Consider the following 64,228-nt stretch of genomic DNA (forward strand, 5'->3'; position numbering starts at 1 on the left):
TCCCATGACTCTCTTCTCAGCTCACATATCTTTCTCTCGTCCTCAACTCCCTCCCCGTGACACTTAAGCACCAATCCACCTTCCCGACGAATTAAGGACTTGAAAATCACCATATTCTTACTCTCCTCAAAACTAGAAACCTGAATCAAATTTTGGTTTCTCGGAATACTGTGCACGAATGCCATTTCAAGAACCTTCATTGGAGCCGTGGGTTTCCCTTCAGTTTCAAACAATTTCCAGCCGTCTTTTGAACTCAAAACAAGTATAAATCAATTATTCTAGTCGATTAGATAAATTTTCATGTTTGGATCATTTAATTTAGTGAAGAAATGAGAAAGTTATAACGATTTAAAGTTTGCCCAGTTTCCAGCGACCTCCGCCACTTTCGAGGCATTTTACTGCCAAACCATAGTGAGCTATCCATCGTGCAAGGTAATAATCTCTTCATCTCGTTGAGAACTATGATTTCTGTTTTTGAATTACTTGATTTCGTTGAGTATTGACAAAGTTATGGACGTTGAAAGGTTACCCAGAAATTTGGTGAATTTCCCTGTTTCCCGCTAATAGCCATCTTTCAGGCCATTTTCTGGCCATCTCCGGTGAGCATTTGGACTCCAAGCAGGCATAATTTTGTTCTACACTTCTCTAGCTTCGATTTGGTATATTATGGGTCGAATTTGGTTGAAAAACAAGTGAGATGGAGTTCTAAAATTGCCCAAGAAATCTGCAAAATCTGTAGAATCCGACGAAATTTCATTAAGGTCCGCCACTTGAATAGTATAGCAATCAACGATCCAACCGTTGGATCGTCACTAAATATTAATACATTATAGCACGTAATATTTGAGGACCATAGGAACTTACGGATCAGGAATCCGACGTATGGATCTTCCCAAATTGGATTTGTAAGTTCGTAAAATAAAACGTTGGCCGCCACTTAATTTTGGCAATCGGATCATGGTAAGATTTTAGTATGTTATTCTAGAAACATAATGTGGATCTTTGGAAGTTTCGGATCAAAAATCTGAGATGCAGATCTTCCGGATCGAATTACGTAGGGTTGTGGACCCTACCATCGATCTTTGATTGACGGTTGACTTTTGGTCAATGGGTCTCAAATCATTCTAGAAAGTCCTTGGGATGTGTTTTATGTAAGCTACATGTTCTATTGATAAGGATTCTAAGACGTGGGTTGATAATTGTTCTAGGCGCCGATCGTTCGTAACGCCTTGATATTTGTGCTAGTGAGTTGTAGCGCGGACTCCAAGTGAGTGGGCTTTTGGTTTTCTATATATACGTATATATGTTTTCCATTTTCCCAGAAATGGTTTTAAATGGATTTACATTTTTAAATGCCATGTCAATTGCATTACATTTTAGTATATGCATTAGTATAGATATGCATATTATTGCATGACGCTGCAAATGCCCAGGTAAGCTTCAGGTGAGTGCATATTGATGATAGTAATTGTAGTGTGTATGGTTATGTTTAGATGCATTTAGTGCTCATTATCCTGCACCTCAGTGTTAGTGCTTTCACCCGTGGCCAGGGCACAGTCCTTCACGTGATGTTCACCTCCCACACAGCACGCTTACCTTGGATCCAAGTTTGGTGCACAACCCTGTCGTACAGATCACATTAGGTGGTTCCAACTTGTAAGTGACCCGCGATTATTCGCACAGCCTTCACGTGATCGTAGCACTTAAGCATACTTATTTACACCCAGCCCTGTCGTACAGACCACATTAAGAGGTTTCGACTCGTGTCCAAGATTTGGTAGATGAGCTATAGGCTCAGCCATACAGGTCACGTTAGGTGACTCCGTCTGACATATCAGTTTACAGTGACTTATTTCACCTGGTTTACTTATTTCATTATTGGGATACTTGACATGGCATATACTTGGTTTTCACTACTCTCGAGCATGATTTCTACATACATATGTATTACTATTTTCTGGGAAATTATACGGATTTTACAGTGATGGGTTCTTATGTTCAGAAAAGAGAAATGTGTTTTCAAACATTTTATTTTTGCCCATTCACCCTTCTTTTTTTCGCCCCTCCAGGGTCTAGCTGCTGAAAGTTCATATCGACGAGGATTCTTGGCGAATCTTAGTATAGGTGGTTACCTCTAAGGGTATGACCTTTACCCATACTACTATACTTTACTTATTCTCTGACATCATGTGTGAAATGGGTTAATTCCCGCTCATATCAGTACACTTTATGGCTTCGTCACCTTCCAGGTGTCGGCTAGCACAATTTGATTCGGAGTCCTAGTGGACATACCGAGTTGGGGTGTGTCAATGAACCACTAAAGGATTTGGTGTTTGGTGAATTTGGTTGAATGAACCAGAGATTCGGTTTGTGTTTGTGGTGAATTTGGTTTGAATAAACCAGAGTTTTGGTTTTGTATTTGATGTGAATTTGGTTGGAGATGAACCAAGGATTATGTTTAGTGTTTGAGTTTTGCGGTTGCGTCTAAAATATGATACTAGACTGCCTATGTATTCTTGACGGAATCAAACTAACGTAGTTCTAAATGATCAATGAGTGAATGACTTGAAGAAAGATTTTAGTGTTTTGGTTTTGACTTGGTGCCTTGTGCAGTTTCCGCTTGTGCAAGCAAGGAGCATTTGATGCCTTGTGCAGCCGAGGACTTTGAGCCATTGGAGCTTTTGATGTCTTGTGCAGTTTCAACTCATGTAGGCAAGGTCTTTGTGCCACTTGGAGTGGCTTTGTGCCATTTGGGTTGACTCGATAATTTAACAGGAGCTTGATCCATTTGTTTTTAGTGTAGCATGACTCCACTAATTTGAGGTGGTAAGTCCATCGGGCTTTGTGCTTTGAGATGGTTCGCATCTACGGTATTTGGAGTAATTTGAGTCCACGAATTTGGCACCATTGATGTTATCTCCATATTGGTTGGACTCAATGTGTCTCCATCATACCGTTAGGCTTTTGCCCATTTATTTTGGCCCAAGTTATTTGATAAGGCCGAAAATTCATGGACTTGGGAAATTAGTCAACAAGCTTTTTCCTTCTTGATCTTTCCAAGTCCAAATAGAACTTTTTCATGGAGTCAAGAAGACAGCTATCTTTTGCTATCTATTTGAGGATGTGGCAAAGCTTTTAGAATTTTATGAAGTCAATGAGAGTTGTTGCATGTCTTTGTTTTCTTGTGAGACTAACACAATCTTCTTTTTGCATGCAAATTCTGTGAGTCATCTCCACATTATTTCTGTTGGAATATATTAGTATTTTAGGTCTTATTTTGTTTGAGTTTTCTTATAAGTTTAGTTTGGGCCTAGCTTGTTAGCATTAGGGTTAGGGTTAGTTTATTATAAATAGAGTGCTTTGTTATTCATTAGAAATCAAGCTAGTCACAATATAGCTTCTTAGGGTTTTGTAGCCATTCCGGCATTCTCGTTTATTTAATAATATTCTTATTATTTTTTTACTCTTGTTCGTTGCGCACTCTGATATTCAACTTGATATCAAAGCACAGTTTGATCCTTTGGGGTTGAATCTGTTCTTGGTAACTAGTTTGTTTGTCTAGTCGCGTTCTCTTGTTCGTTGTGGTTTGTTCAGTCATTGGATTAGGGTTTTATAGTTTGAAAAAAAAAAAGGAAACTGAAGCTTTGTTTCACCAAGCCGCCGGAGCCGCCGCAGTTGCCGCACGGGAACCACGCGCTGCTATTTGCTATTGCTGTAACTCGATTTCTGCCGTCTGTCCAAAACCAGTTGCTGAACCAACCCAGCCCCACCGCTGCATCCCCGCATCCAGGCCTGCCTGGACCACTCCTATACCAGTATAAGATCCGCTGCATCTGCACCAGTTCGACTTGCCTTGCACACCTGCACAAACCCGATCACTCACCGTTGCACCAAAATCCCATCGCCATCACATGATGTAGTCATCATGCCGCTGCAACCAAAAGTCGCGCCCATCGAACTGTTTACAACTGCTTGGTAATTCTTGTCTTTGCCGTTTTTTGTTGTTGATATAACGATTGTATTGGGGTTCCCATGCATTCTGAGGATTGCTGCAACTTGCAAGTTTGTATCCGTTTAGAAACATAAAAAAAACAAGGACAGAAAAGAAAAGCAAAAATTAAAAATTAAAAATAAAAAATAAAAAAAGTATAGGGATTTGATCCACGGGCTGTTTTTATTTTTTATTTTTTTGTTTAAGTTTGTTTTAGGGCTCCATGAATTGTTGGTTGGCCTGTTTGGAATTGGTTTATGACCATCACTCGAGTGTTTGGATCTATGACCACTCGAGTGGCAGTCCTTTGTTTTTGTTTGTTCGTAGTTACAATTGAGATATGGAAATCTCGTCCGTTTAGTGACGGATTCTTTCCATACTCTCAACATTAGCCAGTTTAAACCAGAATCAGTTTGCCAGCCAGAATCAAGAATCAAGTCAAGTCAAGTTTGCATGTCTACCAGTCCGCCTAACGGAGCCAGTCCGCATCTGCTTGTTTGCAAACTCATGTCATATACCACCATGAGTTTGACGGGGGTGTTGGAATATATTAGTATTTTTGGTATTATTTTGTTTGAGTTTTCTTATAAGTTTAGTTTGTGCCTAGCCTGTTAGCATTAGGGTTAAAGTTAGTTTATTATAAATAGAGTGCTTTGTTATTCACTATAAATCAAGTGGTCACAATGTAGCCTCTTAGGGTTTTGTATCGTTTCTTTTTTGCTTCATATTGGTGCTCGTAGAAGACTTGATGTGTGTTCTATTGAGCAGGTGGAACATGGACAGCAACTGCACCAATTTTGGTGCACCTTGAGCCTGAGCCTAGTCTTCCAATTGTTATTTAGACTTTGTAGGATTAGCTTTGTAGGCTCTCTATCTCCATGCCGTTTGCTTAAATGGTTTTGTACCATTTAAATCTTCATTGCTCGTGGCTTCCAGGTTATGCAGGTGGTGCTCGGTACTTCCTTTTGTTGACAGCAACGGTGCTGCAAATGTTGCCGTGGTGTTGGTGAAGTGATGGTGATCGGCGGTTGCGGGTGCAGGTCTCGGATCTCCAGAGGTCTATAGCTTTCTACTTTGGTTCTCACCGATGGTGATGCTGATTCAGGGATTCCTTTTGTTGATGGAATTCAAGGAAATGACAAGCTTGTTGCTGCCGCTGCTTGTGACCGGTGACGTAGTGACAGTGGGAAGTGGGAAAGGTTGCTGCCTCTCCAGTTGAGAGGCTTAGATTCAACCTTCCTTCAGTTGCAGATCTCCAGAGGCCTACGGCTTTATACTCTGGTGACTTGGGAGAGGAGAGAACGAAGAGGAGGCTGCTTCTTGTTGGTTTGAACAGAACGTTGTCTTTCTTTTCTCCAACTTTGTTCATTCAAATCCATTGCTTGCAGTGACTTTCTTGTCCAATGACTTTGATCACGCGGTGCATGGCTTCTGGAGTGGAGAGGCTTCTTGCATGTTCAAGGGCTTTGAAAGTTTTGCCGCAAAGAGGCTTGTTGACAACTTGAGTTGGTGTTTCCAACGTGAATTGGGACTTGGAAGCAGTGAGCATCGATCTCCTGCACGGACCAAGAACAAAGAAAACAAATAGGTTTTATACCTTCAGTTTCAGAGAGTCAGCCTCCATGAATTGTTCCCTCACTTGGAGTTCTTCGTCTTCGTTTTATGACAAAGAGATTCTTGCTCCTTTGTCACTTCCTCCGCACTTTGTCTTCTGCTAACCTTCTTGAATTTCAGCAGCTTCTTGGTTCTTCTCCCTTCGTTGCTTTTCTATGCTATCTCTCAGCCTTTTGCCGTTCCTATTGATGTATAAATGTCTTTGCTGTGTTAGGTTCATTATAAGCTTTGTGCAGTGTTTAATGTAAGCCATTGGATCATATTCCATATGGTATTTAGATTAGATTCTAATGAGTCATATCTCATGACAAGTGTAAGCATCTTACATGATGGCTTAGAAATGAATGGTTGTGATGTTTTTGTAATGTTGTGAGAGAGAGAAACTGCTTTATTCTCTTCCAACGGTAAAACATGTTCTTTGGGTTCTTTGCTTTTAGAACAAGCTGAATATATTGATATTAAGTGAAAAACCTCTGTTCTTAGTGTATGGTTTTACTGTTCCATTGAATCTACCCAAAATCAAACACTAATATGGCCTCAGAGCCAGGTTGGATCTCAATCTGGGCGTGAATCTGTGACAAGGGTTGTAGCTAAGGAACTCGACAGAGAATCGAGTTTGCTGCGATTGAAGAACAATCTGAAAATCACTGGGTAACTCGATAACAAGTCTAATATGGCTGGATCGAGTGGTGCTGATCTTCGGGCGCCGATTTTCAATGGGAAAAACTTTGATTTCTGGCAGATAAAGATGAAGACCATTTTCAGATCTCATGATCTGTGGGATATGGTTGAAACGGGGTATAATCCTCCGATGAAGAAAGAAGACGAAGAACTCACTGCCATTGAACTGAAGCAGCTGAAGGAGAACATGATCAAGGATGCTAAGGCTCTCGGGATTATTCAAGGTTCTGTGTCCGATGAAATTTTCCCACGAATCGCCATACTGGAGACGGCAAAGGAGGCTTGGGATGCACTGAAGCAAGAATTTATTGGGGATAAATAGGTGAGATCTGTGAAACTCCAAAGTTTAAGGCGAGATTTTGAATACACTCGTATGGGTGAAAATGAAGCATTCTCTGTGTATGTTGTGCGATTATTTGATCTTATGTCACAAATGAAAAGTTATGGTGAAGATATAGGAAATCAAAGAATTGTGCAGAAGCTATTGATAAGTTTGCCTAGGTCTTATGATAGTATTGTTGCTGTGATAGAAAACACTAGGGATCTGGAGAGTGTTGATGTGCAGGATGTTGTTGCTACCTTAAAGGGGTATGAACAACGAATTGATAGACACTCTGAAGATAGAAATGAAAAGGCATTTGCTAGTTTAAGTATAGCTCCCAGGAAGAATAACTATAATGCCAATCAAAACTTCAAACCCACAAAGAATTGGAAGTCTAAGGGTAAGAAGTGGGATAACAAACCTGTGCATCAGCAAGGGAAATTTGCTACATCCCCTGATGGAGCTAAAAATTCCTGCCAATACTGTGACAAACTCCACTTTGGAGAATGTTGGTTCAAAGGAAAACCAAGGTGCCATAATTGTGATAAGCCAGGGCATTTTGCCAAAGACTGCAGATCTAAGAAAGCAGTTCAACAAGCAAATTATGTTGGACAAGTGGATAATACTCCAACTATGTTTTATACGTGTATGACAGCTGCTGTGAAAAAGCATGAAGATACATGGTATATTGACAGTGGTTGTAGTAACCACATGACAGGAAGAGAAGATCTATTGGTGAATTTAGATAAGAGAGTAACTGCCAAAGTAGAAATGGGTACAGGACAACTAGTTGATGTGGTTGGAAAGGGTGACTTAATGGTTGAAACTAAGCAAGGCAGAAGATATATAAGAGAGATTATGTTTGTACCTGGTTTGAAGGAGAATCTGTTAAGTGTGGGACAAATGATGGAGCATGGATACTACCTGGTTTTTGGAGGAATTGAAGTCAGAATCTATGATGATGCTACATGCTCAAATCTAGTTATTAAAGTTCCAATGAAAGGCAATAGAAGCTTTCCTTTGAAATTACAACCAGGCATTCATCTTGCTATGAGGGCTAGTGTTGGTCAATCTGCTGAAATATGGCATAGAAGATTAGGACATCTGAACATGAATGCTCTAATGCAGCTTCAAGAGCATGAAATGGTAACTGGTCTGCCTGAGATGGAAGTGAACACCACAGTGTGTGAAGGCTGTGCACTTGGTAAGCATTCCAGAGAAGCTTTTCCCAAGGCAACTAAATGGAGAGCTGTCTTACCATTGGAATTGATCCACACTGATATATGTGGACCCATGCAAACACCTACCAAGGCTGGAAACAAATATTTCATCACTTTCACAGATGATTGTACAAGAATGGGATGGGTTTATTTCTTGAGGAATAAATCTGAGACATTCAGTGTGTTCAAGAAATTCAAAGCAACTGTTGAACTTCAAAGTGGATATAAACTGAAAAAATTAAGAAGTGACAGAGGAGGAGAGTATACTTCACTTGAATTTTCTCAGTTTTGTGAAGATTTTGGTTTAGAGAGACAGCTCACAGTGGCTTATTCCCCTCAGCAGAATGGTGTTGCAGAGAGGAGGAATAGAACCATTATAGAAATGGCTAAGTGTATGATGTTGGAGAAGGGTATTCCATTTGAATTTTGGGCAGAAGCGGTCAACACTGCTGTCTATATTCTAAATAGATGTCCCACCAAAGCTTTGAACAAGAAGACTCCTTTTGAAGCTTACAGTGGAAGGAAGCCTGGAGTGAAGCATTTAAGAGTGTTTGGATCTCTATGCTATGCACAAGTTCCATCACAAATGAGGCAGAAATTGGATGCAACAAGTGTCAAATGCATTTTTATTGGTTATGGATCTTGTGAGAAAGGTTACAGGTTATTCAATCCTGAAACCAAGAAGATTATTATCTCAAGAGATGTAATCTTTGATGAGAACTCTTGCTGGAATTGGAAAACTCATGCTGAGAAGAATCTGTCCATTTCAGTCTCTAATGAAGAACATTGTGATGAAGGGAGTAATGTTGAAAGTGAAGTAGATGAGAGGTGTACAAAATCCTTACTGGAGCAACAAAATCAAACTGTTGGTTCTCATTCAAGTCAAGAGGAACAAGTAAATCTTACTGAATCTCAAGAGTTTGATCACACACCTCTAAAATTCAGAAGTGTGAAAGATATATATGAAAGGTGCAATCTATGTGTGATAGAACCGGAGTGTTTTGAAGAAGCATCAGGTGATGAAGCTTGGAGAAAAGCTATGTCTGCAGAAATTGAAATGATAGAAAAGAATGATACATGGGAGTTAGTTAATAGGCCGTTTGATAAACCAGTAATTGGTGTCAAATGGGTCTATAAGACAAAGCTTAACCTGGATGGATCAGTGCAGAAAAATAAGGCAAGATTAGTGGCAAATGGCTATTCTCATAAGCCTGGGGTTGATTTTAATGAGACTTTTGCACCAGTGGCAAGGCTCGATACTATTAGAACCTTGATTGCACTGGCAGCTCAAAAGGAATGGAAATTGTTCCAATTGGATGTTAAATCGGCATTCCTGAATGGTACATTACATGAGGAAATATATGTTGATCAACCTCAAGGGTTTGAAGTCAAAGGGAAAGAAGACAAAGTTTACAGACTGAAAAAGGCCTTATATGGTCTGAAACAAGCTCCCAGAGCTTGGTATGATGAAATAGATACATATTTCAATCAGTCTGGTTTCAAGAGAAGTCAAAGTGAAGCTACTTTGTATACTAAATTCAGTGATGCAGGTGTGCTTATTGTATCTCTGTATGTAGATGACATTATCTACACAGGGAGTTCTGATAAGATGGTTCAAGAATTCAAAAATGATATGATGAAACAGTATGAAATGTCAGATTTGGGATTGTTGCATCATTTCCTTGGCTTAGGCATCATTCAAACAGATAATGGCATATTCATTCATCAGAAGAAATATGCCAAGTCTTTACTGGAAAAATTTGGTTTGAAGGATTGTAAAGCAGTGAAAACTCCACTTGCTATTACTGACAGGTTATCCAAAGTTGATGGAAGTGAGGAAGCTGATGAAGGTTTATACAAGAGAATGGTTGGTAGTTTGTTATATCTAACAGCTACTAGACCAGATTTGATGTATGCATCATGCTTGTTGGCAAGATTTATGCATAAACCTACCATGAAGCACATGGGAACAGCTAAAAGGGTACTGAGATATGTACAAGGGACACTGGATTTTGGAATTGAGTATGTGAAGGGCAAAGCTGCTGTGTTGATAGGCTATTGTGACAGTGACTGGGCAGGAAGTTTGGATGATATGAAAAGTACCTCGGGCTATGCATTCAGTTTTGGTTCGGGGGTATTCTCTTGGGCTTCTGTTAAACAATGTAGTGTGGCACTATCCACTGCAGAAGCAGAATATGTATCTGCTGCTGTAGCCACAACACAAGCAATGTGGCTGAGATTTGTGTTGACTGATTTTGGGGAAGAACAAGTAGAGGCTACACCTTTGCTTTGTGATAACACCTCTGCCATAGCCATGTCCAAGAATCCAGTATTTCACCAGAAAACAAGGCATATCAACAGAAAATATCACTTCATTAGGGATGCTATTCAAGATGGAACCATTGAATTACACTACTGCAGGACAGAGGAGCAATTGGTAGACATGTTTACAAAGGCTCTTCCTAAAGATAGGTTTGAATACTTGAGAGATTCACTTGGAGTAAAATCAGCAAAACATTTAGAAGGGAGTATTGATGTATAAATGTCTTTGCTGTGTTAGGTTCATTATAAGCTTTGTGCAGTGTTTAATGTAAGCCATTGGATCATATTCCATATGGTATTTAGATTAGATTCTAATGAGTCATATCTCATGACAAGTGTAAGCATCTTACATGATGGCTTAGAAATGAATGGTTGTGATGTTTTTGTAATGTTGTGAGAGAGAGAAACTGCTTCATTCTCTTCCAACGGTAAAACATGTTCTTTGGGTTCTTTGCTTTTAGAACAAGCTGAATATATTGATATTAAGTGAAAAACCTCTGTTCTTAGTGTATGGTTTTACTGTTCCATTGAATCTACCCAAAATCAAACACTAATAGTTCCTCCCCCTACCCACCTTGTTGTGGGTTTCTCTGGTGTGTTTTTACTTTCTTTTCCCCTCTATCTTTCCCCCTTTGCTTTGGTTCAATGCCATTTTATAGGCAAACGGCAGTTGGAGTTAGTGGGTGAAAGTTATTTCGCAGAGTGGAGAAGTTGAGATGAGGCCATCCCTTAGCGGAGAACGTGGGAGCTTTGGAAGAGTTCAAGACAGACAGGAACTCAAACTTCTCACACATTAAGGTCCACGTGTGTGTGGGTTGTAGAGAATTTCTTGTTCTCGGTTCTTATTTATATTTTCCTTTGTGAAAATATATGGTTCAATAGTGTCAGTATATTTGTGTCATAAAAATGAAAATGGTTTGAAAATTTTGAGTTTTAACGATAAGGATAAAATAAAATGTAAAGTGAATAGTACCAAGATTGACTATTTAGGATAAAAATGTGATTTTTCGTTAAAATGAATAATACCACAAACTTTACATTAAAACTCTCTATACTTTATTCTTTTCAAGAGCATACATCCATCCATCCATTAAATAAGTGTAGATTTTTCTTGAGATATTGTTCCTTGTTGCTGAGAGATTTTTCAGTGTGATTGGTATACTAAATAGTACATCACGTGTTATTATACAAATAGTAGGATATATGTGTTAAAAAATTAATAACTTAAAAAATAAAATTTTCCATAACTTAGATAAAAACACGTGATATATCATCTATATTCATGTCATAATAAAAAATTTCTCATGAGTCCTGACCAGTAGAAAGTGAATGTTATTAGCATAGGTGGAGCAGTCGTACTTTTTTATTCTTTAACGAGTGGAAGTAGATGAGAAAGGATCCGGAGCTAAGCAGCCAGAATCTTCTCATCAAACAATCTAAGCCTATAAATTGAATTCTAATGATTTCTATTAATTCATTTTCCTAGTCATCACACACAATTGACGATTCTGATTTAACTTACATATGAATCAACGGTCTAAATTGTTTGATAACGAGGCTCCTGCAGCTTAGCTCCGGAGAGGATCCATTCTCGAAGTAGATAAAAGTGTATGTCACTTTCAAATTCACTCAAACGGTCGGTGGCAGTGGCACCAAATAAAGTGAAAGAAAAAGTATTTGCGGAAGGTGCAAAGCACTATCAGGCATTTAAACGAGTTTCATTTTCCAGTTTTCACTCTCTCACTTGGAACTGTGAGAGTTGTGAGTATCCACATAAACCCAGTTAGCCAGGTCAGTCAGACTCCTCGTACTCCAACGTCTAATATTTCTAACAGCTATATAACTTCTCTTGAATTTTGATTCATTAAACTCTTTACATGGTTTATTGGAAAACTTAATTAATTCTTCTTTTACCCGAAATGTTTTGGTTGCTGGATTAATTCTTCATTTAATCTGCTTTACATTGTTGGAACATGGGAATATTTCTGCCACCTATCTCTTGATTTCTCTCAAGTCTTGATTCATCTCTTTACAGTTTTTTTTTCCTGATGTTATTTGTCTTATTTTGATTTTTGGTTTGGGAAAGTTGAAGGGATTGAGAGGTTTTAATCTGAAGAAGAATATCAATACCAAAACTAAAAAAGAGCAAAATTATTGTTTACTTTTTGGTTTTCATTTTTGTGTTAGATATATACGTGGAGAAATGAAGGTTGTAAATGAATGGTAAAGAAATGTAGAAGAAAATGTATAAGCAAAGGCACACAAAACGAAAAATCAAAAAACTATTTTGAGTTGTTTTCACTTCCAAGATTTTGTTTCCATTCGTTATTCTTTGTTTCTTCCTAACCCTCGTACTCCCTTTTTCATCCCTCCTTTCCCTCTCCCTCACCCCCAATATAATTTCCCAACATGTCAGGCTCAAAAAGTGAAGGCTAAAAACTAAAAATGAAAACCGAAATGTTAACTAAAGAGATGGTAACAATTAGGTAGATTCTTTGTTCGATCACCTTTTTTTTTCAGCTCTGCTGGTTCAAACTTCACACTCTCTTCTTTCAAAGCTTTTTGTGATGATTTATCGTATTTTCAGAGTAAATGCAAAGTGTTAACACCCTCTTTCAGTGTTTCTGATCAGATTTTGGAGACCATTCTGTAATCTTCACCACAGACAAAGTGGTAATCTTCCACACCTTCAATGATCAGCCAAACAGATGTTCCTTCGTCTTCTTATTGGTCTCCTCCCACCCCTCAATGGACATACGATGTGTTCCTCAATTTCAGAAGCGAAGACACCCGCAGAAATTTTACAGACCATCTGTATAATTCTCTGAATCAGAAGGGAGTATTTGCATTCAGAGATGCTGAACAACTTGAGAGGGAACAACCCATCTCGCCAGAACTCTTGAAAGCAATTGAAGAATCAAGATATGTAATTGTCGTTCTTTCAAGAAACTATGCCTACTCAACATGTTGCTTGGATGAGCTTGCAAAGAGTGTTGAATGCATGAAAGTGATGGGCCAGACAATACTCCCAGTTTTCTATGATGTGGATCCATCTGAGGTACGAAAACAAATGGGGAATTTCAGGAAAGCCTTCTCCAAGCATGAAGAAGCAACAACAACAACAACAACAACAACAAAGCCTTTTCCCACTAAGTGGGGTCGGCTTTTATATGAATCCTAGAACGCCATTGCGCTCGGTTTTGTGTCATGACCTCCGTTATATCCAAGTACTCAAGTCTTTTCTTAGGGTCTCTTCCAAAGTTTTCCTAGGTCTTCCTCTACCCTTTCGGCCCTGAACCTCTGTCCCGTAGTCACATTTTCGAACCGGAGCGTCAGTAGGCCTTCTTTGCACATGTCCAAACCACCGGAACCGATTTTCTCTCATATTTCCTTCAATTTTGGCTACTCCTACTTTACCTCGGATATCCTTATTCCCAATCTTATCCTTTCTCGTGTGCCCATACATCCCACGAAGCATCCTCATCTCCGCTACACCCATTTTGTGTACGTTGATGGTTCACCGCCCAACATTCTGTGACATACAACATCGCTGGCCTTATTGCCGTCCTATAAAATTTTCCCTTGAGCTTCAGTGGCCTACGACGGTCACACAACACGCCGGATGCACTCTTACACTTCATCCATCCAGCTTGTATTCTATGGTTGAGATCTCCATCTAATTCTCCATTCTCTTGCAAGATAGATCCTATGTAGCGAAAACGGTCACTTTTTGTGATCTTCGCTAGATTGCTCCGGTCATTAGTGTGGATAAGTATATAAATGGATAGAGATAGGAAAGCAAACACAAGATGTACGTGGTTCACCCAGATTGGCTACGTCCACGGAATAGATGAGTTCTCATTAATTGTGAACGGTTTACACAAGTACATAGGTTCAAGCTCTCCTTTAGTGAGTACAAGTGAATGATTTAGTACAAATGACATTAGGAAATATTGTGGGAGAATGATCTCGTAGCCACGAAACTTCTAAGTACCGGAGTGTGGTATCGTCTTGACTTGCCTTATCTGTCTCATAGGTAGATGTGGCATCTTCTCTGGAAGTACTCTTCCTCCATCCAGGGGTGGTATCTGTAACTGGTGGAGATGCACAAGGTAATGTATCAATTTCACTTGAAGCTTACTTGTAGTTTCATGCTTGGTCAAGCGCGATACAAACCATGTAGTAGGAGTCCCCCAAGTCGCCGAGCTAGGGGATCTGCTGAAAGAGGTGACAGACAAGGTAAGCAATCAGAGCTCCGACTGATTGTTCACATTCTCCCTATCTTGCAGGCAGCATGAAGGATAAAGAAAAGAAAAATGAGGAGAGATGATATGGGATACTTTTGCTTTTGAAGAAGTAACTTTCCACAGGCTTATTCTTGAACTGGGCTGGAGGGTTTTCTGGTTTCCTCCAGAGTATAAGGCCGACTGAAGAATTTGAGGGTCAAAACAAGTCCATCAAATCTAGAGTATGTTCGACACTGCTGATATGGGATACTTTTGCTTTTGACAGAGTAGTGGATGTATCGGCACGTGTGCTGTTACACTTGTCTCCACATGCTTCCTTGTATCCTTCTCACTTGCCCTATCTGTTCCTCAGGCAGATGCGGTATCTTCCCTGGAAGCATAAGATGTTGAAGATGAGTACTCGAGAGCAATGCCAGGTAAGTAATCAGGTAAGGGGTTCCCGGCAGTCAGTTCCTGGCTGGAAGCTTGATTCCAAGTGCTGACTGATTGCTCTCTTTCTCCTTGTCTTGCAGGTAAGAACAAGGCCAAAGGAAAAGACAGGGAAAAAGCATGATATGGGATACTCTTGCTTTTAACCCTGATGATATGAGATATTCTTGCTCTAGTATAGCTTGTTTATAGAGGTATTATCGGGGGGAAAGAAAGCTGAATATTTCGAAAGGCTTCGTTGGGAGTGCCCTCTCAGATAAGAGAAAGGGTTGAGCATTTTTGCAGGTCTGCCTATCCGTTAGGGATGGAGGTCGACATATATAGGAGTCTCCCTAACATCAAGTAATAATGCTATTCCTTTACCCTGCTTGGTTATAGCACGGTAGTGGGAGCTGCCAGCTTATCACATGTTTTAACTCTGTCAGAGCACTTTGAAAAAGTGGTATGTGGTATCTGGAAAGCTGATGTTGTGTGTGAAGATTACAGACAAGCTTTATCCAAGGAGATCCAGCTCTTGAAGTTGGGAAAGTGGTGCCTCTTCGGTTTTCGAACAAGCAATCCTGTCGGGGATCTGGCTCTCGAGATTCGGAGAACGATGCCTCTTCGATTTTTGAGAAAGCAATCCTGCTGGGGGTCTGGCTCTCGAGATTTGGAGAGCGGTGTCTCTTCGATTTTTGAGAATGTAATCATGTTGGGAGTCTGGCTCTCGAGATTCGGAGGGCGGTGCCTCTTCGATTTTGGAGCAAGCAATCTTGTTGGGAGTGTTTTCTCGAATGTGAGTAAAGGTTGGGCATGTTTGCTAGTCTACCTTGCCACGAAGCACAGAGGTTGACACACAGGGACCTTCCAATTATCCAGCAGTGGTACTGTTCATTTACCTTCTCTTCAATTTTTGAGAAAGTAATCATGTTGGGAGTCTGGCTCTCGAGATTCGGAGGGCGGTGCCTCTTCGATTTTGGAGCAAGCAATCTTGTTGGGAGTGTTTTCTCGAATGTGAGTAAAGGTTGGGCATGTTTGCTAGTCTACCTTGCCACGAAGCACAGAGGTTGACACACCGGGACTTTCCAATTATCCAGCAGTGGTACTGTTCCTTTACCCTTGTGGGTAATAATATGGTAGCTAGACCTTCAAAATTTATGTGTCTAAACTTTGTTAGTGTTGTTTCTTTGCAATTCTTTTACCCTTCTTGGTCAGAGCGATGTAGTGGGAGCTGCAAGCTTCACGTGTCTCAACTTTGTCAGAGAACTTTGGCAAAGTTATCTGTGGTACCCATGAGCTACTGTTGCGTGTGGGAAGTGGGTGATTGAACAGTACGATTCATGTGCTTTCTACTTCGCCAGAAATCTTCGACAGAATGTCCATAATTTCCGCAAAGCTGAGTGTGCGTGTGACAGGTGCTGACAAGGCTGGAAAAGTAGGTGCCTCTTCGATTTCTGAGATCGGCCCTCGTGGTCTCTGAGCAGCCCAGCTTTTGATAAAGCAAGCTTCTTCGATTTCTGAGATCGGCCTTCGTGGTCTTTGAGCAGCCCAGCTTTTGAGAAAGCAAACGCCTCTTCGATTTCTGAGATCGACCCTCGTGGTCTCTGAGCAGCCCAGCTTTTGAGAAAGCAAACGCCTCTTCGATTTCTGAGCAGGCGCCTCTTCGATTTCTGAAGCTTCGTCGAGTGCAGATTTTTATAGGGGCTGACATTAAGTTCCAAAGCACACTTGAATATCCACCAATAGAAGCTCCATTCTTGCACTTCTAAGATCTTGATTTGTCCGACCTCTTCTCTCTTCAACACCTTTGAAAATGTCTGGCCCCTCCGACGGTCGTTTTGACTTGAACCTTGTTGAAGAGGCAGCCCCGCCTTCTCCAGACAACATATGGCGCCCATCCTTCGTCTCCCCTACTGGTCCTCTTACCGTTGGGGATTCCGTGATGAAGAATGATATGACCGCTGCGGTAGTGGCCAGGAACCTTCTCACTCCCAAAGATAACAGATTACTTTCCAAACGGTCTGATGAGTTGGATGTTAAGGATTCTCTGGCTCTCAGTGTTCAGTGTGCAGGTTCTGTGTCTAATATGGCCGAACGCCTATTTGCTCGAACCCGCCAAGTTGAATCATTGGCGGCTGAAGTGATGAGTCTCAAACAGGAGATTAGAGGGCTCAAGCATGAGAATAAACAGTTGCACCGGCTCGCACATGACTATGCTACAAACATGAAGAGGAAGCTTGACCAGATGAAGGAATCTGATGGTCAGGTTTTACTTGATCATCAGAGATTTGTGGGTTTGTTCCAAAGGCATTTATTGCCTTCGTCTTCTAGGGCTGTATCGCGTGATGAAGCTCCAAATGATCAACCTCTGATGCCTCCTCCTTCTAGGGTTTTGTCCAGTACTGAGGCTCCGAATGATCCCCCTCCGGTGCCTTCTCTTTCTGGGGCTCTACCGACTGCTGAGACTTCCCCTAAGCAACCTTTGTGAAGGCTCCCTCTTGTTTGTTTATTTTGACTCAAGTATATGTACATATTTGTAACTTATCGGGGATATCAATAAATAAGCTTTCCTTCATTTCAACGTATTGTGTTAAATACACCAAAGCCTTCTTCGCTAAGTTCTTTGAATTTTCTTTTGTTGAAGCTTGTATGTTGAAGCTTTGTGAGTGGAGCATATAGGTTGAGGTAGTGTTCCCTTAATTTCCCGAGTGAGGAAAACTTCTCGGTTGGAGACTTGGAAAATCCAAGTCACTGAGTAGGATCTGCTATATGAATCTTCGAACGCCATTGTGTTCTGTCCTGTGTCATGTCCTCCGTTAGATCCAAGTACTCTAAGTCTTTTCTTAGGGTCTCTTCCAAAGTTTTCCTAGGTCTTCCTCTGCCCCTTCGGCCCTGAACCTTTGTCCCATAGTCGCATCTTCTAATCGGAGCGTCAGTGGGCCTTCTTTGCACATGTCCAAACCACCGTAACCGATTTTCTCTCATCTTTCCTTCAATTTCGGCTACTCCTACTTTACCCCGGATATCCTCATTCCTAATCTTATCCTTTCTCGTGTGCCCACACATCCAACGAAGCATCCTCATCTCCGCTACACCCATTTTGTGTACGTGTTGATGTTTCACCGCCCAACATTCTGTGCCATACAGCATCGCCGGCCTTATTGCCGTCCTATAAAATTTTCCCTTGAGCTTCAGTGGCATACGGTGGTCACACAACACGCCGGATGCACTCTTCCACTTCATCCATCCAGCTTGTATTCTATGGTTGAGATCTCCATCTAATTCTCCGTTCTTTTGCAAGATAGATCCTAGGTAACGAAAACGGTCGCTCTTTGGTATTTCTTGATCTCCGATCCTCACCCCTAACTCGTTTTGGCCTCCATTTGCACTGAACTTGCACTCCATATATTCTGTCTTTGATCGGCTTAGGCGAAGACCTTTAGATTCCAACACTTCTCTCCAAAGGTTAAGCTTTGCATTTACCCATTCCTGAGTTTCATCTATCAACACTATATCGTCTGCGAAAAGCATACACCAAGGAATATCACCTTGAATATGTCCTGTTAACTCATCCATTACCAACGCAAAAAGGTAAGGACTTAAGGATGAGCCTTGATGTAAACCTACAGTTATGGGAAAGCTTTCGGTTTGTCCGTCATGAGTTCTTACGGCAGTCTTTGCTCCTTCATACATATCCTGTATAGCTTGGATATATGCTACTCGTGCTCCTTTCTTCTCTAAAATCCTCCAAAGAATGTCTCTTGGGACCCTATCATACACTTTTTCCAAATCTATAAAGACTATGTGTAAATCCTTTTTCCCATCTCTATATCTTTCCATCAATCTTCGTAAGAGATAGATTGCCTCCATGGTTGAGCGCCCTGGCATGAACCCGAATTGGTTGTCCGAAACCCGTGTCTCTTGCCTCAATCTATGCTCAATGACTCTCTCCCAGAGCTTCATTGTATGACTCATTAGCTTAATACCCCTATAGTTCATGCAATTTTGTACATCGCCCTTATTCTTGTAGATAGGCACCAAAGTGCTCATTCGCCACTCATTCGGCATCTTCTTCGTTTTCAAAATCCTATTGAAAAGGTCAGTGAGCCATGTTATACCTGTCTCTCCCAAAACTTTCCACACTTCGATTGGTATATCGTCTGGGCCTACTGCTTTTCTATGCTTCATCTTCTTCAAAGCTACACCCACTTCTTCCTTCCGGATTCTACGATAAAAAGAGTAGTTTCTACACTCTTCTGAGTTACTCAACTCCTCTAAAGAAGCACTCCTTTCATGTCCTTCATTGAAAAGATTATGAAAATAACCTTTCCATCTGTCTTTAACCGCGTTCTCTGTAGCAAGAACCTTTCCATCCTCATCCTTGATGCACCTCACTTGGTTTAGGTCCCTTGTCTTCTTTTCCCTTGCTCTAGCTAGTTTATAGATATCCAACTCTCCTTCTTTGGTATCTAGTCGCTTATACATATCGTCATAAGCCGCTAACTTAGCTTCTCTCACAGCTTTCTTCGCCTCTTGCTTCGCTTTTCTATACCTTTCACCATTTTCATTGGTCCTATCCTTGTATAAGGCTTTACAACATTCCTTCTTAGCCTTCACCTTTGCTTGTACCTCCTCATTCCACCACCAAGATTCCTTTTGGTGTGGGGCAAAGCCCTTGGACTCTCCTAATACCTCTTTTGCTACTTTTCGGATACAACTAGCCATGGAATCCCACATTTGGTTAGCTTCCCCCTCTCTATCCCACACACACTGGGTGATTACTTTCTCTTTGAAAATGGCTTGTTTTTCTTCTTTTAGATTCCACCATCTAGTCCTTGGGCACTTCCAAGTCTTGTTCTTTTTTCTCACTCTTTTGATATGTACATCCATCACCAACAAGCGATGTTGATTAGCCACGCTCTCTCCTGGTATAACTTTGCAATCCTTACAAGTTATACGATCCCCTTTCCTCATTAGAAGAAAATCTATTTGTGTTTTTGACGACCCACTCTTGTAGGTGATCACATGTTCTTCTCTCTTCTTAAAGAAGGTGTTGGCTAAGAAGAGATCATATGCCATTGCAAAATCCAAGATAGCTTCCCCATCCTCGTTTCTCTCCCCAAAACCATGGCCACCATGAAAACCTCCATAGTTGCCTGTCTCCCTGCCCACGTGTCCATTTAAATCTCCTCCTATAAATAACTTCTCCGTCTGAGCAATTCCTTGCACCAAGTCTCAAAGTTCTTCCCAAAATTTCTCCTTCGAACTCGTATCCAACCCTACTTGAGGTGCGTACGCACTAATCACATTGATAAGTTCTTGTCCTATTACAATCTTGATTGCCATGATTCTATCTCCTACCCTCTTGACATCTACAACATCTTGTGTCAGGGTCTTGTCCACGATGATGCCAACACCGTTTCTCGTTCTATTTGTGCCCGAATACCATAGTTTAAACCCTAAGTTTTCTAGATCCTTTGCCTTACGACCAACCCACTTAGTTTCTTGTAGGCACATAATATTTATCCTTCTCCTCACCATAACTTCTACTACTTCCATAGATTTTCCCGTCAAGGTTCCTATATTCCACGTTCCTAAACGCATTTTGCTCTCTTGAACTCTACCCTTCTGTCCTAGCTTCTTCACCCTTCCCCGTCTAATAGGATCAAAGTACTTCTTTTGTGTGTCCCGTGTAAAGTTGATAGGAGCATATGCTCCCAAACAACTTTGAGTGGAGTCGTTCGAAAAGAAGTTTCTATAGCCCCCTTGCTCATTTAACACTGCATCCGGGTGCCGATGGAGATACAGCGACCCTTGCTCACTTATCACTGTGCTCAGGCCACACAGCGCGCCACTTACGGGTGACGCCCTAGCTTTAGCGCGATTTCGTTCTGGATTCATTTTCATAAGGATTCGACGTGATCATGGAGTGCCGGCTGTCGACTACCTGACGCCCTCCCCCTCCTCCTTTATCCGGGCTTGGGACCGGCAATGTAAGATAAACTTACACGGCGGAGTTCCAAGCATGAAGAAGCCTTTAAGGATAATACAGAGAAGGTGCGTGAGTGGAGAGATGCAATTGCTGAAGTAGCTGATCTCTATGGATGGCATTTACAAGATGGGTAAGGTTACTATTCTCCTTGTAGCACCGTAAAATTTAATTCTTTTGTTTTCGTTTTAGTGCAGAAGAGGTACCGAAGAGCTTTTTCTTTTTGTTTTTGAAACAAAGAAGGAAGAACATACAAAATTTAACATTTCGTTATCTTTCTATTTGGTTGAGTGGTGCTGACAAAACTTCTATGAGAGGATTATTTATTTGTTGTTTGTTGTTTGTTTGTTTTTTCAGATATGAGTCGAAAGTTATTGAAGATATTGTGAGATATATTTTCACTAAGGTAAATAAAACAATTTCAAGTATACATATGGATTTAGTTGGGATGGATTCACGTGTAAACGAAGTGATTTCTTGCTTAGACATGGGGTTGAACAATGTATGCATGTTAGGGATTTGGGGGATGGGGGGCATGGGTAAGACAACCATTGCAGAAGTAGTTTTTGATAGGATACGTTCTCAGTTTGATGCTTACAGCTTTCTTGCCAATGTTAGAGAGGTAACTGAGAAACAAGGTCTAGTCCATTTACAAAAGCAACTTCTTTCAGATATCCTGTTCGAGAGTAGTGTAGATGTACATAATATCCATATGCGGATCAGTAAGATAAGACAGAGACTGCGTGCTAGAATGGTTCTTATCATTCTTGATGATGTGGATCAATTAGAACAATTGGAAGCATTGTGTGGTCATAGTTGGTTTGGTTCGGGGAGTAGGATCATTATAACATCAAGGGATGAGCACTTGCTACGCACATATGGAGTGGATAAAATGTATAAGGTTAAGCCGTTAACTGATGCTGAAGCTCTTCAGCTCTTTTGTCGGAAAGCATTCAAGAAAGACCAGGTTGGAGAAGACTTTCTCGAGCTATCAAAGAATGTTGTGGAATACGCTAATGGCCTCCCATTAGCTATTGAAGTTTTTGGTTCATTCCTCTTTGGTAGAAGCGTAGAAGTATGGTCAAGTGCTTTGGGTAGACTTACAGAAAATCCTGACAGAAGAATTACTGATGTGCTTAAAGTAAGTTTTGATGCTTGACAAGACGTAGAAAAAAAAGTATTTTTGGACATTGCATGTTTCTTTAAAGGGGAGGACAAAGATCGTGTTACAAGAATACTGGAAAGTAGTTGTGGCTATCGTCCAGACATTGATATAGCAGTTCTCATGGAAAAATCTCTACTAACTCTATTTGGAAGAAAATTGTGGATGCATGATTTGATACAAGAATTAGGATGGGAGATTGTTCGTCTTGAATGAAGTGAAGAGCCAGGCAAACGTAGCAGGTTGTGGCTTCCCAAGGATATCATCCATGTATTTGTAAACAATGAGGTAATAGATTATCACAAATATAGATTCAAAGATTACTAAAACAAATCTATCATCTTTGTATTTTCTGTGTCTTTGTACTGCAACTAATTTCTTCTTCTTCTTTGTTAGGGAACACTTGCTGTGGAAGGTATATTCTTGAATCTACCAAAACAAGAGGTGGTTCACGTAAATGTTGACCCGTTCTCAAAGATGCGCAAGCTAAGATTGTTAAAAATTAGTAATGTGTACTTTCCTGGGTCCATCAGATACCTTTCTAATGAGTTACAACTGCTGGAATGGCATGCATTTCCTTTTAATTCTTTGCCATCAAACTTTCAATCAGATAAGCTAGTGGAACTCCGCATGCATTCAAGCCGTATCAAACAACTTTGGAGGGGAAATAAAGTAAGATTATGTCTTTGTGCGTGCTTATATTTTGAAAAATATTAATATCAACGTATTATTTATTTCACTTTATGGTAATTTTTATATTGTATCAGCGCTGGAGTATGCTAAAGTTTATCGATCTAAGTGATTCCGTGTACTTGATTGCGACCCCAAACTTCGTTGAGGTTCCAAATCTTGAGAAGTTGGTGGTTCAAGGTTGTACAAGATTGGTTGAGGTTCACCCATCCCTTGGATTTCTCAAAAACCTTATCTTGTTGAATATGAGAAACTGCAAATCCATTGAAAGCCTTCCACCTTTCATCAGTTTGGAATCTCTTAAAACTTTAACTCTCTCTGGTTCTTCAAGACTCAAGAGGTTTCCTGAAATTGAAGGAAATATGAAAAGCTTGTTGGAGCTTCATCTAGATGGAACTGCCATTGAAGAATTACCTCCATCAATTCAACGTTTGACTGGTCTTACATTGATGAATTTGGGAGGCTGCAAAAACCTTTTCCGTCTTCCGAGTACCATTCAGTATTTGACGTCTCTGAAAACTCTCATTCTAACAGGTTGCTCAGAACTTGATGACATACCTGAGGATTTGAATTGTGTGGAATATCTTGAGGAGCTTGATATAAGTGGAACTGCTATAAGAGAATCATCATCTGTTTGTACCATACTTGACCAATCCCGAAACTACCGAGCACCGGCCAACGCTATACTGTCAAGGACCCAGAAGAGTTCCCCTCCGACCAGGAGGCCAATCACTACTCGACACGTGTCAAGATTAGAAGCCAATCAGAGCGCAGCACGTGTCGACATCAAGAACCAATCACAACATGACACATGTCAATGTGACAAAGCTACAAGTTTTTCTATAAATAGGGGTCATTCCCCCACAATATTGGCTAATGCCATTTGTGTTAAATCATTCACAAGAACTCACTAAATTGAGAGCTTGATCCTTTGTACTTGTGTAAGCCCTTCACTACTAATAAGAACTCTTCTACTCCGTGGACGTAGCCAATCTGGGTGAACCACGTACATCCTGTGTTTGCTTCTCTGTCTCTATTCATTTACGTACTTATCCTCACTAGTGACCGAAGCAACCAAGCGAAGGTCACAAAACCTGATACTTTCTGTTGTACCAAAGTCTTCGCTGATTTTGTGCATCAACATCTGGCGCCGTCTGTGGGAAACGACACTTATTCCTACTCTCTTCAGCTGTGTCAAGCTGGTTTCTATCATTCGTACACTTTCTTTTGATCAGGCATCCCTCTCCAACATGGGAAGCGAAGGAAGCCACAGCACACAGAATGACACCCCCCTTGCACATAGTGCGAAGCAACGAAAGAAGGAAGGAAAACGAGTTCTTCTTCAAGCTAAAGTCGATGAGTTGGAAGCTCAGAACAACAAGATAGCAATGAGGAATGAGGTCCTCCAGGAGCAATATGAGAAGCTCTTCGAGACACTCCACGAAGCTAGGCAAGCTCAGACACGCGAGCTTGTTGCCCCCGTGGAAGTCAACCATCAACTGGGTGCCCTCCAACATGGAGGGTCACATGCATTCGACATAGATATCCCTGATAGGGAACAGATTACCCCTCGACTTGATAATCAACATGAGGCTTCTCTTAACCCAGTTGCTTCGACCCGAACCATGAGAAGTGGAGGGAGACACCTCTTTGCTGAAGGGGCAGAAGGATCGAAAGCCGTCTTTCGCGATTGTCGGGATTTCCTGAAGCAACGTCGAGAGAATTCCATCCATATAAGCTCAAAGATCAATGACCCAAGGATTTCTGAGAGACTCGGTCCCCTGCCACGGCCCGAGCCGGCCACCAATTTGGGGAAGGGGCAACAAGTCCTAGAGAGACATGAGGGTACAGGGGACTCAGAGGTGTTCCGACAGACATACCCTGGAAGCCAGTACAACGAGTCCAGGGAAAAATCACATGCCCTTGATCAAACCTTCCTAATTCCAAGAGGAGATGGAGATTTACGAAAGAAAGCTCCAGTGGCACATAACTCCGCTCAGGACCCCCTTGTCCTACAACTTATTGAGGAAGTAAACAAGTTGAAGGCTGAACGTCAGGCTGAAATACCTGACTGGAACCAACCCAGGCCTGGCCCTCTTACAATGAGGATCCTCAACACCCCCCTTCAAGCAAAGACAAAGCAAAAGCTTGGCTTGCAACTTTATACTGGAAAAGAGGACCCGATTGAGCACCTTAACCTCTTTGAGTCCACCATGGCATACCGGATGCACACCGACGAAGAGCGATGTCTTCTCTTCCCCTCTACCCTCTCTGGCGGAGCTCTAAATTGGTATTGTCGTCTTACACCTGAGACGGTAGACTCATTTGAGGAATTGAGGAAACTATTTGTTTCCCAACACATTTTCCAAACCGATCGCTTGCACTCTGCAGATGACCTGTACACTATCCGCCAGAAGCCAGACGAGTCATTACGTATGTATGCTGGCCGCTTCAGCCATGAATACTCCCGGTGTGCCGAGGCAGACGACAAGACTGCCCTCAAAGCCTTCACGGCAGGCCTACGTGATTGTTTCTTTAAATACATGATCAATGCCAATACTTGGAAGACTTACTCTGAGGTAATGGCGCAGGCTTATAACCATGCCTCCGCCCAGGCAAAGACATATCAGGAGAAACCCCCTACAACCATCCTTTATCAACAAGTGGGAGGTGGAAGCCAGACTCACCTAAATGAGAAGACCTCGACTTTCCAAACAGCAGTGGCACCTCCCCATGCCTTGCATAATGCTTCGCCGAATCAACAGACATATCAATTTCAAGGCAAGAGGAAGGATTTCCATCCTCACCACTCTCATTTCAGTAAAAAGAGTAAGGGACACTATCCCGATAACCAAGGGTATCGCCACAATAACGCTCGCCCCCAGGCAGTCAATGCAGTGGGTCAAACCCGCGTCAAGATACCCCCTACCCCAAGGTATGAGACATACACGCCCTTGAATGCCACATGCGCGGCCATTTACCCCAGCATAGCTCACCTGATACCAAAGCCAAAGCCGAGGCACCCAGATTACACGCCCCCGAATAACGCGGGCATGTTTTGTTGCTACCATGAGCATAACGGCCATGATAGCGAGAAATGTATCATCCTCCGTGATCGTATTGAAGCTTTGGCACGAGAAGGAAAAATTGATCAATTCCTCCTTCACCCTCAAAGGGATAACCGTAACCAACGCCAGGTGAATGTCATATATTCCATAAGCGGCGGCACACCCATATCTGAATCTTCCAATAGGGCCATGAAAAACAGTGAACGAATTCTGAGGCCTGGTCACCAAGTGTTTCACGTGGAAGACATCAGGGGAGGGAAGTATCAAAAGCCTAACTGGGATCCGATATGTTTCTACCCTGAGGAAGAAAGAGGCATCATCTACCCTCATAACGACCCATTGATCGTGGAGGCTCACATAGCCAACTTTGATGTTCGACGAATCCTCGTAGACACAGGGGCTTCGGTCAATATCATGTTTGCCGAAGCTTTCAGGGCACTCAGTGTAGCTGAACACTTGCTCGATCGCTCGATTTCTCCTCTGATAAGCTTCTCTGGTGATATCGTGCAACCCTTAGGGAGCATACATTTACCCTTTACTATTGGTACAGGCCCTTACACGGCTACCATTACCACTAACTTCCTAGTGGTTGACTGCCCAACGGCATACAATGTCATCTTTGGGCGCACAGGCATCAATGATCTCAAGGCTATGGTGTCCACGCATATGCTGTTGATGAAATTTCCAACCCCCCATGGCAACGGCTACATCAGAGGAGATCAGCTTAGTGCACAATCATGTTACAACACTTCAGCTAAGCAACAACACTTGCCCGGACCCAAGGAAACCCTGTCTGTACATGACCAAGTCACAAAGACCAGCCTAGATGAAGCGAACTTGGATCTTCCTGATAGCAACAATCAACCCGATGATCCTCGAGATGACTCTTTCACCCAGCAAGCCCAACCTGCTGAAGAGTTGGATAAGGTACCTATCTCAAGAGATTATCCAGATCGCATGGTGAAGATTGGCACCACATTGTCACCACCCCTTCGGTTAGCATTGATATCTTTTTTGAAAGAGAACACTGAAGTCTTCGCCTGGTCATACGAGGACATGCCAGGCATCTCTCCCGATGTCATCTGTCATCGTTTGAGTATTGACCCCAAGATCAAGCCGGTGAGACAGAAGCGAAGATCTTATGACGCTGAACGATACGAGGCAATGAAAGCAGAAGTTGAAAAACTCAAAGGCATAGGCTTTGTCCGCGAAGTCAATTACCCGACATGGGTAGCAAATGTGGTCCTTGTTAAGAAAAATCCGACCAAAGAAAGTCTTTTGCTTCAAAAGGTCTTGTGGAGAATGTGTGTTGACTACACCGACCTAAACAAAGGGTGTCCGAAAGATAGCTTCCCTCTTCCTCTTATTGACAGACTTATAGACTCTACGGCCGGGTGTGAACTCCTGAGCTTCATGGATGCTTACTCAGGATACAACCAAATCCTCATGAACCCTTCGGATCAAGAACACACAGCCTTCACTACCGACAGAGGACTATACTGCTATAAAGTCATGCCTTTCGGCCTAAAGAATGCAGGAGCGACTTATCAGAGACTAGTCAACTCAATGTTCGCCGAGCAGATTGGGAAGAGCATGGAAGTTTACGTTGATGATATGTTAGTCAAGAGCAAACATGCTGACCAACACATCACCAACCTATCTGAAACTTTCACTATTTTGAAGAGGTATCGAATGAGGTTAAACCCCAACAAATGTGCCTTCGGCGTAGGCTCTGGCAAATTCTTAGGTTTCATGATTAGCCAACGAGGCATTGAAGCTAATCCCGAGAAGATCAAAGCAATCCTCGACATGAAGGAACCGGTAACTTCAAAGGACATCCAGAGCCTTACTGGCAAGGTGGCAGCCTTAACCAGGTTCATTTCTAAGGCCACAGACAAATGTGCTCCCTTTTTTAAAGCACTTAAGGGAAGTAGGAAGTACATTACATGGACTGATGAATGTGCCGAGGCATTCAAAAACCTCAAGGAGTACATGAGTAAAGCCCCTCTACTCTCCAAGCCCGAGGTAGGAGACATTCTCATTATCTACCTATCGGTATCAGCTTCAGCCGTAAGTTCCGTTCTCATTCGAAAGGATGGGAATATTGAGCGACCTGTCTACTACGCTAGCAAAGCCTTACAAGATGCGGAGACACGGTACTCTAACATTGAGAAATTGGCTCTGGCATTGGTCATGTCTGCTCGAAAACTCCGCCCTTACTTCCAAGCGCACTCCATCATCGTGCTTACCAATTATCCTCTTCGACAGATACTCCAAAGTCCTGACACTTCAGGGCGAATGATCAAATGGGCAATAGCGTTGGGTGAGTTTGACATCTCCTACCAACCAAAGCCAGCTGAGAAGGGCCAAGCAGTGGCAGACTTCATTGCCGACTTCACATATCCGGTTGACATTGCTTCTACACCTGAAGCAGTGGCTTCATTACCCCCGGAAGCTCAGAAGATAGAACCAACAACCCCAGCATGGAGTCTGTATGTTGATGGCTCATCCAACCAACAGGGCTGTGGAGCGGGACTAGTCTTGACTACACCCGACAAAGTAGCAATGGAGTATGCTCTTCGTTTCAAATTCAAGGCATCAAATAATGAGGCCGAGTATGAAGCCCTTCTAGCAGGATTACGTTTGGCCAAACACCTCGGGGTTAAACAAATTGATATTTTCAGTGACTCCCAATTGGTGGTCAACCAGGTTACCAACAACTTTGATGCTAAGGACAGCTCCATGGCAGCATATCTTGTGCAAACACAACTTTTGCTCAAGCACTTCCACTACCAGATCACCCAAGTTCCTCGAGCGGCAAACAGTCATGCAGACGCCCTGGCTCGCCTCGCCTCGGCTGTGGAAGACAAGATTGGAAGAAAAATTCATGTCGAACTGTTGGCAACACCAAGCACCATGGCCGCAGAAGTATGCAACTTACAACAGGGGGATAGTTGGATCACCCCGATCTATAATTTCCTTGCTCATGGCACCCTCCCAAATGATAAAGTCCAGGCTAAGCAAATTCGATACAAGTCTACCCGCTACCTGATCATCAATGATCAACTCTATAAGCGAGGTTTTAGCCTGCCATACTTAAGGTGTCTTACGCCTGCCGAGGCGGAAATCGTCCTTCGGGAAATACATGAGGGAGTCTGTGGAGATCATGCTGGATCTCGGTCCCTAGCACACAAGACTTTTCGCCAAGGATATTACTGGCCAACACTCCACCAGGATGCCATCAAAGTATCCCGCTCATGTGACAAATGTCAACGATATGCGGCTATTCCTCATTCCCCTCCAGAGCCTCTTACTCCTATGATCAGCCCTTGGCCCTTCGCCCAGTGGGGACTTGATTTGATCGGCCCAATGCCGGCAGGGAAGGGCAAAGTCTGTTACGCAGTCGTTGCAGTGGACTACTTCACAAAGTGGGCCGAAGTAGAACCCTTGGCAACCATTACTGAGGCAAAGATAGAAGACTTCGTGTGGAAGAACATCCTTTGTAGATTCGGCATTCCCAATGCGATAGTCACTGACAATGGGCGACAGTTTGACAACAAGAGGTTCAGGTTGTTCTGCTCTAAGTTCAACATCAACTTATGCTTTGCCTCTCCAGCTCATCCCCAGTCTAATGGACAAGTTGAGGCCATCAACAAAATAATCAAGCGCACTTTGAAAACCAGCTTGGACAAAGCTAAAGGTTGTTGGCCAGAATTTGTACCCCAAGTTCTTTGGTCATATCGCACTTCATATCGGACTTCAACAAGAGAAACTCCATTCTCACTTGCCTTTGGCACAGAGGCGGTTGTCCCTGTTGAGCTCGAGCAAGCAACATTCCGAGTCCAGAACTACATTCAAAGTGAAAATGACAAACAACTCACCCTCAACTTGGATTTAGTCGAGGAACACAGAAACCAAGCTCACTTGAGGAATGTCGCCTACAAGCAGCGCATCTCCAACTATTATGACTCTAGGGTCAAGCCTCGTTCTTTCAAAATAGGAGACTGGGTCTTAAAGAAAAGATTACTCTGCGACAGAGTCCCGAGTGAAGGCACACTTAGTCCAAACTGGGATGGACCGTATGAAGTCATTGGCATCAGTCGCCCTGGCTCTTACACACTTAGAAGCTCCGATGGCAAGACCCTTGGTCATCCATGGAACGCTGATCACTTGAAGTACTACTACAAATAGACTCACGATGTACAAGTGTTGAGCTATAGCCGTTCGGCATCCTATGTAATGAAGGCCATTTGGCAATGAATTCAATAAAGAGGTAATTTAGCCAACTCAGCCCTCACTCTTTTACATTCATAGCAAGCGATGCCGGAACCCTTCTCAATCAGAAAGCAATCCGTCTTCCACAGTCACTACAAAACAAGCAAATGAAGACCGTGTCAAGCGCCAAAAAAAAAAAAAAAAAAAAAAAAAAAAAAAAAAACAGCTTCATCCAAAAAGCTTCACCCGAAAAGCTTCACCTCCAAAGCTTCACCCACAAAGCTTCACCTAAAAAGCTTCACCCAAAAAGCTTCACCCGAAAAGCTTCACCTCCAAAGCTTCACCCACAAAGCTTCACCTAAAAAGCTTCACCCACAAAGCTTCACCCAAAAAAAAAACTTCACCCGAAAAGCTTCACTTCAAAAAGCTTCACCTACAAAGCTTCACCTAAAAAAGCTTCACCTAGAAAGCTCCCTCTACATACTTTCACCATCAAAGCTTCACCATCAAAGCTTCACCTAGAAAGCTTCATCTACAAAGCTTCATCTACAAAGCTTCATCATCAAAGCTTCACCTAGAAAGCTTCAACACCAAAGCTTCACCTACAAAGCTTCAACACAAAACCTTGCTCCAAATAAACAAATTTTGTTCACAAAACCCAAGATGCCCTTGAACTTGTACAAAAACACTTGGGTAAACATAAACATTTTTTGTTTTACACCCACAAGGGCCCAAAATTTTCCTTCTTATTTATTCACTTATATATGTTCCCAAACATATTATAATAGATCCAACAACAAGCCAAAGTCCCAAGTTTCATAATGGACAAAAGTACAAGCAATTCATCAATAATGAAGGTGCTACAAAAATTGGAATCTGTCCCAAAATAGAAATTCAACCCAAGAGACTTTTTCTCTCTCTCCCTCTTCCGCCTCCTTTCATCTATCAAATTTCTGCAACCTCTGCTCTTCTCCAATGGAGCTGAATTTTAGACACCCTATAGTTCTTGAGCATATGAACAACTTTCAAGAAGGAACCATTTCTGTTTGAGCGACGGAAATTACAGTGTTGAAGCTCCAAACATGATAGTCGGCTTCTTGCAGATTTCGAAGCTGTTGTGATGTTTCGAAGATCTGGAAATATTTAACCGTTAGTTCATCCTGAATTTTTGATATGTTATGAAAGAGTCGATGAGGAACAACTTCAATGAAGAAAGCATACCGATCTGAACAAGAGAAAATGGAGTTTCGAAGCTCACAACAAATCTGACGGGTTGACAGAAAAATAATAACCAGTCATTCATCATACCTGGATTTCTGGAGTTATACTGCTCCGAGGGATCTCAAATTTGGATATGTTGTAGTTCACAAGCTGAGGAACAACTTCAATGAAGAAAGCATGCTGATCTGAGCAAGAGAAAATAGAGTTTCAAAGCTCACAACAAATCTGACGGGTTGACAGACAAATGATAAACAGTCACTCATCATACCTGGATTTCTGGAGTTATACTGCTCCGAGGGACCTCAAATTTGGATATGTTGTAACTCACAAGTTAAGGAACAACTTCGATGAAGAAAGTATGTTGATCTGAACAAGAGAAAATGGAGTTTCGAAGCTCACAACAAGTCTGACGGATTAACAGAACATTGATGAACAGTTACTCATCATACTTGAATTTCTGAAGTTGTACTACTCCGATGGATCTCAAATTTGGATATGTTGTAGTTCACAAGATAAGGAAAAACTTTCATGAAGACGACTTTGCAATCTGAGCTATAGAGAAAGGTGTTATCTTGCATCCACTCAGGCTGATTAGTGGAAACGAAAAGCAATTCCACCAAAGAAAAGATGAAAAAGAGAGAAAAGCTACTAATTGCACTTGATCTTGTCTAGTCAATAGCATGCAGCATCAAACACACAAAAGCTGGAAATATTTTTAGATAAAGCATATACGAATGTGTGACATCGAAACAAGGATTCGTTACTTTGACAAATTAGTAACACGCGAGACACCTCATTCGGCAACTCTCTTCGCCTGAAGACTTGGGGGACTCCCACCATATGCTACTGCACCTTGATACTCGGCAGTCTCACAACCACTCAGTGACTTGGATTTTTCAAGTCTCCAACCGAGAAGTTTTCCTCACTCGGGAAATTAAGGGAACACTACCTCAAACTACATGCTTCACTCACAAAGCTTCAACAATACAGGTTTCAACAAAAGCAAAAATTCAAAGAACTTTATGAAGAAGGCTTTGGTGTATTTAACACAATATGTTGAAATGAAGTAAAGCTTATTTATTAATATTTTTGATAAGCCACAAATATGTACATATACATGAGTCAAAATAAACAAACAAAAGGGAGCCTTCACAAAGGTTGCTTAGGGGAAGTCTCAGCAGTCGGTAGAGCCCCAGAAAGAGAAAGCACCGGAGGGTGGTTATCCGGAGCCTCAGTACTTGACAAAACCCCAGAAGGAGGAGGCATTGGAGGTTCATCATTTGAAGCTTCATTACCAGGTACAACCCTAGAAGACGAAGGCAATAAATGCCTTTGGAACAAACCCACAAACCGCTGATGATCAAGTAAAACCTTACCATCAGATTCCTTCATCTGGTCAAGCTTCCTCTTCATGTTTGTAGCATAGTCATGGGCGAGCCGGTGCAACTGCTTATTCTCATGCTTGAGCCCTCTAATCTCATGTTTGAGACTCATCACTTCAGCAGCCAATGATTCAACTTGGTGGGTTCTAGCAAATAGGCGTTGGGCCATATTAGACACAGAACCTGCACACTGAACACTAAGAGCCAGAGAGTCCTTAACAGCCAACTCATCAGACCGTTTGGAAAGTAGTCTGTTATCTTTGGAAGTGAGAAGGTTCCTGGCCACCACTGCAGCGGTCATATCATTCTTCATCACAGAATCCCCAACGGTAAGAGGACCAGTAGGGGATATGAAGGATGGGCGCCATATGTTGTCTGGAGAAGGCGTGGCTGTCTCTTCTCCAAGGTTCAAGTCAAAACGACGGTCGGAGGGTCCAGACATTTTCAAATGTGTTGAAGAAGGAAGAGGTCAGACAAATCAAGATCTTAGAAGTGCAAGAAATGAGCTTCTACTGGTAGAGATTCAAGTGTGCTGTGGAACTTAATGCCAGCCTCTATAAAAATCTGCACTCGACGGAGCTTCAGAAATCAAAGAGGCGTTTGCTTTCTCAAAAGCTGGGCTGCTCAGAGACCACGAGGGCCGATCTCAGAAATCGAAGAGGTGTTTGCTTTCTCAAAAGCTGGGCTGCTCAGAGACCACGAGGGCCGATCTCAGAAATCGAAGAGGCGTTTGCTTTCTCAAAAGCTGGGCTGCTCAGAGACCACGAGGGCCGATCTCAGAAATCGAAGAAGCACCTGCTTTTTCAGCCTCGTCAGCACCTGTCACATGCACACTCAGCTTTGCGGAAATTACGGGCAATCTGTCGAAGATTTCTGGTGAAGTAGAAAGCACGTGAATCTTACTGTTCAATCACCGCTCTCCATATGCACCATCAACTCCTCGGGTACCACATATAACTTTGTCAAAGATCTCTGACAAAGTTTAGGCACGAGAATTTCGAAGTTCCAGCTACCCTACTATTACCCATAAGGGTAAAGGAACAGCACCACTGCTTGACAACTGGAAAGTCCCTATGTGTGTCGACCTCCGTGTTTTGCGGCAAGACAGGTTGGCAAGAACGTCCAACCTTTACTCACATTCGAGAAAAGACTCCCAACATAATTACTTTCTCAAAAACCGGAGTAGCACCGCTTTCCGAATCTCGAGAGTCAGATCCTCGACGGGATTGCTTGTTCGAAAACCGAAGAGGCACAACTCTCAGAACTTCGAGAGCCGGATTTCCTTAGATAAAGCTTGTCTGTAATCTTCACACGTAATATCAGCTTTCCAGATACCACATACCACTTTTTCAAAGTGCTCTGACAAAATTAAAACACGTGAAGCTGGCAGCTCCCACTACATTGCTGTGACCAAGAAGGGTAAAGGAATAACATTACTACTTGTTATTGGGAAATCCCTATATACATTGACCTCCCTCCTCAACGGACAGGCAAACCTGCAAAAATGCTCAACCCTTTCTCGCATTCGAAAAGGCACCCTCAACATAACCTCTCGAAATACTCAGCTTTATTTCCCCCCGATAATACCTCAGCAAATAAGCCACACCAAGAACAAGAGTATCTCATATCATCAGGGTCGAAAGCAAGAGTATCCCATATCATGCTTTCTCCCTGTCTTTGTCTTTGTCCTTGTCCACACCTGCAGGACAAGGAGAAAGAGAGCAGTCAGTCGAAACCTGAAATCAAACCTCCAATTTGGAACTGACTGCCTGGAGCCTTTGCCTGGTTGCTTACTTAGCATTGCTCTCGAGTACTCATCCTCAACTGCTGTCAAGGTCACGAATTCCACCGGCAAATACCTCATGACAGTTGATCAGATATTGGCTCTTTACACTGAAGCTGCCAAGCGTGGATGAGTCACTATGAAGGAATGTTCTGAAGGACCATTTAAATGCAAAGGTTGCACACCACTTCTGCCATGCAAAAGATTGAAGCAGAAGGTTCAACGGTGGGCTGAAACAGATCACTACAGCACGACACCTTTCCATACCACATTCATTATGCCGTCAACAGCAAAAGTATCCCATATCATCAAGGTCGAACGTACTCTAGATTTGATGGACTTGTTTTGACCCTCAAATTTTTGAGTCGGCCTTATACTCTGAAGGGCACCAGAAAACCCTCCAGCACAGTTCAAGAATAAGCCTGTGGAAAGTTACTTCTTCAAAAGCAAAAGTATCTCATATCATCTCTTATCCATTTGCTTCTCCTTATCCTGACAGTTGAATGAGAGACAACGAGAAGAAGAACAATCAACCGGAAGCCGAAGTCAAACCTCTGATCCTGGGTTGCTTACTTGGAAGTTTGACTGCTTACCTTGTCTGTCACCTCTTTCGGCAGATCTCCTAGCTCGGCGACTTGGGGGACTCCTACTATAGGGTTTGTATCACACTTGACTAAGCCCGAAACTACAACTAAGCTTCAAGTGAAATTGATACATTACCTTGTGCGTCAACATCAGCTAAATACACCATTCCCGGATGGAGGAAAGGTACTTCCAGAGAAGGGCAGATGAAGATCAGACCACACTTCGGTACTTAGAAGTTTCGTGATTACTCAAGGGATTGGATCTTGCAAGTCCCCAACCGAGGAGTTTCCCTCACTCGGGAACTTAGGGGAGCACTGTTTGTACCATACTTGACCAATCCCGAAACTACCGAGCACCGGCCAACGCTATACTGTCAAGGACCCAGAAGAGTTCCCCTCCGACCAGGAGGCCAATCACTACTCGACACGTGTCAAGATTAGAAGCCAATCAGAGCGCAGCACGTGTCGACATCAAGAACCAATCACAACATGACACATGTCAATGTGACAAAGCTACAAGTTTTTCTATAAATAGGGGTCATTCCCCCACAATATTGGCTAATGCCATTTGTGTTAAATCATTCACAAGAACTCACTAAATTGAGAGCTTGATCCTTTGTACTTGTGTAAGCCCTTCACTACTAATAAGAACTCCTCTACTCCGTGGACGTAGCCAATCTGGGTGAACCACGTACATCCTGTGTTTGCTTCTCTGTCTCTATTCATTTACGTACTTATCCTCACTAGTGACCGAAGCAACCAAGCGAAGGTCACAAAACCTGATACTTTCTGTTGTACCAAAGTCTTCGCTGATTTTGTGCATCAACATCATCCATTGCAGCTATGAAAAATCTAAAGACTATATCCTTCCAAGGATGTAAAGATCTACCTTCAAAATCGTGGCATTCTCTCTTTACTTGTTGGTGGTGGGGTAGAAAGGGCAATGTTCCTGTGAGCTTGTTGTTGCCTACTTCTTTCTCTGGTTTAACTTCTTTGACGAGCCTAAACTTAAGTGATTGCAATCTGATAGATGGAGCAATACCTGATGATGTTGGCACCTTAATCTCCTTAAGGACATTAGACTTGAGTGCTAATAACTTTGTGCACTTACCTGAAAGCATCAGCCAGCTATCCAAGCTTGAATCTCTCAAATTGAGGAATTGTAGTAGGCTTCAGTCACTACCTAAGAAGCTCCCATTAAGTGTTCGACATGTGCCCGCTGATGATTGTACATCACTGATAGATTTCCCAGATCAATTCAAAGTATGGACCTCAGATGTTTCTGGAATGACTACAATCAGTGCCCTCGTTTCATCCAAGCATCAAGAATCTTCTACTTCATCACCACCAGACCCAAAACATACAAGGACGTGGACTTCATCAACTGTCCCAGGGCGTAGTTTCTTTAGTTTTTACCCCGAATCAGATAAACTTCAACAATGGAAACCAGTTCATGATCTTTCACTGCCAAATCAAGTGCTGCAAAAAGACATTGAAGTCTCTCTCTCTCTCACTCTGTCACACACACACACACACACATACCCACAAGCGCGCGCACACACGCACACGCATCTAGGTGCACACCAAGTATCTATCTTTTTCTATAACTAATCATAATCCTTTTCTGTTTTATGTTACAGCTATTCGATTATAAGTCATATTCCATAAAGTCTTGTGATTATCAAAATGAAATTCCAAAGTGGTTCAACAACGTAGCTACCAGAGATTTCATATCGATCCCGGTGCCTCCAGATTTGAAAAATGATAAGAAGTGGATGGGCGTTGCTATTGTTTTCTTGGTGAAGCAAAAACCTGGTGTCTCCCAGATTGAATCGGATTGTGCTTCTGATTACTTCTACAAATGCAGAGTAGAAACTGAGGAATTTCAACTGGAACCATTCCTCCTTGACTGGAGACATCTCAACTCAGTTGAATCAAATTCTGAGTTACTTTGTGCTTTCTATGTACCTTGTGTGTGCTTTCCAAGGATGTTAAATGAATCTTTTGTGATTGGGTCTGTATTTGAAACCAACAACCCATGCATGGAGGTCCAGAAATGTGGGATTCATCTAATTTATGAGGAAGATGTTGAAAAGCTTATCCAAACATTCATACCACATAGTTTTGGTATTGGAGGGCGGCAGCAGCTACAACAACAAATGTCTGTGCTGTCCAAACAAAGTCAACAAATAATCCCTTCTAAGCCCTCCAATTTGAATGAAGTTGGTAAAGCTACATCAGAGCTTGGATGGTTTAATCTAGAGAATGACATTTTGAGATGGTAGAGTTTAATTTCTGAAAACTACATTATTAGCTGCGTTAAAAATTTAAAACTTCATCCTTCATTTAACGTTGGAGTTCTTTGATATATACAGGGAGAAATTTCTTCCAACTTGTGAAGAAGGTTCCACAGTTCTGTTGAGAAGGAACATTGAGTCTGTTCTTCCAAGATACCTGGAGGTCTCTCCTCTCTCTCTCTCTCTCTCTCTCTCTCTCTCTCTCTCTCTCTCTCTCAACACATTATTTCTGCATTCTCCAGGGACTAAACCATAGGTACCAAAACTATGATTTTTCTTTAAGTGGATCCCCAGCGTGGTTCAACACTGAAGTTGGGACTTCTGTGACGATCAAGTTGCCTCAGAATCTGCACAAGAGTAAGAAGTGGATGGGGTTTTCTCTATGCGTATCACTTGCAGTGGAACACCAGCACATCGTAAAGGAGGATCAGTATCATGGTTCTTGTCGACTCGAAATGGGTAAACATTATATGAATCTGTCCCTAAACTTTGAGTCCGTGATATCTGATAAGCATCACCTTTTAATTGTTTACATTCCACGAGCAATGATTCCCGAACTGTTCACTCAAACATCATCAAGGAAAATCTGCCTTTCCTTTATTACCCATAGACCTGCTTTAAAGGTTAAGATCTGTGGGCTCCGGATTTTGTACAAGCAAGATTTACAAGGATTTGTCCAGACAATCATACAGTGTATATTAGGCAGTTCAGACACCCTCCTTGGATATTATAATGAATTGGTGGTAAAACATTGGATAAACTTAATTCTGGAGCAACGTCACAAAGTCCTCACAGAGGAAAAACATAGTCCCCAAGAATGCGATCACAGTACTCCACACGAAAGAAAGTTCCAGTTGATCTCTCAAAATATCAGAAACTGGGTATGTCTCTCTTATCTCTCTCTCTCTCTCTCTCTCTCTCTCTCTCTCTCTCTCTCTCTCTCACATTTAGAAATTCTCTCTACAGGTCTGGTCTGACGATCACTTTGCATTGAAGCTTGCTGGAATTGAATTTCCGAAGTGGTTCTTGAATCCAAATAAAGGCGACTCTGCACAAATCGAAGTGCCTCAAAATTTATACGATGATGGTAATTGGTTAGGGATTGCTCTATCTGTTTCTTCATCGATCCATGAACATCCAAACATCATCAATGACACTCCGGATTCAGAGTTCGCTCGTGAGCTCATTTGTGATCTGAACACTCAGGTTGATCGTGACAATAAGCTCCGTTTTACATTCGATACAGATAAAGACATGTGGTTGCATGCGCATGATTTGATTTGGTTTGTCTATATACCGCGTGCTCTATTTCCTGAATCGTGGAATCAATTGAATCTAGTCGGTGCAACTTTTGGGTCTAATGGCCCGGGCTTAGGACTGCATGAATGTGCCATTCGTCTAGTATTCAAGGAGGATGTTGAAGAGCTTGTACAAACATTGACCATCAGCGAGTTATCTGCAAACTGCGACCATTGCAAGGAAGCTGCAGAATATGGTAAATAGTAGTACCAACAGGACACGATTAAGGGCTGGTTTGGTATTGCTGTGCTTTGAAAAAAAGCTGCTGTGAGAATAAGCGGTTGTGCTGTGAGAATAAGCGGCTGTGAAATAAAGCCAGTAGAGTGTTTGGTAAACTTTTTTGTGAAAGTGCTTTTGGAAAAAAAAGCAGGATGATAGTGTGTCTTTTCATTAAAGGAGCACTGTAGCTCCGTGTGCTTTGAAAAAACTGGCTTTTTTTCAAAGCAACAAATAGCAGCTTCAGCTTTTCCTTTGATTTTCAGCTTATTTTCACAGCAGCTTCCAAAATAAGCCCTTTTTTTTCAGTTTACCAAACACAAAAATGACCCTCAGCTTTTTGTCACAGTGACTTTTTTTAAAATCACCTCAATCCCAAACGGGGCCTAAAGATTAGGAGAGCTTACTGGTCCCTTGCCAAGGACGATGGCAAACGTGTTGTAATTGACCTTTTACTTGTTGCACCCAGAAAAATTCGACAATGAAGTTGTCAACGGAAGTATATGCATTGACAGGAAGCAATTAGGAACAAGAGTTTGATGTGAGTGCTGTGTCATCAGATGAGACATGGGTTGATATTTGCTATGGTTAGTTTATGTTCAAGGTTTGCAAAGCCATCAGCGGTTATTGTTATAAGTACGTTGAAATTAGACATGGTGAATTTGTTTCAATAACTGCCAAATAACTTGAATAGTGGAGTGGATTTGTGTGGAAACCTTGCCACATTTTGTGTGTAGAATTTGGGCTAAAATTTTGGAGTCTCCTAGGGTTGATGTTATGTTTTAACTGCAGTCAAACAACCCAAATAAGTGTTTGTTTTAACGCAGCAAAATATATGATATACCAAAATCTCTAGCAGCAGAGTAAACTGATATCAATTGATTAGAGTGAACATATAAAATGTAGAATTTAAATCTTTCATCCTGTTCAAAGTCGACGTCAAAGTCTTAAAGAATTCTCCATGGAGGGAGGGAGGTCTTTAGATATATAGACGAGACGATGCCACTTTGTGTTGGAGAACAATTTAAAAACAAAAATAACAGAAATACAGAACTCAAAATACTTATACTTTATTATTCAAATATACTTGCAATACAAAATGAAATTACACAATAAATACATAAATTAAAATGATACTAACTTGAGTGAATCAAAGGTAGAGGCTAGAGCAAACGCTATGTCCTTTAAACAGTATTTTCGTCTCACTCTTGTGCTTGTGGTTCTACAATGTATGCTCGACCACGATACAACTACCTAATTCTACAACCCACACTGGATTATAGAATTCTAGCGAATTGTTTTGTGTGTTTACTCTCTGAGAATCTGTACCAAAGAAAAAGAAAAAAGAAAAGATGATGTTTTGATGAAGACTCCAATTATATAGGCTCGTTCATACCTCTATTAATCAAAACATTTTTAATTAATTTTAATTCAAAACTTAATTCAAAATTAAAACTAATTGATTAGATTAATATTAATTTATAATATTGTTATAATCATCAAGCCTAATCTACATAATTAGTTGCCCAAACCTCAATCCTCATTCCAAATGATCCAAGTCCTAACCGCTGGCAGGAAGGACTAGACCTATATAAAGGACTTTGACAAATTGTTGTTTCCCGATGTGGGACAATAGGAGTCTCAAAACTCCTACACTTTGTACTTGCACTCCCTCAATCTCAACCTCAACCGTTGAGTTCTACTTCTCTGCCATCCATACTCCATTCTTTAAAAAAATTCCAGAAATTTGCTATGGCAATTTGGTACACACATTGATTCGGATCATCTGATTTATGCAAAATTAATTTGCAACCTCAATGACCCCAGAAACAGATATCGCTGCTTCTTCTTCTTCTTCATCATCATTTTTGCCCCCTCTGTGTCCGTACGATGTGGTCAAGGCAAGGTTCGTAAGTAATTCTCACTATTTCCAGTAATTAAGTGAACTCGACATCGACGTGGTGCTTGGATGAGCTTTCAAAGGATCATGAATGCGATGGGGCAAACACTAGTCCCCGTTTTCTATCACGTCCATCCATTCGAGGTGCAAAAACAAGCAGGTAGTTTAAAGAAAGCCTTGTTTCAGCATGAACAAGCATTTCAAGGCAATGTAGAAAAGCTCAAGTATCCAATCTCTCTGGATCGCAGTTGGAAGATGGGTACGAAAACACTCAAAAGTTTGGTCTTTCTTTTCTTTTTACAAAAACAAATGATATGTCTGCTACTTGTTAGAACCTAGCTCCACATCTTCAATGGCTGCACAGAGAGAGAGAGAGAGAGAGAGAGGGAGAGAGAGAGAGAGAGAGAGTAACAAAAGAACAATACTATTTCATTGACTGTTGAGCTTTCCTTACAATTTGCTATTTGCAGGATATTTCCAACTAACTAAGAGCATCTCCAAAAGAGATGTCAAAATGTATACATCAGATTAATATTCTCCAACCGAAGTGCCAAATTTTATGTGGTGATGATATGTTACTGTCAAATTTGACAGCAAAAGATTTGCTGTCAAATTTGACAGCAACTTCAAATGTTTTTTTATTAATTATTAAATGTATTTTATTCATTTTTAATTAGTTTAATCATTTTATAATTAATGTTGAGTTGACCGATGCAATTATCATACTTTTCTTCTTCTTTTCAATAAAGGAAAGTGAACAGATTACTGATTAAACTTTAAATATCCTTTATTAAAATTTAATTAGTTTAATAATTTATTTTATAAAATACTAATTTAATTTGACATATCGGTTGGAAAACAAAACTTTAAAAGATGTCAAAGTGCCACATAAGCTGTCAAAATTTAAATTTTATGTTCAAAATTTGACACCTCCTTTGGAGATGGTCTAACGAACTAACTAACTTTTGAACATCTACCATACATCTGTCGTTGCAAGATCATGCCACTTGGCAAGTATCCTAACAATACCCCCTCCCCTTGAAACACAACTTGTAACAATGAAAGAACACAACACTACCAACAAATCAGAAAAAATGATCACAATATTTCAACACTACAACAAGAAAGTTCATAATTGAGCAACTTCAAGAAACTTGTGCTTCAAATATTGATAGAGTTCCAAGTTGCATCCTCCTTTGAGTGGTTTTTCCATTGAATCAATACTTCAGTAGTAGCTGCATTACCTTTTTTGATCAATCTCCTATCCAAAATAGCGATAGGCACATCTTGTAGGATGCCAGAATATGTTATCACAAACAATGGTGCAGTAGCTTGTACATTTGTGCCCAAATGCTTTTTTAAGCAAGAAATATGGAACACTGGATGTAACTTAGATTGCTCAGGAAGTTGTAACTTGTATGCCACCTGTCCCACATTAGCTAAAATTTGGAAAGGACCATAAAATCGAGGTTGGAGTTTGTGGAAAGGATGTGAAGACATAAACATGTGTTGGTAAGGTACCAACCTCAAATAAACCCAATCACCAACTTCAAGGGCCTTCTCAGTCCTATGTTTATCAGCTTGTACACGCATTCGACATTGAGCAGCTTCCAAGTTACTTTTGAGTAATGAAAGAACCTTGTCTCTTTCTTTCAAACTCTAATCTATTGAGTCTACCTTAGTAGTTCTACTATCATAGGCATGTATGATAGTTGGTGTTAAAACTCCATTCTGCCCAAGATAACCACGAAACCCATTTCTTTGGTTGAAGGCTACAAAAGCATCTCAAATAGGTATCCAAACACGTATTTTTTACAACTTCTGTTTGACCATCAGTTTGAGGATGGTATCCAGAATTATAACATAATGAAAAACCTTGCAAGATGAAAAACTCTTTCCAAAATTTACTCAAAAAGATCGGATCTCTGTCACTAATGATTGAATTTGGCATCCCATGCAATTTGAAGATGTTATCCACAAAAAGTTGAGCCACCAAGGAAGTAAAATATGGATGTCCCAGAGCAGTGAAATGAGAGTATTTGCACTACTACAAAATTATCTATAACTGCTAACTGGCGGTCCAAAAATCGACAAAATTACCTATACAGAATTGCCTGCGTCAGGAAATGAATTTTCTGACAAAAAATACTCTAAAACCGACAGAAATTATGTCGGATATAACCGACAGAGAATATATTAATAATGAATAAATAAGAGCATTTCTGTCGGCTAAAACCGACAGAAAATACTAAAACCGACAGAACTTCTGTCGGATATAACCGACATAGAATTTATTAATAACAATAAATAAAAACATTATTGTCAGATAAAATCGACAGAAAATATATTAATAATAAAAATATATATATAAACAACCACTTTTTGCATTTTCCATATTCACAGCAAGATCAGACATAGCTTCATTAGGAAGCGACTTAGGATGCGTCATGCTAGCCACTGTTACAGCATCGTTTGTTTCTACCTGCACATATTCACATTCCATTAGAATCACTCAATCACAGCAAGCATTGCTCATTCAAATGAATCTCTCCCCGAAGTCGAATGAAAATCGAAATACTTACCATGTTGATGAGATCTATGATAACGGAGAGCTCCTGGTGCGCTAGCTGCAAGTTCTCCACCATGCTCTACCATTGCCACTGCGTTGCCGCGCTCGCTTTCGAGCTATTCTTCTGCTTCTTGTTCTCGTCCTTCTCCATAGCCCAAGCGAAATCGATTCTCCGAATTAAATTATGCCGCTTCTCGTCGTAGCCTATATCACTTTAATCGAAGAAATAGATAATTAGGGTTTACGAGAAATCAAAAGTTGATGCATGTTTGGTTGCCGAGAAAATAAAATCAGATAAAAAGAGGATAAATCGAGGTAGCGCAAGAGCTTTAGCCTCCCAATTGAATCTGGCAGTGTGACAATTGTGCTTAAACTCATGTCTAGCACACGCATATACGTAAATGAATGAATTATTTCACCTTGTCCTTTCCCAAAGGCTCTCAGTTACAAGTGTTGAACTCGACAAAAGGAAGGGAAGGGAGAAAATGGGGAAGGAAGGGGGAAGGGAGCAGGAAATGAGGAGAGAGGAAAAGAGAAGAGATGTAAGATCCCACTCACCTTGATAATTCGAGCTTTGACAAGACAACCTATCTAAAAATCTCCAGAACTTAAGCTTACATGCATACTGACTAACTCCTTTGCATGATAACAAATGAGAGCCTTTGCTCTTATTCATACTCTCGGCCTTTCTCCCTGCTTCTCTAAGTTGCTCTTTGCAACACTGCTCTCTGTGCATGCAGATGAAATGAAAGAGTTTGAGGGAAAGAGTGATATAAAATAGAGAGAGATTGAGTGGCTGAGAAAGAGTGACGTGAGGGAGGGGAGAGTGCATGGGAAAGTGGGGTGTGTGTCAAAGAGAGAGAAAGATGTGAGGGAAAAGAACCGGCTGATATAGGGAGAAGAAATAAAATAAAATTGGGAGAATGGGACATGAGAGAAGAAGTGAGAGAGATTTAATAAAAAGTAATGATGGGGATGTTGAAAAGATAAAAAGGTCATGATGATGTTTGTAGAAAAAGAAAGAAGGTCGGCTGATGGAAGTGGGGAAAGATCCCATTTTATGATCTTAAAACTTCACAGAAACCTAACCAAAAACGGATTCTCATAAGAGAAGAGAAGGAAATGCAGGGAGGAGAAAATGGGGAAGGAAGGGGGAAGGGAGAAGGCACCGGCGCAAGAAAGAGATGGAGGGGTTTTATGTTGGAAATTTTTCATTACTGTCGGTTATTGACACACCCCGACCCGAAATGTCCACTAAGACTCCGAAATGTCCTCTAAGACTCCGAATCGAGTTGTGCTGGCCGACACCTGGAAGGTGACGAAGCCATAAAGTGTGATGATGTGGAAAAATTGTGAATAAATTTAAACCTAAGAGTGCCTAAATACCATAGTGCACTGGTGAGTGGGAATAAACCCACTTCACACGTGACGTTAGAGCATAAGTAAGTACAGGAGAGTGAATTAAGAATCGTACCCTCGAAATTTATCTCCAATACTAAGAATCGCCATGAATCTTTGACGATAAGAAAGCTCAACTAATGAAACTTGGAGGGTGAAGACAAGACAAGGGTGAGTGGCTCTGTAAATAAAATTTTAATAGAAACCATATAAAACATTATAACCCCTCGTTGCAACACCTGTATAATTTCCAGAAAAATCATAATATGCCACAACACAGCATCTTATCAGTAATATCAAATAATCATGCGATTAATAACTCATACTAGTACGTAAGTAGGAGTCACCTAGGGTGACCTGTACGACTTACCCATATCTCATCACATATACTAGTTCATCACCTATTTCATCACATATGCTAGTTCATCACATATTTCGTCACATATGCTAGCTCATAAGTCTGGAGTCACCTCTAGTGACCTGTACGACTTATCCATATCTCATCACATATCCTAGCTCATAAGTCGGGAGTCACCTCTAGTGACCTGTACGACTTATCCATATCTCATCAATATCTCATCAATCATTGCTAGCATATAAGTCGAAGTCACCTGTAGTGACCTGTACGACATTCATATCTCATCAATCAATCTAGCCGGAGTCACCTATAGTGACCTGTACGACATATTCATATCTCATCAATCAATCTAGTCGGAGTCATCAATCAATCTAGCCGAAGTCACCTATAGTAACATGTACGACATATTCATATCTCATCAATCAATCTAGCCGGAGTCACCTATAATGACCTGTACGACATATTTATATCTCATCAATCAATCTAGTCGGAGTCACCTATAATGACCTGTATGAATATTCATATCTCATCAATCAATCTAGCCGGAGTCACCTATAGTGACCTGTACGACATATTCATATCTCATCAATCAATCTTTCTGGAGTCACCTATAATGACCTGTATGACATATTCATATATCACCTATAGTAAGGCCTTTACGACATATTCATATCTCATCAATCAATCTAGCCAGAGTCACCTATAGTGACCTATACGACATTACGCCTGCACACGAGTCGAAACCACTGTAATGGTCTGTACGACAGGACTGGGTGTAAATGAATACGCTCAAGTGCTACGATCATGTGAAGAGTCACCTACGAGTCAGAACCACCTATGTTGGTCTGTACGACAGGCATGTGCACCTACCTTGAATTCAAGGTGAGCGTATGGTGCGGGAGGTGAACATTACGTGAACGACTATGCCCTGGCCATGGGCGGAAGCACTAACACCGGGGGTGCAGGTTTATGAGCTTTAAATGCATCTAATATAACATGTACGATTCATAAGCAAATTGTACTACAATGCCGGAGTTGCCTACTATTGCAACCTGTACGACAGTGTTAGAGTTGCTTAAAACATAAATGTAGTCATACCATAACCCCATCAATTCAACTAATACCGTATACTTACCAGAACTTACTTGTGTGTCCTGCGTTCACCTTTGCACTTCGGAGCGTTCACAATAATTTTGTGCAAGGAATATACAGATAGAAATACCAGGATATAAGTCTGAAATTCAACATATCATAATATTTCCAGATATATAAACGTATAAACAAATGGTCTAGAATGCATAAACTGTAATGCCCCATTCCCAAACTAGGCTATTGTCTCGATTATTCATTCTCATTTATTATATGGCTAGATCTAACGTCTCGTTAGACTGCCTACGTAACCTAAACCGGGATCAAGCCATTCGTAGTTCACAATAGTATTTCAAAGCATTCACAGTAATCATAAGCAATAATCAATTTATAAACATTTATGGAATTGTCAATCATATATATATATATAATATACAGTAGAAAGGAAAAGACCCACTCACCTGAGGTCCGTGCTACGACTCCCTAGCATGCATATCGAGATATCACGAACCATCGTCGCCTATAACCAATTATCGAATCACATCTCAGAGTTCTGACCGATAAAATACATAATTTACATAAAACGCATCCCTACGCAATTCAATTTGGAAGATCTGCATCACGGATTTCCGATCCGTTGCTTCCAAAGATCCATATTATACTTCTAGAATAACATCCTAAGGTTTCATTATGATCCAACGGTCGGATCTCCACCAATTGCCAAAATCAAGTGGCGGTCAACATTTTATTTTATGAACTTACAAATCCAATTCGGGAAGATCCGTACGTTGGATTCCCAACCCATAAGTTCCTATGGTTCTCAAATATTATGTATTATAACATATTAAAGTTAGGTGACGATCCAACAGTCGGATCGTCGATTCATATAATGACCTATTAATGTAACGTAGAGAATTTAGATTCCAACAATCAACCTACGTCATACAACTACCAAAACTGAACTCAAGGCATCTAATTAGCCTAAGAATAACATTGACGGCCCCCTAGCCACGCGCCACCGCACCAGCCGCCGCAAGTGGCTGTCGGCCGCCCCGGCTAGCCGGAAAATTCAATTGTTTCTAAAAATTCTCAAAAATTACAGAAATGAAGATCTCAAAGAGTAGAGCAAACTTTATACCTGCCGCCAAGGCCAATTTGGCCGGGAAAAGCTCCAATTTTGCTAAAACCGTACAAAACCCTAGAATTGGGTGTGATTCGATTCGACCTCCAAACTTGCTCCAACGCCTCCACCACTGCTTGGGCTTTGTTCCTGGGTTCTAGGGGAGTGTTTTGGTAGTGGTAATTGAATGAAATTGTTTCAGGTTTGGTGGATCTCGAGCAATCTTTCTCGCAGCACCCATGGTGGTTTTTCCACCAAACTTCAACCAAATTCCTTCAAATTTTGGGTGGAAATGGAAGAGGGAGGGCTAGGGTGGTGTTTCCAGGAAGTGGTTCAAGACAATTCACTAGAAATTGGCCAGAAAATGAACGAATTTGGCCTTGAAGCTTGGCCGGGTCGCGCGGGTCAAGGAGAAAACCCGACTTCCCCTCTTGCTCACCTTCCCTCCTTTCCTTCCTTTCTCTCCTCTTTGGTTGGTCAGTCTCATCTCTCTCTTCTTTCTGATTGAGCAGTAGCCCTCTCCTTCTCCTCTGATTCTTCTTCTTCCCGATTCCCCCTTCTCAGCCACACCCATGTGGCCCAATCATTTAGTACAAAATAATATAATATTCTTAGAATAAATTATTTCTTCAAAATACATTCGGTTCGTAGCTCCATAAAACTTTAATTGTAACTCCAAATTCACTTCTACTTGCGTTTACGCATTCATATCGTCGAATACTTCAAGAACACACTAAAAGAATATTTATTACGTTTCATTACGCGTTGGTCAATGAAAGTCAACACCTTCACTTCTAGGGCTTTTTTGTAATTTCACACTTTAAAAATTATAAAAACTATAATTTTTAGGGACGGGCTGTCACAGTTAAAATCGACAGAAACATTTTCTAAAATATAAACCGACAGAAAAAAATGGTGGCAAAATCCCCCCAAAATTTTGTTACAATTTTAAAAAATAAAATAATTATTGTTTGATTTAATAAATAAATAAATAATATGTTTTTAAATAGAATATGTTTTTAAAAATTAAATAAATAATTGTTTGGTTTAATAGATAATAACCCATATAAAATATGCAAAAAAGAAACAAAAAGATAATTATACAATGAAAATGTCATCACACAAACTAAATATTGTTTAATCAATACTTGAAAAACATAAATAAAAATTTAGCACAAATTACTTTTCCCACTTCAAAATTTAGGCAAATTTAACGGAGATATGCATTCTATGAAACTAGTTTCAATGATCTAACCGTCAAACTTGTTTGTAGATACTACAAGATCACATACGTAAAAATCGCTAAAAAAAAAAAAGCATTCAGAGATTAGGTAACGGAACAAAAGTTTTCAACAGTTATAAACAAAAAATCACAATTTAACGGTTATTTTAGCTTCGGTTTTGATGATTTTTTTACTGTTACACTCCTCGACCCTATAAGAATGCAGTGAACGAATTCGATCTTCAATTTAAAATATTTACACTAGTGGATACCACAAAATCTTATTTTATACTTAATGGAAGTATAATATTAACTCTAAGTGTTTGTTTAATCTACCGTTTTGACTCGATATGCATTCTACGAAACTTTTTTCAACGATCCAACCGTCAAACTTATTTGTACACACTCCAAGATTGCATATGACACACCCTGATCCGGAGGATCCAGGTGTGCTGGCCGTCACGTGGGCGTGACGTAACCATAAGCACGACACGGAAGCGTAATAACAACATATAACAACAGAAATTCAAACCAAACTCAACATAACCACATACGGACATAACCGGACAAGTTTACAAGTAAACACATAAGTTCAGAGCATAGGTTATCTGCAGTCAAGTAGGACTAAAATAAGAATACATCACCCTCAGGTGAGTCCTACATGTCCCAAATCTGTCAGAAAGCCGGAAAGGACCTCGTGAGCCAACCACCGCTAAACTAGAACCTGGAGGGGCGCAAAACAAAATGAGTGGGTCAGTAAAACAAATTAGTTTTCCAAAACATTTCATTAAAACAGTTATATCCCCTCGCCGTAAAAACCTGTATACTTTCCCAGAAATATATAACCATATAAAATCTCAACATTTAAATCTCAAATCTTTAACATTTTCAAGAAAACATGCCATGACATAAATCAAAATATAAATCAGGTGAAATAAGGAATCAATCGGAGACCCTGCAGTTGGTCCTATACGATTAATTCAATAGCTCAAATCCCACTAAGCCGGAGTCACCCCAGTGACCTGTACGGCCCTACTCTGCACATCACTCGGAACTACGTAAGGTAGTCTATACGATGAAAGGTGTAAAAATACGCTCTAGTGCTTCTCTCATCATATCATCAGCGCGCATACTAATGTCACCCACTAGTCGGAATCACGCCTAGTGATCTGTACGACTAGCATGTCGGAACCCTCACATGGTCTGTACGACATCCACCTACTTGGATCCAAGGCGAGCGTGCGGTGTGGTGAATAATATAAGCACTAACACCTAGGGTGCAGGTTATGAGCTCAAATTATATCGATATCAATCAATTCAATTAAATGAATAATGAACTCACCTGACTTACCTGTGCCTCCACAGCACCATGCAACATGTATGCATCATATCTCAATCATATAATTCATAAACCAATTCATGATTTTCAAATAATTCTATGCATGGCATAATCAAAACATATTTTCATATAAAACATTTTTCTGGGAAAAACAGTAGTATATAGGTAATACGAAAACAAAACTGCCCACTCACTGATAAGTCGACGGGTCGTAACCCCCGTGGCGTCCCTGGATGCGGTCGTCCTCGGGATACGTCTCACCTATATGCGAAACAACTATAAAAACATTAATTTTAAGCATATCACCAATAATTCGAAATAACTTCTCATACGATGCTCAATTTTGGTATATGAATATACCACATCGACCTACTCGACGTCACGAGCGTCGAGAAATTTTTAGAAAAATTTTTGGAAGCCCCACGCGCCCCCACGCGCCACACGTGGCACGGGTCCACGCGCTGGCCACGCGCAGCACGTGCAGCGCACGTGTCGTCTTCTTCGCAGGGCCTCGCCGGACTGGTTCTCCGGTGGCCGGACTCCGGCCGAACTCCGGCCGATTTTCAAACTCACTGTTCTCCTTCGTTTTTCACCCATTTTCTTCGTATTTTATACCAAATTGAAGCCCTAAGAGTGTACTATCACGTTGGACTAGTTTTAGGGCCTAAAAACTACGAAATCTCACCTTGGAAAAACCAAGGGTTCGGCCAAACTTGAAATCTACGATCCCGACGTCCAAAACTCTCCAACGAACGTCCCCGAGCTTCCTTAGGATCTCCTAAAGCTCACCACAAGCTTGAAATCTCCTGAAACACAACATTTTACGTTCGCATGAACAGTACTTCAAAAATGGAGGTTCGGGATCTACGTGAAATCGAAGGTTTCACTTCCTAAAACTAGCACCAATGAACTCAGGACGTCAAAACGATGAAGATACATACCTTATTTGCCCCGATCCGTCAAGTTTTGAAGGGTTTTGGTGGTGGTCCGTACGATATGGGTGTGTGAGGGTGTGAGTTCGAGAGAGACAGAGACAGGGAAAGCACGGGGAAAGGAGAGGGAGAGAGGAAGGTCATGTGTGGTCCAAATTAATCCACACCCTCCATTTCATCCTAACCAAACATACCAAAAATCAATTTCCAATAAAATTCCATCCAACCAATGCTATTTTCAAAATAACGTTACGTACCTACGTACCTTAATGTCCAATAAGGGCAATTCTGTTATTTCACATTCCCGTCAAAAGTACCTCCGGGACGGGCTGTGACAGCATACGTAAAAAATTGTAAAAAACAAACCTTCAGAAATTAGGTAATGGAACAAAAGTTTTCGACGGTTATAAACGAAAAATCACAATTTAACGGTTATTTTAGCTCCTATCAGAATGCATTGAACAAATTCGATCTTCAATTTAAAATATTTACACTAGTGGCTACCACAAAATCTTATTTTATACTTGACGGGGAAGTATAACATTAACTCTAAGTGTTGGTTTAATCTACCATTTTGATGCGATACACATTCTACGAAATGTTTTTCAACGATCCAATCGTCAAACTTGTTTGTACACACTCCGAGATCGCATACGTAAAAAACTCGCAAAAAACAAACATTCAGAGATTAGGTAACGAAACAAAAGTTTTCGATGGTTATAAACGAAAAATCACAATTTAACGGTTATTTTAGCTCCGATTTTGATGATTTTTTGCAGCTACAGTCCTTGATCCTATATGACACATCCCGACCGAGATCAAGGCATGCTGGCCATCACGTGACAGTGACGTAGCCATGTGCACAATGCGGAAGCAATAATGATAGGAAATATATGAACAATTAAAAACTGAATTACTAGAGTGCACTACTAAACTAGAAGTGACAGGAGTTAGTTACAAAAGTAAGTACTCTTAATCAGAGCATAATAAGTCTAGGTGCAATCCAGTAGGACAAGTACTAGTTATACAATACCAGGAATGTCCTACTATTATTTAGATAGGTCAGAACTGCCGACGTCCTCAAGCCACCAACAGCAAGCTTACTTAAAACCTGGAGGGGCGCAAAACAGAAAACGTGAGTGGGCAAAAACAAATGTTTTACAAAACCATTTCATTTATCAACATATCTAACCCCTCGTTGTAAAACATGTATAATTTTTCCAAGAATCAAGATATAAGCATATACATAAATATATATGAAATCATATCAATTCAAATCATGCTTCACAAAATCATATTCATATGTATGCCACGCCAAGATATAACAGAGTAAGCAATTCAGGTAAGAATAATTTCATAGAAATATAACATGTTCGCCGGAACCCTTGTGGTAGTCTGTACAGCTGAATTCATAGCTCAAAAGTCACTATAGCCGGAACCACCTGGACCACTAAAATCTCTCTGCCTCTGGAACCTAGGGTCTCCAATAAATCTACCACCTCTCCTATGCATATTAGTACTCAATCCTCCGCTAGAAGAGCTGGAACTGCCACCACTCCTCTTAAAGTTCTGGGTCTTGCGAGGTCCCTGAAATGCTTGCCCTTTTCCTTTATCATCTCGTCTCTGGCCCTCATTCTTTCCTTCCTTATCTTTCACTTTTTCTGACTCCTCAATCCACAGTAGAACCTCATACAACTCTTGGTAAGTGGCACAGGGAGTCGATGTCGCTATGGAATGCCATTTCTTCTTAGTACCCAATCTGAAATGGCAGAATATCTCAACCGGATTAGCAGCAACTTCCGGATCATATCTCGACAGATTAGTAAACATCATGTAATACTCATTAGCTGACATATTTCCTTGCTTCAAATGGGTAAACTCCTATTTCTTACGATCAATATACTCAGGAGGAATGAACCTTTTTCGAAACAGCTCTTTAAACACTCCCCAGTCCGCAATCTCTGCTGGGGTCAACTGGTAAGACTCATGTCTCCACCAGGATGCAGGCTGCTCTCCCAAAAACCAGGTAATCGTCTCGACCCACCTATCAGGAGGAAGATTCCCCTGACTCTGCATCACTAGAAAGATATTCTCAATATGATTAAGCCATTTTTCCGCCCCCTCATGTCCTTCATTTCCAATGAAGTGATTCAATTTCAGGTTATACATCGTCTCAAGAGGTGTCTTCTGGGGAGGACGGAATGCAGACTAAATAGCAGTAACTATAGCTTCCCCTAATTGAGCAATATCAGAGAAACTAGGCTCAGCTGAGTGACGGGGCTCTCTACGAGGCGGCATAGTTTTGACATAAGACATCACAAGGATTAGAATATTCAAGAATTATACAAGACTGCTAAACCTAGGCTCTGATACTAAACTGACACACCCCGACCGAGATCAAGGCATGTTTGCCATCACATGAGAGTGACGTAGCCATGTACACAGTGCGGAAGCAATAATGATAGGAAATATACGAACAATTAAAAACCGAATTACTAGAGTGCACTACTAAACTAGAAGTGATAGGAGTTAGTTACAAAAGTAAGTACTCCTAATCAGAGCATAATAAGTCTAGGTGTAGTCCAGTAGGACAAGTACTAGTTATATAGTACCACGAATGTCCTACTATTATTTAGATAGGTCAGAATTGTCGACGTCATCAAGCCACCAACAGCAAGCTTACTTAAAACCTGGAGGGGCGCAAAACAGAAAACGTGAGTGGGCAAAAACAAATGTTTTACAAAACCATTTCATTTATCAACATATCTAACCCCTCGCTGTAAAACATGTATAATTTTTCCGAGAATCAAGATATAAGCATATACATAAATATATATTAAATCATATCAATTCAAATCATGCAACACAAAATCATATTAATATGTATGCCATGCCAAGATATAACACAGTAAGCAATTCAGGTAAGAATAATTTCATAAAAATATAACATGTTCGCCGGAACCCCTGTGGTAGTCTGTACGACTGAATTCATAGCTCAAAAGTCACTCTAGCCGGAGTCACTACAATGACCTATACGGCAATATACTGCACAAAAGTTGGAACCAAACAAAAAGGTCTGTACGACAATAATGGGTGTAATACAACCATGCTCAATACTACTCTCACATAATAGCTGGGCGATAAATAGCTAGTTACCTACGAGTCGGAACCATAATTAAGGTCTGTACGACAAGACTGTGCACCTAAATCGGATCCAATATGAGCATATGGTGCGGGAGGTGACATAATAAACAGGCATGTGCCATATCTATGGCTAAATCACAATCACCCTAAATGCAGTTTATTGAGCTCAACATTATTCAATCACATATCGCATTATCGACAATTCACATAACCAAACATAACTCACCTGAACTTACCTAAGCGTCCACAGCACCACAATTATATATATAACGCATCACATACCAATTCATACTTGAATTATAACTTATATGCATGGCATTTATGGCATACTATAATTTTAAACACATATTTCTGGGAAAATATCAAGTACATAAATATATACTAAAAACCAAAAGCCCACTCACTGGTAAGTCGAAGGGTCGTAGCCCCCGCGTCGTCCTTGGATACGCTCGTCCTTGGGATAAGTCTCACCTATATGCGAATTAACTATAAAAACGTTATTTTAAAGCACATAGACAAAACTAGCTAATAACTTCGCATACAATGCTCAAATGGGTATATGAATATACCGCAGTGACCTACACAACCTCAGGATCATCCCCAAATTTTTAAAATAATTTTTGGACCCCTCACGCGTCGGTAAGGGCACGGCCCTACGCGCCCCCACACGTGGCCACGTGACAGGCATACTAACGGCGTCAATCAACGTCGTCAGGAATATTCCGTCGAATATTCCGTTTGTTCCTTAATAAAACTTAACGGTGTGACTTAACACCGTTAGAATATTCTGTTAAACTTAACGGAATATTCGGTCTTCTTCTTCCTTCGAACTCCGGCGATCGTCACCGTTGCCAGAAAACTGGGAATTTTTCAAAACCTTATATCTCGACCATTTTTAACCCAAAATGCATGAAACTTGAACCAAATGAAAGCTCTCGATGAGTAAAACAACGTTATACCTGAAACCCACGAGATCTCGTCGGAGAAAGCTCGAATCTCCGGCCACCTCTGCAACTTTTCGAATTACGACTTTCTGACTTCCAAATTTATCCAACGAACCACTCCGAGCCTCCTTAGGACCTCCTAAAGCTCTCTATGAGCTTAAAAACTCCTAAAAACCACGCATTAATTAGTGCATGAACAGTACTCAAGATTGGGTTATGGTTTCTCGGGTTCTTAACGTCCAAATCACCTCAAAACTTCTCAAAAACTTAAATAAAGTTGTTTAGAACTTTTCTTCAGCATTAAAACACATTAAAACATCCACGATCAAAATCAAGTGACTATACCTCACACCGGAGCTTCTGGTTCCTCGAGTTTCCATGAACTTCTCCTTGAACTAAAGGTACCACTTGACTCGTGGAGTCACCAGGAAGACGATAGTGACCTTAAATCCCTCGATCTATGAATGGTAGATGGTATTTGAGAGTTGTCCGTACGGTTGTACAGACAATGGTAGAAAATCCGAGAGGGAGGAGAGAGAGAGAGGGTACACGGGTGATGTGGGGGTGTGTGTGTGGCCTAAACTTGTCCAACCAACCAACTAGAACAAAAGAAACACTTTGTTCTAATTGGGTCCAATAATAGAGGAATAGAACTAACTGGTCCACAACCTTAAGTCAAAACCACAACACCCCATAATAATTCTCAACGTCCAAGGGTATTTAGGTAATTTCACGCCGTCAATAAATAAATAATACACATCTCCGGGATGGGCTGTGACACTATAAGAATGCTATGAATGAATTTGATCTTCAATTTAAAATATTTACACCAGTGGATAAATCTTATTTTATATTTAATGGAAGTATAACATTAACTCTTAAGTGTTTGTTAAATCTATCAATTTGATAGGATATGCATTCTACGAAACTAGTTTCAACGATCTAACCGTCAAATATGTTTGTATAAACTCCGAGATAGCATGTGTAAAAAAGCGCAAAAAAAAAAAAATATTCAGAGATTATTCTGGCGGCCGTCCAAAATTTTACTTTGTTCGTGTCGGTTATATCCGACCGGGCCATGAGTGAAAAAAAATATTTAAAACATGTGTTTATTTATTTATTTTTAATCAATATAACATTTTAAAATTATAAAATCAGACATGATAGAGTACATCAGATGTTCATGTGTGTTTATGTGCCTGACAATGTGCTTTGTGACGCATTGAAAAAAAATTGTTTAAATTTCTTTGTATCTTGTTCCTTGCCTGTGAGGAAGCATAATCCTTATTACAAAAATGATAGAGCTTCAGATTGTAGTCTGTTGTTATTATTCTCTCAGAAAATTTATGGCTCGTGGGAATTGGGTTCATTAGACTCTAGGGTCATGAGTGAAAAAAAAAATTAATATGTGTTTATTTATTTATTTGTAATCAATATAACATTTTAAAATCATAAAATTTTCATTTATGTCGGTTATAACCGCCAGAATACTAAAATAGTCAATTTATGTCAGTTATAACAGCCACCATTAACTTAAAAACCGTCAGAATCTGTCAAAAATATTTTTTAAAAAAAGATTCAAAAATACTGTCAGTTATAACCGATAGGATTTTTTTTATATACACCGCTAAATATCCGCCAGGACTTTATGTCAGTTATAACCGACAAGATTTTTCTAATATCCGCCACTAATTAAATGATGTGTCGGATATAATTTATCCAACATGATTTTTCTAATATCCGCCACCATCATCCGCCACCTAAAGCTAATATTGTAGTAGTGTTGGAAAGTCTATCAACTACAACCCATATCACAGTCTTACCTCTGCATGGAGGTAGTCCTTCAACGAAGTCCATAGAAATATCAGACCAAATCTTTGTAGGAATTGGGAGAGGTTATAAAAGGCCTAGAGGTGAAAGAGTTCATATTTACTTTGTTGACAAGTAGAACAGCAAGCTACCAAGTCTTTAATATTCCTTTTCATGCCTTCCCAGTAGAAACATCTTGATATCCTTTTTTAGGTCTTCAAAAACCCTTCATGTCCAGTACTTGGGGTAGCATGATGCTCAGCAAAAATCTTGTCCCTCCAAGAACTGGTGGGGCTCAATACAATCCGACTCTTGTATTTCAAGAATCCATTGTCTACTTGAAATTTCAGATTGGTAATTGGAGCAACATTCTCATCCTTAGCTAATACACTTTGAGTCTTGGCAATGATCCAATGATCTCTTTCAATATGCAGCACAAATCAGCCATCCATTGAGAGTAAAGGTATGAGAATGCCAACAACTGCATGTTATCCAATGAGTGCAGAGGAAAATCAAGTGTCAATGGGGACTTTGACAGTGCATCTGCAGCTTGATTATTGCACCCTTGTTTAAATTGAATTTCATAGTCAAAACCAAGAAGTTTAGTCACCTATTTTTGTTGAAAAGGAGTGTGAGCCCTGCCTTGAAGAAAGTATTTGAGGTTGTGGTGATCTGTTTGAATTATAAAGTGATTCCCAACCAAATATGATTGTTATTTATGCACAACATGTAGAATTGCCAACATCTCTCTTTCATAAGCTGATAAAACCTGGTTTCTTGGACATAAAGCTTTACTTGTGAAAGCTATTGGTCTCCCCTCTTCCTGCAATACTGCACCAATCCCATGCCCTGAAGCATCAATCTATATGATAAATGGCTTACTGATAAGCTCATTTTTATATATTTTTTACATCAAATTCACTCGTCTTTTCTTAATTAGTTCCTTTTATTTTTTAGCTATTTACTTTGTTTTTGTGTTTTGTAGGATTTGTCAAGCAAAGAAAAGAAAATTAGCACAAGTGGGATTTTAAGTAACAAATTCGTCAAAACTGCCTGTGTAGGTCAGCTGACTTTGGAAGCAAGTTGCAAACAGCTCAGAATGAATTAGAGAATGAGCCTTATATGCTTGGAAAGCTACAGATGTCTATTTTCTAGGGCATTTCACGGATTGCTAATATCAGTTTGGTAGAAGACGTTATGGTCGTTTTAACACTGAAAGAATCCCATGAGGCTGAGCAATTTGTAACTGACAAGAAAGCATTGAAAGCAATAAATCAAATAAATCTAGCAGCCAAAACTGATGCAGCCAAGAACAAGCCAGCTGATACCTATTCAAATATCAGAGGAAATAGAATTAAAGAGGAGGATTAAGTGGGAGTAATAGGCATAAAGGCTACCTAAAGAGTTACAATTGTTTTACCATTTCCTCTCACTTATTGTCATCACTAAATGGCTGTTAGTAAGGTGAGTTATGGAGAAGAAACTGGGGCAGCAAGTAAGAACAAAAGAGCTGCAGGTTGCAGCAGCAAAGAAGAGGAGAGAAAAAAATAGAACAGAAAGAAAAGGCAAGGCAGCAGTGTTGGGGAATGAAGGAAAGGCAAGAGGAAATCTTGGCATTCTCTTCTTTCGGTTTTATCTTCTCCAACTCATGTCTTTCTTTTGGTTTTATTTAAGGATTATGTGTAACTAATTTTTAGTAGTTAGGGGCTTTTTTGAAGCTCCGAATATGATAGCCAGTTTGTTTTGACATTTCGTTTGAATTACTTTTATGAATGGATGAAAATTGGTTCACTACTTGTCTCATCGATGAATTCTTTACCTGTTTTCTACGGATGCATACTTAGTAAGCATATCTAGGATTTTAATGCTATGAATATGTGTGTGCCTACCCTTGTCGAAAGAGGACCTACATATGTTCTAGAGTAGTACTTGTTAATTGCGATTAACATGTGAACTAATTTCTAGGATAAGTAAGACAACTCTAGTACTTACGATGCCTTGTGATGACTCAAAACTCTTTTCGTTCTTAATGATTTCTACTTGTTAAATCTAAGAACACGTCATTCTAGATTGCATGCTAGGGACTAAGTTAAATTGAAAACGCCATTCTCTTAACATATTACATAAGAAAGAGTAATAGGTTGAGTTCTAAAATTGAGCCAACTTGAGCATCTTCATCCAGAAATAAAAGGAATTTGAATTAAACATAACATGTTCGCATGATTATTTGGTAGTGGATAGCAATTCCCCTAACTCGTTTTTCTTAATTTGTGAACTACTTAAAATTTATTGATCATCCACACTTAAAGTGGAACAATCAAGACAACGGACAACAATCTGTTCCCAACAACTATAACCGTCCACCTGGCTTCTTTCAAGCAAGACCGCAAGCACCATTTCAACCTCAACAACAAGCTCCAAGTAAGTCTCTTGAGGATTTAATTGCTTCTTTAGCTAACTTTACTCAATCTCATCAACAGAAAACAGACAAAGCAATTGAAAACCTTGAGCGCCAAATGAGTTAGTTAGCAAGTTTGATGGGGCAACAACACCAACCATGAAGGTTACCTAGCAAAACTGTGGTGAATCCAAATGCGGAGCAGATGAATGTTGTGACTTTAAGGAATGGAAAATAAGTTTTTGAGCAGCCAAGGATGCAAAAGAGGACTCGAAAAGATACAAATGAGCAAGGGGAGCTACAAACCAAAAATCTTGAGCAAGATGAGGCTTCAACAGAAACTGAAAAGTCTCTTAAAGCTACAGAATTGAACAAAAAAGATTCTAATAAGGTAAGTAAAGAAGTTCAAAATTCATTTAACTTATGTGTCCTTGTTCCTTTTCCTCGTAGGTTTATGAAGTCTAAGAAAAAGCAAACTGATAAGGAAATTTTGTATACTTTCCGGAAAGTCCAAGTGAACTTGCCTCTTTTAGATGCCATAAAACAAGTGCCCAAGTATGCAAAGTTCCTTAAAGAGCTTTGTACGAACAAGAGGAGATTCAATGCTCAAGAAACTGTGGCATTAAGCGAGGAAGTATCAGTTGTTTTGCAGAGGAAGCTGCCACCGAAGTTGAAAGATGCCAGTAGCTTTACCATTCCATGTGTAATCGGAGGGAAAAAGTTTGGGAAAGCATTGTGTGATTTGGGGGCATCCATCAATCTGATGCCATATTTAGTGTATAAATCATTGAACCTTGGATACTTGAAGGAAACAAAGGTAGTAATCTAGTTGGCAGATCGTTCAAATAGATATCCCAAAGGCCTATTGGAGGATGTACTGGTGCAAGTGAATGAGCTCATTTTTCCCGCTGATTTTTTTGTTCTTGAGATGGAACATGACCATATGCCTGTTGCACTTCCTCTTATATTGGGAAGACCATTCCTTAGAATGGCACGTACGAAGATTGATGTCTACGATGGTACCTTAAGCATGGAAATTGATGGAGAAAGCGTCAAGTTCAGAATCTTCAATGCTATGAGGTACCCTAGTGATTTTGAATCTTGTTTTTCTATTGATGTGTTTGACTATTTTGTGCAGGATTTTAATGAAGGTGTGGGACAAGATAATTTAGAAAAGGCGTTAGTGCATAGCATTACACATGGAAAGCTTAATTATTCCAAGCACATTGAAGAAGAATTAATCCAAATAGTGGCAGCTCTTGAGTTTCTTTCATCAATATGTGGTAAGTCTTCTTCCTATTTTATTTATCTTTCTACTTCTAACGAAAAAACTCTTCCTTCTATGATTCAGGCACCCAAATTGGAGCTTAAACCGATTCCTGAACATTTGAAGTATCCATTTTTGGGAACGGATGAAACATTACTGGTCATCATATCGTCACAACTCACAGTAGAAGAGAGGGAGAAACTGATCCAGGTACTGAAGGATCACAAAACTGTCATAACTTGGAGCATTGCAGATATCAAAGATATTAATCCAGCTACATGTATGCATATGATTCTGTTAGAGGAAGGTGCAAAACCAACAAAGGAAGCTCAACGCCATTTGAACCCACTCATGATGAAGGTCATCAAGAAAGAGGTTATCAAACTTCTGTATGTTGGCATCATATATCCTATCTCAGACAGCAAGTGGGTGAGCCCTATTCAAGTAGTTCCGAAGCGATCCGGAGTCACAGTTGTTAAGAATGAAGCTAGTGAGCTAGTGCATACACGTGTGTAAAATAGTTGGAAAGTCTGTACAGACTATCGAAAGATAAACAGCACCACACCCAAGGATCACTTTCCTGTCCCATTCATTTATCAAATGTTAGAAAGGTTAGCTGGTCATTCTCATTATTGCTTTCTTGATGGCTATTCTAGATATAATCAGATTGCAGTTGCTCCAGATGATCAAGAAAAGACAACTTTCACCTGTCCATTTGGCACATTTGCATATCGGAGGATGCCATTTGGACTTTGCAACACCCCTACCACATTTCAAAGGTGTATGGTAAGTATCTTTTCTGATGTGATTGAGAAAATAATTGAAGTGTTCATGGATGATTTTTCAATTTATGGTGATTCTTTTGATACATGTCTACATAATTTGTCCCTAGTTTTAAAAAGTTGCCAAAAAACTAATCTGGTCTTAAATTGGGAAAAATGTCATTTCATGGTTTCGCATGGATTAGTTCTAGGGCATATCATATCTGAAAAATGGAATTGAAGTTGATAAATCTAAAGTAGAACTTGTTAGTTCTTTACCCCTCCCTACTACTGTTAGGGAGGTTCGTTCTTTTCTTAGACATGCAGGTTTCTACCGTAGGTTTATGAGGGACTTCTCAATGATTTCCAGACCCTTGTGTTGTTTGCTTCAAAATTATGTAACATTTGATATGAATTAAGAGTGTGTGGTAGCATTCAACAAGCTTAAGGAGTTGTTATCCACAGCTCATATGATCATGCCACTAGATTGGAGTTTACCTTTTGAGTTGATATGTGATGCTTCAGACTATGTCGTCGGTGCAATTCTAGGTTAACGTGTCAACAAAGTGCCACATGTCATCTATTATGCATCTTGAACACTCAATGATGCACAGTTGAATTATTCAACAACAGAGAATGAGCTTTTAGCTGTTGTATTTGCTTTAGAAAAATTTAGATCTAATCTGATTGGGACTAAAGTTATTGTGTTTTCTAACCATGCAGCTTTGAAGTATCTACTCACAAAAAAAGATGCAAAACCGCGACGCATTCGATGGATACTTCTGCTTCAAGAGTTTGACTTAGAGATCAAAGATAAGAAAGGGAGTGAGAATGTTGTAGCAAATCATCTTAGCAGACTTGTGCATTCAAACACATAGGAAGATCTCATCCCTTTACATGAGAGTTTTCTGGATGAGCAATTGTTTTCATTAAAGGCTACTGACCCTTGGTATGCAAATATTATCAATTACAAGGTCACCAAAAAGATTCCGTATGATTTTACACGTGCTTAGAAAGATAAGATTGTCAAAACCGCCAAATACTACGAGTGGGATGATCTTTATTTGTGGAAATATTGCCCTGATCAATTGATTAGAAGGTGTGTCCCTGAATCTAAGTTTAAATATATTCTAACTTTTTGTCATTCTTATGCATGTGGCGGCCATTTTGGAGCAAAAAGGACAACTCTTAAGGTGTTAGAGAGTGGTTTTTATTGGCCTAGTTTGTTTAAGGATGCGTACGAGCTTTGTGTAACATGTGATCGTTGTCAACGAACAAGTAACTTGGGCCCAAGAAATCAGATGCCGCAAACCCCTATTTTGATTGTTGAGATCTTTGATGTGTGGGGCATTGATTTCATGGGACCTTTTCCATCTTCTAATGGTTTTCTTTACATTTGATTGGTTGTGGATTATGTTTCTAAATGGGTGGAGGCGAAAGCCACCAAAACTAATGATTCAAAAGTTGTTTCAGATTTTATTAAGACTAACATCTTTGCAAGATATGGAACACCTAGAGAAATCATCAGCGATGGAAGGAGTCACTTTTGCAATAGAACATTTGAAGCATTGCTTAGGAAGTACAATGTCACACATAAGGTGTCTACACCTTATCACCCGCAAACTAGTGGTTAAGCAGAAGTATCAAACCATGAGGTGAAGCAAATTTTGGAGGAAATTGTGAGTCCTATGAAGGAAAAATTTTGTCCTAGCTAAGAACAAGTAAGAACATTTGAATACACATGCAAACTATTAACACATTAAAGTAGGCATGCATTAAAAAACAATTCATAAAACTCATGACTTTCAAAGCCTAGTATATGGTGAACCAAAAGACTCTTTAACAACATTAAAGAGAATTAAGAATTTAGAGATTCTTTACCCTTGAAGCTCATCCTTGTTTACACAAGGGATTCACCCAAGTGGAGGGCCTTCAAGTCACCTCCATGCTCCTTGGATCTTCCTTGTGATTTTCCTCCTTTTTGTGCTCCTTTTCTTCTTTGAGGATTTGAGGATTAGTTCTCCAAAACATCAAAAGCTTGATGTCTCTAAGTCTCCACACCAAGGATGAAGTGTGAAGATGAAAATGGATGACTTAGAGAAGAAAAGATTGCTAGCTAAATCCCCTCTAAGTGGCCGGCCTCTTTAGAGAAAATGAGAGAAAGTGTTTCACCTCATTTCACCAAGAAAAACCCTAATGAGAAATAAAGCTATAAAGTTGATTTTATACTTCATTTCAAGTGAGTGGCAAACTTGTAATTAATCCAAATTTGCAACCCCTCACCCTATGGCCGGCCTTACCTTGTTATTGGGCTAATTTGCCCATTTTGTTTTAGTTGTCATACAACTTAAACATAATGGGCCTTGTGGACCAAAACGCTTTTGGGCCCCGAAGCCCAAAACCAACTTAAAAGACTAATACGAACATTTCGTATAATTAATTAACTAATTAATTAATCTTGACCATTTTTCAATTAAACAATTTAATTGCATATCCATCTTATTTATTTCTTCACTATCATCCTTACTCGGTGTACGATCCATTAGGTTCCATTCAGCGAGGTAGTGGGCGATTGTTACTCTTAACGATCGATTGTGAATTGAAACCACATTTCAATTCTCCCTTAAAATTAGTGTTTGCTAATCATTAGGGCTTCCACAAACCATGAGTGACACCTAGCAGTATGTCATGGTTACCCAAGCTAAGCAGAATTGGTTGGAGAACCTATCCAGTTACAACTACAATGCAATACGGTCCTTCTCTAATACAATACTCTTAATCACATTGTTTAAGTGATAGTTTGTTTCATGTCTACTATCCAATGTGATACTTCTCTATATGATTCAATTGAACATGATTTGGAACAAACTTCCTAAGTCATATTCATACGCTTTGGCCAAAGACTCCCGAATCATATCTTAGAGTATTCTCCTTCCACCATGGAAGGTTAGAGATCCCTTGTTGTACATTCATATGCCTACATGACTAGATAGCTTGATCCCAACAATGTCGTGGACACTCCAATGGAATGCCATTTAACATGATCAAAGATCAAGGACCTAACCATTAGACATCTATGATGCCTCAAGTCAAAGGATTACTTTGCATATTGCAACTATCGAGTTCTTACATAACATGTATGTTTGAACTCTCTTTTGATCGTTGTTCAGTGTACTCGATTACTCTTTCGAGCACCTATGTGTTTGTCTTAGTGTCCAACACTAAATGACTTGAGACTTGTCATACTCGCGCTTGAGTCGACATAAC

At 40.4% G+C, this 64,228-nt stretch overlaps 2 protein-coding genes, 1 long non-coding RNA gene and 1 pseudogene across 4 annotated transcripts; 3 read left to right on the forward strand and 1 right to left on the reverse strand.

Annotated features, from left to right (window-relative positions):
- Window positions 1-20,829: 20,829 nt before the first annotated feature.
- Window positions 20,830-22,173, forward strand: LOC139196314 (disease resistance protein Roq1-like). The gene is made up of 2 exons (XM_070822011.1): window positions 20,830-20,927; window positions 21,152-22,173. The coding sequence occupies exon 2, from the start codon at window positions 21,228-21,230 to the stop codon at window positions 21,951-21,953; it is 726 nt and encodes a 241-aa protein (XP_070678112.1). The 5' UTR covers window positions 20,830-20,927; window positions 21,152-21,227; the 3' UTR covers window positions 21,954-22,173.
- On the forward strand, window positions 21,954-23,281 carry LOC139195709 (disease resistance protein RUN1-like; annotated as a pseudogene).
- Window positions 23,282-30,657: 7,376 nt separating this feature from the next.
- Window positions 30,658-31,683, reverse strand: LOC139196315 (uncharacterized). Its single transcript, XR_011581129.1, has 3 exons — window positions 31,419-31,683; window positions 31,238-31,335; window positions 30,658-31,062 (listed from the first exon to the last, which is right to left on the reverse strand). It is a non-coding gene; the product is annotated as an uncharacterized lncRNA (long non-coding RNA).
- Window positions 31,684-35,728: 4,045 nt separating this feature from the next.
- LOC139196313 (uncharacterized) lies at window positions 35,729-38,716 on the forward strand. Of its 2 annotated transcripts, none has more exons than XM_070822009.1 (5): window positions 35,729-36,396; window positions 36,540-37,180; window positions 37,275-37,359; window positions 37,439-38,077; window positions 38,163-38,716. In XM_070822009.1, exons 1-5 carry the CDS (start codon window positions 35,743-35,745, stop codon window positions 38,697-38,699), a joined length of 2,556 nt encoding a protein of 851 aa, XP_070678110.1. In that variant the 5' UTR covers window positions 35,729-35,742; the 3' UTR covers window positions 38,700-38,716. The 2 variants fall into 2 exon arrangements, with proteins under 2 accessions (XP_070678110.1, XP_070678111.1); XM_070822010.1 differs by having other exon boundaries at window positions 38,193-38,716.
- The last annotated feature ends 25,512 nt before the right edge of the window (window positions 38,717-64,228 follow it).

Source organism: Malus domestica, chromosome 05, assembly GCF_042453785.1.
Source record: "Malus domestica chromosome 05, GDT2T_hap1".
Taxonomy (NCBI): Eukaryota; Viridiplantae; Streptophyta; class Magnoliopsida; order Rosales; family Rosaceae; genus Malus; species Malus domestica.

Bases quoted from the DNA above. Each gene is read 5' to 3' on its own strand.
- LOC139196314 (XM_070822011.1), top strand. From the start codon at position 21,228: ATGGATTTAGTTGGGATGGATTCACGTGTAAACGAAGTGATTTCTTGC.
- LOC139196313 (XM_070822009.1), top strand. From the start codon at position 35,743: ATGAAAAATCTAAAGACTATATCCTTCCAAGGATGTAAAGATCTACCT. The intron at 36,397-36,539 runs GTCTCTCTCTCT...TTTATGTTACAG, and splicing joins TGCTGCAAAAAGACATTGAA to CTATTCGATTATAAGTCATA. The intron at 38,078-38,162 runs GTATGTCTCTCT...TTCTCTCTACAG, and splicing joins CTCAAAATATCAGAAACTGG to GTCTGGTCTGACGATCACTT.